Source organism: Corythoichthys intestinalis, chromosome 1, assembly GCF_030265065.1.
Source record: "Corythoichthys intestinalis isolate RoL2023-P3 chromosome 1, ASM3026506v1, whole genome shotgun sequence".
Taxonomy (NCBI): domain Eukaryota; kingdom Metazoa; phylum Chordata; class Actinopteri; order Syngnathiformes; family Syngnathidae; genus Corythoichthys; species Corythoichthys intestinalis.
In genome coordinates, this window is record NC_080395.1 from 6,938,032 (window position 1) to 6,995,000 (window position 56,969).

General features: G+C 40.5%; 2 protein-coding genes across 3 annotated transcripts; one reads left to right on the top strand and one right to left on the bottom strand.

Annotated features, from left to right (window-relative positions):
• Positions 1-8,075: 8,075 nt before the first annotated feature.
• Positions 8,076-14,500, bottom strand: LOC130915236 (ribonuclease inhibitor-like). The gene is made up of 4 exons (XM_057835128.1): positions 11,698-14,500; positions 11,115-11,288; positions 8,594-8,767; positions 8,076-8,524 (listed from the first exon to the last, which is right to left on the bottom strand). Exons 1-4 carry the CDS (start codon positions 11,985-11,987, stop codon positions 8,506-8,508), a joined length of 657 nt encoding a protein of 218 aa, XP_057691111.1. The 5' UTR covers positions 11,988-14,500; the 3' UTR covers positions 8,076-8,505.
• A 12,618-nt stretch (positions 14,501-27,118) lies between these two features.
• LOC130915226 (NACHT, LRR and PYD domains-containing protein 14-like) lies at positions 27,119-56,234 on the top strand. Of its 2 annotated transcripts, XM_057835108.1 has the most exons (11): positions 27,119-27,242; positions 31,758-32,096; positions 34,338-36,183; positions 38,175-38,345; positions 38,514-38,687; positions 43,202-43,375; positions 43,538-43,711; positions 43,882-44,055; positions 50,653-50,788; positions 50,902-50,954; positions 51,017-56,232. In XM_057835108.1, exons 2-11 carry the CDS (start codon positions 31,841-31,843, stop codon positions 51,021-51,023), a joined length of 3,165 nt encoding a protein of 1,054 aa, XP_057691091.1. In that variant the 5' UTR covers positions 27,119-27,242; positions 31,758-31,840; the 3' UTR covers positions 51,024-56,232. The 2 variants fall into 2 exon arrangements, with proteins under 2 accessions (XP_057691091.1, XP_057691098.1); XM_057835115.1 differs by lacking the exons at positions 43,202-43,375; positions 43,538-43,711; positions 43,882-44,055 and having other exon boundaries at positions 51,017-56,234.
• The last annotated feature ends 735 nt before the right edge of the window (positions 56,235-56,969 follow it).

Sequence of the window (56,969 nt, forward strand, 5' to 3'; positions counted from 1 at the left end):
AGCCCAGGCTCGCAGCTTCAGCTGCCGGCGCACCCTCTTGAAGGCATCGGGAGCGAGGTTTCTATGCAACGTACACAACGGGGACCGATTGCATTGTGCAGCGCGGCTCCATGCAGACCGGTTACATTTCGAGACGAACACATAACGAGACCAATGGCAATTTTCGTCTTACATTACGACAGCGAGATGTAAATGCAGCATAATTTCCATAGTATGCTCACAATGTATGACATTTTCTTTTGTACATGAAGTCAGCCTGCATCGTAACAATGTCTTGTCTGTCTCTCTTGTGACTGGCATGGCCGTTTAATTCTTGCTCTTGCTTGATTTATGTTGTACTTGAGACATTGCCCATCTGAACCTCCAGCTGATTGATTCTCCTCCCACTCGCTCGGCATCGAGTCGGGATGGCCCGACCCCGCCACTGGCCAAGCAGCAACAAAATGCGCAAGGCGATCTCGCCCACCTACGCGTCGATAGGTATATAAAATGTATAGGGGGAAATTAAACAACTAAAGGGTACCCAAAGTCACAGGAGTTGTGCCTTTTTGGACTGTCAAATTGACGCCACTTCCAGGAGAGCAGAGGGCGTGACTCACGCAACTGCCACCCAGAGAGGCTCTGCCTGTCGTCGGCCACTGTTACGCACACGTCTCCCTGGTCGTGTCCGGTTGTGGTTTCCACTTCCAGGAAATATACGAGGCGCCAAGTTTTGGGTGCGTAACTGCGCAAAGATTGAAACATCCCTAGTCACAATGTCAGACTTTCTTTGTGGTTTTCACAGGATTTATTTCAATCGCAACTCGGCGACTGCTTGTAAAAGCAGAGGATGACCACGCTGTCCCATCGTGTGATGCATTTACAAAATAAGCTGCTCACAAAAAGGGCTCATACCAACTGGCAACAGAACACATAATATACAGTGTGTTTGATTATAATATGCAGTGGGGAGAACAAGTATTTGATGCACTGCCAAATTGGCAGTGCATCAAATACTTGTTCGTGCGAGATTTGCGACAACGCAGCCATTGCGGAAGCCTTCCGCAATGGCTGCGTTGTCGCAAATCTCGCACGATCCCGTGCTGCTGTGACGTAAACGCTCAAGCCTAATTGAAACGTTTCCAGTGTATTGATTCAAGTTTTTTTTAATTGTTCGATGAGTTTTAAAAGCAATTATTTTAAGTTAGGGTTTTAATGTTCTCATTGTAAACAACATTTTAAACAAAGAAATGAAAATGATCAAATTTAAAAAATTGATGTCAAAATGAGCGAAACTATTTCAAGTGTACCTATGACATTTTCTTTTAAATTTGTGAAAAACTTAAGTTAACCCTTTTAAGGGTACTTATTGAACTCAATGGCTGCCATTGAGGGTGCTTAAAGTCCAATCCTTTTGGACAGCCCCTCCCAGTACAAATGGATGAAAACAACTGCCAGCAGTTTAGTAGGAACGTCGTAGACCTTCCCCTCGTCACTGCAAAGAACCCGACGACGATCTCCTCCAATTCTGTGAGCGAGACTACTTTGCCCGTAGCACCGACACCTGGTTCTCTTGCAATCATCGGAGAGTACCTGAGACCGAACTAAATCCGTAGGAGACCAAATGGACTCAACGTCTTCAAATAATGAACATTTGGAACGACTCGCCCTTGTTGACGCAAAGAACCCAACGTTGTTCTTATTCCCATTTAAATCTGAAGAAAGACACAAACAATCGGTATTGAACATGAACTTACATTCTGATAACCAACATTGTTTGGATCTTACTTGACAGTCTTCAGGCTATAGCTGGGATCCTCCTCGATCCTCAATTAGACCCTCTTTTCTTTTTCCTCTATTCGATTGTTGATGAGAAATAATTTTTGAAGATGGGAGGGGTTTAACTTGAAAGCCTCGGCCAAAGACACACATCCTTTAATGGTGATCTCGCATTTGGACAGACTGCAACAAATGAATTCATTGCCTGAAGTCAAGAAGGGAACCTGCTAAAAGTGATGAAGGTTCTGCTGAAAGTAACATTGTGTCTTGCTTTTTATTGACTAATCCAGCACGGTAGGCGAGCGCGCTGAGCACTAAGCCAAAAGCCCAAGCTAGCTACTTTAGCAGCCAGCGCACATTCTTAAAGGCAACGGGAGGGAGGTTTAACGCGGGTACGGGTCCTGACCTGGACGAGGAGGACAGATCACATGGTTGTGTAGCCTGTCTTGTGGTGACCCCTAGCTATATAGGACTTTTGCTTTGTGTTTTTTTGTACAGACGAATGATGACACGAGGAGGCCGCTCTGTTGCCAGCCGGAAGGAGTTGTATTTACTCACAGCCATCTAATGGAAAATAGAAAATGAATACAGCGACATCTCTAGCTAAAGCTCTCATACGCACCTGTCAACTTCAAGAATACATTTTTTTTGTGCACAGCTTCAAAACAAATACAGCAAACATAACTTTCTACCTTCCCGACTGTCAAGTTATTTTAGATTGTTTTTTAACATGAGCATTTGAACCATTACATCAATAGAAATACAGTACAAAATAAGGACAAGATAGCACACATACCTGATGGAAAATAAAAAATTAACATTAAAATTATAAAATAAAAATATAAAATGAATTAATTTCTTAAATTAATATATATCAATATAATTAATATATTAATTTATTATTAAATTGATATAAAATTAATACTAATAAAATAAATACTAATAAATAACAATAATAAAAAAATTCGGATCCCTTTCGGTGGGGAAAATGCCACAAAAGCGGAAACGGCCAAACAGGTATAAACCGGTGGTGTGTGTCTCTTACGGCAACGTGAAAGACAGACACAGACACCCCTCTCCCGTTTGACAGTGAATTAACACTATTGGACATGATCGCAGGTGAGACACAATTTAAACACACTTAACCTAGCGGACGTGACGTTCAAGTAACAGACAGCGGAGGGAGGGTGGACCGCCACTCAGTGGACGGACGCCTCATGAAGAAGGGAGGACTGGCAGTTTCCCGCACGCACACAACATTGGAGAAATTATGCACCACGCTGAGCGAGGCGAGGGGGGCGACTGTATGGTAGCCCGGACGCTGCAACGTCGAACCCACCGAGTGCAAGCGCTAGGAGTCAGTAAAGACACTTGTTTAGCAGGGGTGGGTTGGCAAAGTTTTATCAATTTATACATTTTTTATTGACTGTTTTAACCATTTTAATCAATGTCTAATACCGTATTGGGCCGAATATAAGACGGTGTTTTTTGCATTGAATTAATATTGAAAAAGAGGGGGTCGTCTTATATTCGCGGTCTAGACATTGTACCTATTCACAACGCTAGATGACGCCAGATATCATTGAAGCGATGTTATGTTATGACAGAGCTCAGCTACTCTCCCCATTCACGACGCTAGATGGCGCCAGATATCATTGAAGTGATGTTCTGTCATGACAGATCTCAGCTATTAGTTTAACCAGTTTGCATTATTTTATTGCAATGTTTTTCCTTATTCAGATTTCTTTCAAGACTACAGTTACAGTTAGACTTCACTTTGATGGTTAATGCAGTTATTGCAATTTTGTAGTTTCATCACAATAGATTGGTTTATTTACATTTCAAAAACCAGAAGCCATTCATTTACGAATGGGTTTGCACTTTAGTTTACATATTTAAATGTTCAGATATTAAGATTTGAATGAGGCAAAATAACATGCTTTTTCTCTCAAATATATTGTTAGAATCATTTGTTTCATATGTACTGTAATTATTTTCTGTATAAAAATTAATTTGGTGTTCAAAAAGTCTTTTTTCAAACTTGAGTCTTGAAAAAGAGAGGGTCGTCTTATAATCGGGGTCCGTCTTATATTCGGGCCAATACGGTATTTCATTTTAAAAAAAAAAAAAAAAAAAAAAACTTTAAAAAATTATTTGCTCGCATATTTTAAACTTTTAAACACATTACGTCACAAAAAAATTGGTGTCTGTAAATAAGTCCCAGATATCTCATAACTATCGCTTAATTGTATTTTTTTAGTTACCGTCACAATTTCTCTGATATGTTAGATGAGAAATTATCGACCCAAACAAAGAAAAATTGGGGGGAAAAAATGTTTAAAAGGGTGAATATATGAAAGAGAAAATCTCGACCACTCCTTGATGTCTGCGATTTCTGCATCGCGATCCTTGTTATATGACCATGTTTCACTCATAAAATCCCCCAAAAATCCAGCTGTGTCTTGACACTCAGTGATACATGCTACATGGAGTTTTTGGATCAAAACAAGGTAATTACGCCATAATATCTCGTTAAAGTCATGGTGTCTTTAATTCGGTTCTTTCATACTCTCACCTCCAGATAGGGTTTTGCTGTTTGCATTTTTTTTTAATGACCTCCTGTTCAAAAAATTTCTTCCCCCAGAAAATTGAGATTTCAAGCTTTCCAATGATGTATCACACATGCATATCGGACAATTTTGAATGTTGGCCAAATTGAGGGTCTCTGAGCAGAACTTCAAGTCACCTGAGTGTTTTCCGCCATATACATGGCCTAAGTAGAGAAGCTATGATGATGATCAGGTGTGCAGAACAGGTGAGTAGAATGAGTTCTAATGACTGGGATTTTTTTGATTTTTTTCAAAAAACACACAGGCCTGCTGCAGTGCCCTAACAGGCAAGGTTACTGTAAACAGGAGGGGTGGAGTGGTACATCTCGTGGATTCATTTCGACTGGCTTTCTTCAAGAGCTGCTTTTCAGTACAGAAAAAGGCAGTACTTGAAAAGCTTTTATTTTGAAAAATGTCATCAAGACAAGTTGAGTAAATACATATTTAGGCATGAAAATCTTTCACATTTTGGCGAAATTCGCCGTTTTGAGGTAAAAAAGGGTGACCTATGTGAATTGTGTAGATCTGAGGAGAAATTTTTAAGGGCGGGGTCAGGAGATTTTTTTTTTTTATGTCGGACGCTTGGTATGCAAGCGGGGAAAGCGACATAAAGCCAAAAAAGTGCACCAGAGTGTCCAAAACATTGACTTATTTCAACCAAACAAAGGCGGGTACACTGTTGTCTCCTGTCTCTTCAATGCCAAGCTTGGCTGCACGTCGGCCGTGAATGAACACCTGAAGCGCCTAGTTGTAATTTTAGAAGACGACAGGAGCGGGCAGATTGTAAATCCATTTTACTAACTAACGACATGTTTTATTGCCTGTCGCGATATGCCATGAGTCCATTTATCGCACGGTAAATCAAAATGAGGGCGGTCATTTTCACGGCTGCGTTTTATCGCTGCGTGCATGCTTGTCATATGAGACTCCAGTTCTTTTCACAGATGTTTATTGGTCATCAACATGCCGTAGAGTTAAAGTTTAGACATACAAAATAAGGAAATACATCTATGTTAAACACTGTAAACGTTAGCATTTCTACATTGAGGCTGATAGGGAAAAAGACAACCTACTTTAGCCTGCTATAAAACATTGGCAGTCTTCTCCAAAACGCAAACTTGCGGTTAAAAGGTGAAACTTCAAACATGAAAGTCGCTGCTTAACAGCATTTGCAAATGAAATAAATGAAAAAAAAAAATGGATTACTGACACCACATGCAATGACAAAAAGAGCTTGTTTTGCGGAGTGCAAAGCTTCCAATTAGCGGTTTAGCGAACGTACTTCGAGTGAACATTTCAAAATAAAAGCACGTCATGTTCGTCATATAAATAACGGTTTCTGGAGTTAATCCCACATACTTCAGAAATCAAATTCTACAATAAGAGTAGCTTTAAAATGACACCCTTTATGAAAAATCTGATTGGCAATGAATAATTATTGTACTAATATTATATGTTGTAGTGTATATATATATATATATATATATATATATATATATATATATATATATATATATTAATGCTAGATTGATTATATTTTTTGAAAGTTGTTTTCAATCATGTTGGAAAGGCGAAGTCAGTGTTCTGAATCCGTTTACATTCCCTTCTTTTTCACTAGTTAATGCTATGAGCATTTGACCTTATTATTTATTTACGATTTATTGTTATTTACGTGTTTATTTGTACTTTAATATAGAATTTAAATGTTCCAAAATGTTTTTTTGAATGAATAAGTGCCATCAACAATTTCATTGCTAAATTAGAAAAAAAAAAAAAAAAAGGGTGGGGTGGGGGGATTATTAGATTAGTCGACTAATCGTAAAAATAGTTGGCTGACTAATCGGGAGAAAATTAGTCGTTTGGGACAGACTGAGTTGTTCGGTGTACCGGAACATATTTCCTCCACACCCTTCTTACATTTTTCACCCCTGACCCATTTTCATGCCTGTACACTAAATTGACCCATTTAGCTGATATTTTAAATAAATGAGTTTTCTTGTTAAAAAATATTTAACCTTTTAGACATGAATTGTGATTCCCTCCCTAAATTTAAATCATTGGCTGCCAGTGATGGCGCTAGAAGTCCAATGCATATTGACTGGGAGACACTGGAGAAAAACAACTAGTCAGTTTGTGGTCAAAAATTCACTCCAATCCATTTTTTAGAAGCCATTTCCTTTTGGTCATATACCGTATAGGCACGAATATAAGACGACCCCGATTATAAGACGACCCCCTCTTTTTCAAGACTCAAGTTTGAAAAAAGACTTTTTGAACACCAAATTAATTTTTATACAGAAAATAATTACAATACATCTGAAACAAATGATTATAACAATATATTTGAGAGAAAAGGCACTTAATTTCGCATTCAAAACTTAATATCTGAACATTTAAGCATTTAACAGAGTTAAATGCCGGAGTCGCGTTCAGCATTCGATTCATTGATGACTGGCGCCATCCAGCGTCGTGAATGGGTATATGTCTAGGCCGCAGTTTTTTTTATTTTTTTAGGCCGCAGTTATAAGACGTCCCCCAGGTTTTCATTCTTACTTTAATGCAAAAAACACCGTCTTATATTCGGGCCAATACGGTACATTGATTTTAACTGATTTGTCAAGCGCCACACAATATTGTGTTTGATGGCTACACAAACCCCAAAAAAGAACAATTGGATTGCAATCTTGAATCATGAAAATCATTTTTTCCTACTCGTTTCCATTCTCTAGTTATGAGCAGTTGATAAACAGCAAGTATTTTTTGGATACACTTTTGAACGCGAACCTAAGTGTTCTATAAAACACATCCTTGGGAGTAAATGAATTAATTTTTTTTTGAGATCTGTTGTTGCGTTTTCTTATATGCAATTATTTTTAGGATTTTTTTTGTTTTTGTTTGTTATTTGCATATATTTTTAAATTAATTAATAATAATAAAAAAGAAACCAACAGGTTGCTACCAATTTTTTCCACTCCAATAATGTCTCTGTGAACGCATTTGCTGCCATTGACGAGCAAATATTTTGAAAATTTGAACAGATGTTTTCTTTTCCTATCCATCCTGTCGGCACATTAGAGAAGACCCAACCCTTTGCACTGAAAGGGCTCATCCGGCGGCGTCAATGAGGCGGGTAGTGATGCATATATTTTTTTTCCGGGACATTGACTTTTGGAGAAAAAAAAAAAGTACTTTTAACAGTAGTTTCACCACACCAAACATTTCACTTGAATAGATGTGTGAAGAAAATATGCTACTCTTGCTACTTTGGCAGACACCAGTCGTTTGTTACTTTTCCAAAGTTGGGTAGGGAAGCCGAAAATTGTACACAAGAATGAACATTACTTCCAAATAATTTGACTCAAGTTAAAGAAAAAGGGGTCATCCATTAAATGCACTCAAGTAAAACATATTTGGTTAAAAGAACTCAGATACTGCTTATCATTTCTTTTTAAAAAACACATCATCAGAGTCGTGTTACTTGTCATTGTAATTCTTCTCATTGTATTGGAGACTCGACCTCCTGACTTTCCTGCATTTCAATCAAGTCAACAAAATGAAACGTTTCCAGTGTATTGATTCAAGTTCTTTTTACATTGTTAGATGATTTTTAAAAACTTTTATTTCAAGTTAGGGTTTTAATGTTCTCATACACAACAACATATTGCACAAAAAAGTGAAAATGATCAAATTTAAAACAACTATGTCAAAATGAGCAAAACCATTTTAGGTGTACGTATAACATTTTCTTTTAAATTTGTGAAAAACATAAGTTAACCCTTTAAAGGGTACTTATTGAACTCACTGGCTGCCATTGATGATGCTCTAGAGTCCAATCCATTTGGACAACCCCTTCCAATACAAATGGATGAATACAACTGCCAGCAGTTTGGTGGGAACGTCGTAGACCTTCCCCTTGAACTCCACCTCCATGTGGCTGCAAAGAACCCGACGACGACCTCCCCGAATTCTGTGAGCGAGGCCGCTTTGCCCGTAGCGCCAACACCCGGTCCTCTTGCGATCATCGGAGAGTACATGAGACCGAACTAAATCTGAAGGAGACCAAATGGACTCGACGTCTTCTAATAATGAACATTTGGAATGACTCGCCCTTCTTGACGCCAAGGACCAAACGTTGTTCCTAGTCCCACGGTTTAAATCTGAAGAAAGACACAAACAATATTGAACATGAATTTACACTCTGATAAGCAACATTGTTTAGCTCTTACTCGACAGTCTTCAAGCTATAGCTGGGATCCTCCTTGATCTCCAATAAGACCCTCTTTCCTTTTTCCTCTATTCGATTGTCCCAGATATTCAACTCTTGAAGATGGGAGGGGTTTAACTTGAGAGCCTTGGCCAATGAAATGCATCCTTTATCCGTAATCTCGCACTGTGACAGCCTGCAACAAATGAGATAATTGCCTGAAGTCGACAAGGGAACCTGGTTAAGTGATGATGGTTCTGCTGAAAGTAGGGGTGCACGATATCCATTTTTTGAAACCGATACCGATAACTTCCTGCTCCTCAAGGCCGATACCGATACGATATCCGATAATATATATACATTTTTTCAATGTATATTCACCTGAGTTTTTGAACAAATGTAGGTCAAAAATACTAGTGGTTGATTCAATATAGATTTGCCTTTACCGAACCAGAATTTTCATGATGACATGAACATTATTATAATGAACAAAACAAAGACAAGAACAGATTTGACTCCAAATAAACTGTCCATATTCATTTTTCAAAAAATTCTAAAACTATAATATAATAAATATATAATTATAAATATAATTTGAGTCAATCACAATCAGTCAATATCATTGACGATGTGTTCCCCTGAACAATGAACACCAATGCTTAACAAACCCAACAGGTATTGTGCTTTGTCAGCAGATAAAACATTTGGTGCAACAGGAGAGGAGACTTCTGTCGTCTTGGTCCATGGAACAACTTTCTTAACCTGGCAATTACATATCAATAACCAAAAGACTTCTCGAGAACGTGTAGACATAACACTGTACACAGCAAAAAGCCTGGTGTTGAATTGATTCTCACAGAGTCAATTTCAACTCCTTTTCAGACTTTATATAGGTCCACACTTTCTAGAGTCAAATTAACACTTTGGAAATAGTTCAATATCAACACCACACCAAGAGTTCCTTCTTTAACTCTTTACCAGAGTTGACGTTATTAGGCAAATAACACTGCTCTGGGTTAAATGTTTACTCCTTACCAGAGTTAGAATAAATAACACTGTGCTCTGAGTTAAATATTTTACTCTTTCACAGAGTTGAATACCTAATCATTTTACTCCTTACCAGAGTTAAATACAATTGATTTACTCTTTACGAGAGTTAAATAATTAAATGTTTTTTTTACTCCTTCTGAGAGTTGAATAATTAAAAGGTTTTACTCTTTACCACAGTTAAAAATAGGGATTAGACAAATGACAGTTTCACATATAAAACATTTATTAAAACAAATAAAATATTAAAATAAATAAAACATTTCGTTTGGCCATGTTCTCCCCAGTCCAGTCAGTCTTTCATTACAGCAGTATAAAATCAACTATAATATATAGATGTTCATCTGAGGCACTGTATGAGCTCTGAACATCGAACGGTGTGCAACATTTCAGCTCAGACATTTTATTTATACACCTTTCCTCACTTGTGGATACTCTGAAAGCATGACGATGCTCATCAAACATCTCTGTAAACATCATGTTTGACAAAAAATAAATCTGGTCGCGACGCAGCACCATGTTGGTCTGTTGGCTCATCAAATTCAAAATGAAGTGCAGGTGTGTGAGTCGCGGGAGGAGCTTATTTACATCTATCCTGAGTTGAGTTAACACTGATGTCACACCATTTAAATCAGAGGGTGTTAAAAATTACACTTTGGGAGTCGAAATCAACTCCAGGGCGGAGTGATTTGAATCAACAATTAAAAACAACTCCAAACACTTAACCATTACACCAGACAGTGTTAAAACAACACTTTGGGAGTAGTATTAACTCCGATTTCCATCAACTATTTAAAATGACTCCAGACACCTAACCATTACACCAGAAAGTGTTAGAATTGAGTGGTATTAACTCGGGACTGAGTTGGATAACATTGACATGATCAACTCTTTCAAATAACTCCAACACTGAACCCAATTTAAATACAATGGTGTTAAAATGACACATTGGGAGTTGAAATCAACTCTGAAATGTTTAACCCTGGAATTTCAACTCTTTAATTTTTGCTGTGTAAAGTGCAAACATTTGCTAATTGCTATAGTAAGGTTTATAACTCAGTGAAGGAAAAATGCGGCCTCTAGAACAGTAATAAAACTGCATACCGGCAAAACAGGAGTGGAAACCAACGCACACATCCCAATCCGACCATGTCCCAAAAATATTTTGAATAGGTCCATATATTGTTAACGGATTTATTGGGATGACGTCATAATTCCTATTATCGGACCGATAAGTATCGTGCGCCTCTAGCTGAAAGTAACATTGTGTCTGCCTTTTCCTTGACTGATACAGGGTTGATGCGGGTCATTAAAAAGCATGAAGTCATTAAATGGATTTTGTGAAAATTAAAAAGGATTAAATTAAATGTTTCAAAGCATTTCAAATTATGTATTATGTATAACTTGACAGGATTTTTATTTTTTAACATAATTGATTCTAGTTATGCTAATCGAAGCAGTGATTCTTTCGATTACTCGACCAGATGCCTACTTACTCGAGGACTTTTAAGATGCAGTGTGGGCTGCTCAGTCCTTTCGAGAGGATCTCAACCCCTTCATCCCGCAGATAGTTCCAGCTCAGGTTCAGCTCTTGAAGATGGGAGGGGTTTAACTTGAGAGCCTCAGCCAATGAAACACATCCTTGACTGGTGATCCCACACTGTGACAGCCTGCAACAAATGAGATAATTGCCTGAAGTCAAAAAGGGAACCTGCTTAAAGTTTTGACGGTTCTGCTGAAAGTAACATTGTCTCTTCCTTTTCCTTGACTAATACAGGTTTAATGAGGGGCATTAAAAAGCATTAACACTCCGTTTTTGTGTGAAAATCCAGAACTTAAAAAGCAATAAAAATGCTGTTATATTTGTATAGCGCTTTTTCACCTTTCAAGGCTCTCAAAGCCATCCGCCTACTGGTGACGCAGCACCAGGAGCAATGTGGGGATCAATATCTTGCTCAAGGAGACTTAGCTGAGTTCATCAGAGTTCACCGTACTCAATGGGTGGAGCTTTTGGCTGCCGCTTCTCACTCCACACTCCGGATTTGCACCAAAAAGCTTGTTTGAACGGGTCTTTCTCACCGTTTTTGCCTGCCTCTCCGCGGCTTTTGCCATCTCCGGCTCCGACTATGGCTCTCAGGTACATGTCCTCGCAGCTTCTCGGACTCAACCACCACGCACCTCTTTCGCCGGACATTATTACAACTCTGAAACAACACTGCCTTCTCCGCCGTCGCCCGTACATCCATCGAGGCTCCCGTCGAAAACTTTACTACAACTTCACCACCGAAAACAGCATTCCCTCTCTTTGGTCCGACCGCAGCTCTCACTCTCCTGGATGCCGGCTCAACAACAACTTCCGCATACGTCATCCGCGCACTCGTCACATGACTCAATACAACCTTCTGCCTGTTCCAACTTCCGTCACAAGGACTTCACAACAAAAGCCTCTCAAAACAGCTCTATTCAACACAAGGTCACTTAATAATAAAAGCCTCCTCCTCAACGAATTCATAATGGACAATAACCTGGATTTACTCTGTCTCACTGAAACCTGGCACAAACCCATGGATTACTTTGCACTTAACCAAACCACCCCACCTGGATACACTTACTTTGAAAACCCCCGCTTGGAAAAACGAGGCGGAGGCATTGCTGTCATCCACCGCTGTGACTACACTCTCCGCCCCATCTCCATCCCAGCTGTATCGTCATTTGAACATTTAGCTTTCAGATTTCCCGGTTCTCAATCACTCACTGTTGCTGTAGTCTATCGCCCACCAAAAAAACTGTCCCTCATTTCTGTCTGACTTCACCAATTTGGTCACCCAGCTGTCCTCCATGTCCCCGTCCATTCTGCTCCTCGGAGATTTCAATATCCACGTCGACTCCCCCACAGACAAATTTTCATCTGACTTTTTGGACATCTTAAACTGCCTCAATCTCACCCAACATATCACTTCACCCACACATAAACATGGCCACATTCTGGACCTGGTTTGCTCCACACCCTCCCTCACCATCCATAACCTGTCATTAACTGACCTCACAATTTCTGATCATCTGGCCATAACCCTGGACATTTGTATCCCTACCCCCACTAACAACCACGCACGAACAATCACCTTCCGGAATCTGAAATCACTCCCTCCCGATTCTTTCTCCTCCGCCTTGTCTGATGCCATTACCAGCTCTTCCCTCCCCTCAGACTCTACTGCTTTGGATCTAGTCAACTTCTACAACCACGCACTCTCCTCCTGCCTCAACCGATTAGCCCCTCTCAAAACAGCTACAGTCTCCTTCTCCACCTCTGCCCCTTGGTATACCCCGGATCTCCACATTTTTAAGAAGCAACGCCGAAAACTTGAACGCCTCTACAGAAAAACCGGTCTCACAGTTCATGCCCAAGCCTACAAACACATTGTCAATATTTACAACTCTGCACTCAAAACAGCCCGTTCCACTTTCTATTCTCAAATTATTCACTCTAACTCTTCCAACCCCCGTACCTTATTCTCCACTTTCGCAAAACTCACCAAACCCAAGGACAATATCACTGCCACATTCACAACAGACAAATGCAATAACTTTCTGTCATCTTTTCACGCAAAAATCCAAACTATACACAGTTCACTTGCATCCACTTCCTTCAGTTCTCCTTCCTCAGATCTTAACAGTCCACCTCTAACATCTCACAGCTTTCCCTCCTTTTCTCCTCTTGCTCCCTCTGACATCTTCAAACTCATCTCAACCATGAATTTCTCCAGCTGCATTCTCGACCCCATACCATCCTCTCTTCTTAAAACCTGTATTCCCACTCTCATTCCTCTTATCATTAACATCATAAACACCTCTCTCACCACTGGCTCAGTCCCCTCCCCACTCAAACTCGCCACCATCACACCCCTCCTGAAAAAACCTGGCCTTAACCCCGACAACCTGGACAATTTCAGACCCATTTCCAATCTCCCACTTCTCTCAAAAATTCTGGAACGATCCGTCATAACCCAACTTCGGCACCATCTCCACTCCTCCCATATGTTTGAAACATTTCAATCTGGATTCCGCGAACACCACAGTACTGAAACAGCTCTCATCAAAGTAACCAATGATCTTCTCCTTGCCGCTGACTCTGGTTCCATCTCCATCCTCCTCCTCCTCGACCTTTCCGCTGCATTTGACACCATTGACCACAACATCCTCCTCCACCGTCTTCAGTCAATAGGGATATCTGGCACTGCACTCCTCTGGTTCACCTCCTATCTCTCCGATCGTCACCACTTCGTCTCCATCAATAACCATAAATCCCACACCTCTCCAGTCACCCATGGTGTCCCCCAAGGTTCGGTCCTCGGCCCCCTCCTCTTCATAATCTATATGCTTCCCCTCGGTCAAATCATTCGCCACCATGGACTCAATTTCCACTGCTATGCAGATGACACTCAACTTTACATTTCATCTAAATCCATCACCCCTGTCACTCTCTCTCACATCTCAAACTGCCTGTCCGACATAAAAACCTGGATGGACAATAACTTTCTCAAACTCAACAGTAACAAAACAGAACTTCTCATCACCGGACCCAAAGCTCTCCTCCCCTCTGTACAGAACCTCACTCTCCTCATTGATGGTCACCTTGTCACCCCCTCCACCTCCGTACGCAATCTTGGCATCATAATGGACTCAACACTGTCATACCAATCACACATCAGCCACCTCACTAAAATCTCCTTCTTTCATCTCCGCAACATCGCCCGCATCCGTCCCTCCCTCTCCCAAGCCACAGCTGAAATACTCATTCACGCCTTCATCACATCCAGACTCGACTACTGCAATAGCCTCCTCTATGGTCTTCCATCTTCTCATCTCCAAAAGCTGCAATACGTCCAGAATTCTGCCGCCCGCCTCCTCACCCACACCCGTTCCAGAGAGCACATCACCCCCATCCTCCAACAGCTTCACTGGCTTCCAATGTCATACCAGATTCAGTACAAACTCCTCCTCCTCACCTACAAGTCCCTCCATAACCTGGCCCCTTCCTACCTCACTGACCTCCTACAACAGCACTGTCCCTCCCGCCGCCTACGTTCTGCCGACTCTAATCTCCTCACACCCATCACTCGCACTAAACTCCGAACCTTGGGGGACCGAGCCTTCGCCGCTGCTGCTCCCTCACTCTGGAACTCACTCCCAAAACCCATCAGGAACTCGGACTCATTACATAACTTCAAATCACTCCTAAAAACCCACCTGTTCAAACTAGCTTTTCCCACCTCTTAATTCTTAATTCTGTCTTTGTGTTATGTTATGTAAAGCGTCTTTGAGTGTCCAAAAAAGCGCTATATAAGTTTGAGGTATTATTATTATTATTATAAGACGACCCCCTCTTTTTCAGTCTTATTTCAATGCAAAAAACACTGTCTTATATTCGGGCCAAAACGGTAATCACAGCAGACGATGTTACCTTCCGTCCTCTTCCTCCTTGTTTATCAGGCCACCCACATGGTGTCGATGGGTAAAGATACAGTGGGGCAAATAAGTATTTAGTCAACCACTAATTGTGCAAGTTCTTCCACTTGAAAATATTAGAGAGGCCTGTAATTGTCAACATGGGTAAACCTCAACCATGAGAGACAAAATGAGGGGGGAAAAAACAGAAAATCACATTGTTTGATTTTTAAAGAATTTATTTGCAAATCATGGTGGAAAATAAGTATTTGGTCTATACAAAAAGTTCATCTCAATACTTTGTTTTGTACCCTTTGTTGGCAATAACAGGCCAAACGTTTTCTGTAACTCTTCACAAGCTTTTCACACACTGTTGCTGGTATTTTGGCCCATTCCTCCATGCAGATCTCCTCTAGAACAGTGATGTTTTGGGGCTGTCATTGGGCAACACGGACTTTCAACTTCCTCCTTACCCCGTCGTGTCAAAATGATAACAAGAATGGTGAGCAAAAATCCCAGAACCACACGAGGGGACCTAGTGAATGGGCTACAGGGAACTTGGACCACAGTAACAAAGGCTACTATCAGGAACACAATGTACCGCCAGGGACTCAAATCCTGCTCTGCCAGATAATTTTGACAGCCCCAATAAACATGTTCTATTTTTAATTGTTTCAGTGTCACAAAGACGTATTTATACGTCTTTTACATTTGTTTTTTCATCTCCGGGTTCTCATTCAACTGAGCTCCAAAGCACAGAGCTGAAAATCCATTTTAAAGCAATAAAACTGGCCACTGGAATGAAGTAGCGCATTTGGTAAAACCCGCAACCTAATTCAACGGCAACAAGCGGCGGAGCAGCACGGCCGGGTCGCCGGCGGAAGAATGCCGGGCGGCGGAGGACAGAGCAGAAAAACCAAGAGGTCGCCTTGGATGCCAGGCGTTGAACAACCGAGCAGAACGACCGGGACCACCAGTGCAGCGGACGATGTCATGGAGTCCGTGCTGCTCGCCGAGCAGACCTCGCAGAGACTAAAAGAAAATCCATCTTTATGAGACAGGCAGCGATGAGGGAAAACCCGGCTGTCGCAGCCAAAACAGCGTCATCTCACTTATGTGTAAATAAATTGTTACTTTGCTATCATAAGCTCTATTTGTCTAGTTTACATTATTTTTAGGGCTGTCAAATTATTGCGTTAACGGACGGTAATTAATTTTAATTAATCACATTAAAATATTTGACGCAATTAACGCACATGCCCCGCTCAAACAGATTAAAATGACAAAACAGTACAATGCCAACTTGTTACTTGTGGTTTTTTGGGAGTTTTGTCACCCTCTGCTGGCATTTGGGTGCGACTGATTTTATGGGCTTAAGCACCCATGAGCACTGTGTAATTATTGACATCAGCAATGGCGGGCTACTAGTTTATTTTTTGATTGAAAATTTTACAAATTAAACGAAAACATTAAGAGGGGTAAGAACTACAAGTCTTTCTATCCATGGATCGCTTAAACAGAATGTTAATGTCATCTTGTTGATTGTTATAATAAACAAATACAGTATTTATGTACCGTATGTTGTATATATCCATCTTGAGTCTTATCTTTCCATTCAAACAATAATTTACAGAAAAATTTGGCATATTTTTTACAGATGGTTTGAATAGCAATAAATTAATTTTTAAGCTGTAATTAACAATTTTAATCGTTTGACAGCCCTAGTTATTTTGTCAAAGGAAAACATTCAAATATTTGGGATGTAACGAAAGCAAAAAATAGCTGTGTTAAAGTCAAAGTTATGTATGAAATGTATGCTTTCACAAAAAACTAAATTTCTCCGTTTTTTCATCAGAAATTGGAAATTTGCTCAAAGTAAGCTATTTTCTAATGCTGATTTCTAAAGAATGGAAAAAGATATGAACTTACTTTTTTTTTTCCTGCTGATAGAAGAGAGTCTAATCTTTCTTTTGGTGGGTTCCATGTTTACATAGCAACAGAACATAATTTTCTGTCGGCCTTGCAAAATCAGTCCAAATCCAGTAAAACGGCCGGGAGCGAAGGGCCTTGTTCCGGTGAAAATGGCTGGGAGTGAATGAGTTAATCAATTATGAAAATAATCGGTAGTTGCAGCCCTAGTGTGAACAAACTAATACTTCATATTCGGGTCCGATCACATCATTTTCAAAGTATCAGAATCGGCAAAAAAATATCGTGCCTTTTTTAAATTTTTTAATTAAAACGTTTTCTAATTGTATTTTACGTTACAGACAAAATATGTTACACTTATCCAGTCTTAAGTTTAGGCTTAAGGTAGGGTTAATTTATCCCGATAACGGCGGTAATTAATTTTTTAAAAAATGTATCACATTAAAATATTTAAAGCAATTAATGAATGCGCTGCACAACCCACTCACGCATTGTCGTGCTTAAGCTGTAATGGCGCTGTTTTACCTATATTGAGAGCTAAAAGGCAGCATAATATAAGTAGAGTGAATTTTAGCATCCTTTGGAGCCTTGTTTTACATGGCTAAAGCCTTACAATCCCTCTCCCTACGATTAGAAATATCGTGGGAAGCAATGTGGGGAAGCAAGGTAGTAACTGATCTTTTTCTTAACACCCTATTTTATTTCCCAACGCTGAGAAGATATATCAATTGGTAGCACTATGCACAGTCATGGTTGCACTTCCCATCATGCATTTGGGCATGGCTACAGTATCATTTACTGAAAACTCAACAAATACACTAGATGGCAATATTTAGTCAGAATTAGTGATCCACGATAATACATTTTTCAACCGATATCGATAACCGATAATTTCTTGCCCCTTCCACCCGATAATGTCACGCCGATAATTCTATTCAAATTTGTAAAATTTTAAAGTATACAGTACAAAGATCAAATGTTACTGTGCAAAAATGTAATTTTGTGCTATTTTTTTCCACATCAAATATGAACAAATAGTAAATTCCAACATCTAAACAATGGCAATGACATTGTGTAATGCTAAGCTTTTGGCAACAATTACTTGTAAACAACCAAGTTGCACAAAAATGCCTTTAAAAGTAAGCCATTCCTAACACATATCACACAACTACACAGCAAAAACAACTCCTTAAAACTAGCAGAATTGGACAAAACTGTTGATTGCGCACATTTGGAGGCTAAATCAAGTATATAATTATCGGATTGCATTATCGGTTGAATTTCGTTTCATTATCTGTGTGACGTCATAATTGCCATTATCGGCCGATAATTATCGGTGACCGATATTATCGTGCATCTCTAGTCAGAATATACAAAGTCACATTTATCCTTTAAGAATTACAAGTCTTTCTATCCGTGGATCCTCTCACAGAATTTTAATAATGTAAATGCCATCTTGAGGATTTATTGTCATAATAAACAAATACAGTACTCATGTACTGTATGTAGAATGTATATATTTGTCCGAGTTTTATTCATTTTTTCTTAATGCATTACCAAAATGTATATGATCGGGAAAATTTTTCGGGAATGATTGGAATTGAATCGGGAACAAAAAAAAGCAATCGGATCGGGAAATATCGGGATCGGCAGATACTCAAACTAAAACAATCGGATCGGGAGCAAAAAAACATGATCGGAGCAACCCTAGCACTAAGTGTTTATTACATGTGCACAAAATCGCTACAACGAGCTCACAAAGTCGATCTTGAACCATACGGGACATGAAAAAAAAAAGAAAAGCCAATCCCCTAGTTTAAATTAGACGTCTTAGTCAAACGTGTAAGAGGGGTATGCATTTGACAACTTCATTTCTATTGAACAGAAATTTCAAATGTTTCATACTTCACTGTACGACATTTCAAATGAAAAGAGTCGAACTACAAAAACATTGTAGGCCCTACATCTGCATTTATATCAAAATCCCACTTCCTGCCAAGGCACAAAACCTTGCGGTGACCTAAAGAATGAAGCAAAGTCCTGTCTTGCCGAGATTGCAGCCTGAGTCGCTTGTCCTTTGCTGCGTCGTCCCCAGTCCAAGAGGTTGTTGTCCCCTGCTACTACTCTCCTCCATTCTCCGTTGACAAGATCACCCGTTGGGGTTAATGAGTCAGAGAACTTGGCTGGGATGTAGCGTGTAGCGGGGGTGTTGCTCGCATCTGTGCTGGTGAGATAATTATGAAGAGCAACACAAGCTTTCACAAGTTTAACAGCCTTCTCTGGGTGGAATTTGATTTTTTGCCTCAGGATTCGCCACCGTGCCGCCAGGATGCCAAAGCTGTTCTCGGTCACTCTCCAGGCACGTGCGTGACGATAGTTGTAGACGCGTTGTTCATCTTTAAGGTTTTTGCCTGGGATACAAACAAGGAAGGATGAATTGTTATTTCAAATTAGAAGTGGGAACCTCTGAGTAACTCACGATACGATAAAGGCTCACGATTAGGGTTGGGCATCGAGCATCGATATAGGACCCGGTTTTAATACTCCGGTTCCCCCGGAACTAGGGTTGTTCCGATCATGTTTTTTTGCTCCCAATCCGATCCCGATCGTTTTAGTTTGAGTATCTGCCGATCTCGATATTTCCCGATCCGATTGCTTTTTTTTTTTGCTCCCAATTCAATTCCAATCATTCCTGATAATTTTTCCCGATCATATACATTTTGGCAATCATTAAGAAAAAAATGAATAAAACTCGGACGAATATATACAGTGCCTTGCAAAAGTATTCGGCCCCCTTGAACCTTGCAACCTTTCGCCACATTTCAGGCTTCAAACATAAAGATATAAAATTTTAATTTTTTGTCAAGAATCAACAACAAGTGGGACATAATCGTGAAGTGGAACAAAATTTATTGGATAATTTAAACTTTTTTAACAAATAAAAAACTGAAAAGTGGGGCGTGCAATATTATTCGGCCCTTGCTCCAATTACAGCTGCAAGTCGCTTGGGGTATGTTTCTATCAGTTTTGCACATCGAGAGACTGACATTCTTGCCCATTCTTCCTTGCAAAACAGCTCGAGCTCAGTGAGGTTGGCTGGAGAGTGTTTGTGAACAGCAGTCTTCAGCTCTTTCCACAGATTCTCGATTAGATTCAGGTCGGGACTTTGACTTGGCCATTCTAACACCTGGATACGTTTATTTTTTAACCATTCCATTGTAGATTTGGCTTTATGTTTTGGATCATTGTCCTGTTGGAAGATAAATCTCTGTCCCAGTCTCAGGTCTTGTGCAGATACTAACAGGTTTTCTTCCAGAATGTTCCTGTATTTGGCTGCATCCATCTTCCCGTCAATTTTAACCATCTTCCCTGTCCCTGCTGAAGAAAAGCAGGCCCAAACCATGATGCTGCCACCACCATGTTTGACAGTGGGGATGGTGTGTTCAGGGTGATGAGCTGTGTTGCTTTTACGCCAAACATATCGTTTTGCATTGAGGCCAAAAAGTTCAATTTTGGTTTCATCTGACCAGAGCACCTTCTTCCACATGTTCGGTGTGTCTCCCAGGTGGCTTGTGGCAAACTTTAAACGAGACTTTTTATGGATATCTTTGAGAAATGGCTTTCTTCTTGCCACTCTTCCATAAAGGCCAGATTTGTGCAGTGTACGACTGATTGTTGTCCTATGGACAGACTCTCCCACCTGAGCTGTAGATCTCTGCAGTTCATCCAGAGTGATCATGGGCCTCTTGGATGCATCTCTGATCAGTTTTCTCCTTGTTTGAGAAGAAAGTTTGGAAGGACGGCCGGGTCTTGGTAGATTTGCAGTGGTCTGATGCTCCTTCCATTTCAATATGATGGCTTGCACAGTGCTCCTTGAGATGTTTAAAGATTGGGAAATCTTTTTGTATCCAAATCCAGCTTTAAACTTCTCCACAACAGTATCTCGGACTTGCCTGGTGTGTTCCTTGGTTTTCATAATGCTCTCTGCACTTTAAACAGAACCCTGAGACTATCACAGAGCAGGTGCATTTATACGGAGACTTGATTACACACAGGTGGATTCTATTTATCATCATCGGTCATTCAGAGATCCTCACTGAACTTCTAGAGTGAATTTGCTGCACTGAAAGTAAAGGGGCCGAATAATATTGCACGCCCCACTTTTCAGTTTTTTATTTGTTAAAAAAGTTTAAATTATCCAATAAATGTTGTTCCACTTCACCATTGTGTCCCACTTGTTGTTGATTCTTGACAAAAAAATTAAATTTCATATCTTTATGTTTGAAGCCTGAAATGTGGAGAAAGGTTGCAAGATTCAAGGGGGCCGAATACTTTTGCAAGGCACTGTACATTCAACATACAGTACATAAGTACTGTATTTGCTAATTATGACAATAAATCCTCAAGATGGCATTTACATCATTAACATTCTTTCTGTGAGAGGGATCCACGGATAGAAAGACTTGTAATTCTTAAAGGATAAATGTGACTTTGTATTTTGTGACTAAATATTGCCATCTAGTGTATTTGTTGAGCTTTCAGTAAATGATACTGTAGCCATTTAGCTGTTCTGCCCAAATGCATGATGGGAAATGCAACCACGACCATGCGTAGTGGCACCAATTAATATATCTTCTCTGCGTTGGGAAGTAACAGGGTGTTAAGGAAAAGAATAACCACTACCGCTCCTCCCCACATTGCTTCCCACGATATTTCTATTTGTTGAGAGAGGGATTTTAAGGCTTGAGCCAATTAAAAAGAGGCTCCAAAGTCTGCCAAAATTCTCTCTACTAATTTTACGCTGCCTGTTAGCTCTATATATAGGTAAAACGGCGCCATTATAGATTGAACGCGACAATACGTGAGTGGGTCGTGCAGCGCATGCGTCAATTGCACTAAATATTTTAACGTGAAAGTTCAGTTCAATTCAATTTTTTCAGGCATGCGACCCAATAAAGTTTTTTTTTTTTTTGCGCACTCAATAAAGCTTCTTCTTGAACAGGTCACGGAGCTGCGTCACACACAACGTCATACAGCCTACTCTTTCGCCGTTTGCGGCTTTGCGCGCTGCTGTCACTTCTACTCGCCGAGACGCCGACTCATCCCAAGAAAACAACGACAAATACGGCTCATTTTCTTCACTGAGTTAATGAAATAATACATTAGCTTGTGCTAAATGTAGTTTTAGATTCATTCTGCACGTTTCAAAGTCGCTCGCTCAAACCAACCATTGCGGCCGTTGCTTGCTTTGCATGCCTCCCTTTCAATAGTTGGCGCCTCGCTCGGAAATTTATTTAAAATGATCACATTCGGTTCGTCCTTCTTGACATCACAACGGCTCTTGGGATAGGTAGTCTTTTGCTGCTTTCGGTTTTGAAAAAGGACAAGAAATGATGGAAATATGGAGATGGATACATGGTCCATGCAGCGTTTTAATGCATATTTATGAGTGCAATAAATATATAAAACTCAAATGACATTATCTCCGGTTTTTCTTGGCCGATTGACTTCAAATAAAAACTGGTGTGGACATCAACTTCCGCACTTTCAAACGAGACCAACCAGCGGCACATGGGTGACGTAATTACAGCGTGACGAAGCTTCAAAGACGATATGCGTAAACGCGTCGCCGCCGACACGTTCGGTGTTAAAGGGTTAATAATATTTTTGGCACAGTGTCGGATTGGGATTTGTGCGTTTCTTTCCACTCCTGTTTTTCCAGTATGCAAAGTTTTGTCACTGTCTTTGTTTTGTTCATTATAATAATGTTCATGTCATCATGAAAATTCTGGTTCGGGCAAAAGCAGATCTAAGCTGAATCAACCATTAGTATTTTTGACCTACAGGTGTTCAAAAACTCAGGTGAGTATACATTGATAAATGATATATATATATTATCGGTTATCATATCGGTATCGGCCTTGAGGAGCAGGAAGTTATCGATGTTGGGTTCAAAAAATGGATATCGTGCACCCTTATCCAAAAGACTAAGACAAAAATTAAAAGGGCTGCCAAAATCGATGTGTGGAAAGCTTTATGAATGACTTACCTGGAAAAGGACACATTAGGTTTTGATGGAGGGGGAATGCCGCATCGCCCAAGAAGACATGCGGAAGAGGGTTCTTGATACCAGGAAGGTTAGCAGGCGGTGGTATGTCCAGGGCCCCGTGAACCAGTTTCTTCCCAAATATGCTTTCCTGAAAAACATCACCGTGGCCCTCCCGTCCATGTTCTCTAATGTCCACCATTCTAAATTTATAATGTGCATCACAAACTGCCATGAGGACGAGGGAATGAGATCCCGAGTTGAACTGATCACTCCCTGTGTTTCGAGCAGGCGCTTTTGTCGTCACGGTTTTTGCATCGATGCAACCTAAACAATTTGGGAAATTCCACACACGCCAGAATTCCTCGGAGATCTCTGCCCACTTGTCTGGTCTGTTGGGTAACGCGATAAATTGACTGCTCAAAGCCAACCACAGCGCCTCACATACCTCTATCAGGATGAGGGAGACTGTTGATGCACCCAACATGTAGTTTCGTGCCACGCTAAACTGACTGTTACCTGAAGCGAGCAAACGAAGAGTAACGGCAAGTCTTTCTTCTAATTTTACAGGGTTAAGATGAGAACCCACGTGAGTGATATAGGGTTTGATGCGGTGCAACAAGTCATCGAATCTCGAGGCAGACATCCGAAAATAATTAAAATGTTCTTCTTCGTCGATTCCCCGCATTGGTCTCACGAGTGAATTATATTCCCCATCGTGCTGTCGATTTCTAAGGGATGGATGAGTTGACCATCTCCTTTTTCTTTTTTTCCTTAGCAGTAGTAGTAAGCAACATAAAAGTTCCTCCTCCTCGTCGAGAACTGCGAGTGACCCCATCTTGTAGTAAACTTTAATTTCTTTCTCTGTTAGTTGTTTGTATAGCGTGGACACTTTTTGCTGCCCCCTATAGGCTTGGAGAATAAAAGTCCACCAAATTGAGAATCACACCTTGAACAATAGATAACACATACAGTGCCCTCCATAATTATTGGATTTATAATAATTATTAGGGTTGTTCCGATCATGGTTTTTTGCTCCCGATCGTTTTAGTTTGAGTATCTGCCGATCCCGATATTTCCCAATCTGATTGCTTTTTTTTGCTCCCGATTCAACTCCAATCATTCCCGATATTTCCCGGCAGGGCCGGCCCAGCCTATACGCAGACTATGCAGCTGCTTAAGGCCCCTGACCACTAGGGGGCCCCCCAATCTGGCAATTGTTTAATTTGTATTCTATTTTGTTTACTACAGTTTGCTTTATTTGACTTTTGTGAGTTTTGAGACTTGATTACAAGCTTAAAAAAATAAATGTTCTTCCTTAACTTCTTTCTTCCGTCTTTTAGAAAAAGGTTTGGCGCTATCTACTGTAAGTACTGACAATCATTTGGGGTGAGAAGTTCTATGCAGTGCAACACAATCTGATTAATATACAAAATATGGACGTATGGGTTGGATTGCATGCATGGGTTTCACAGAACACTGTGACGAAATGGTGGGCCAAAAATATGGGCCCCTTTGCATTATTTTGCTTAGGGCCCCCAAATGGCCTGGGCCGGCCCTGTTTCCCGGTCAGATTGCTTTTTTTTTGCTCCCGATTCAATTCCAATCATTCCCGATAATTTTTCCCGATCATATACATTTTGGCAATGCATTAAGAAAAAAATGAATAAGAATCGGACGAATATATACATTCAACATACAGTACATAAGTACTGTATTTGTTTATTATGACAATAAATCCTCAAGATGGCATTTACATTATTAACATTCTTTCTGTGAGAGGGATCCACTGATAGAAAGACTTGTGACTTGGTATATTGTGACTAAATATTGCCATCTAGTGTATTTGTTTAGCTTTCAGTAAATGATACTGAAGGCCATGCCCAATGCATGATGGGAAGTGGAACCATAACAAGTGAAACCACGACTGTGCGTAGTGCTACCAATTCATATATCTTCTCCGCAATAGGATATAATTTAAGGTGTTAAGAACAAGAGCAATTGATACCTTGCTTCCTCACATTGTTTCCCATGATATTTCTAATCATAGGGAGAGGGATTATAAGGCTTTAGCCAACTAAAATAATGCTCTAAAGGCTGCCAAAATTCACTGTACTCATTTTATGCTGCCTTTTACGTCTCTACGTTGGCAAAACGGCACCATAACAGATGGAGCGCGACAATGCGTGAGTGGGTCGTGTTGTGCATACATTAATTGCATTAAATATTTTAACATGATTCATTTTTTAAAAAATTAAATACCGCCTTCATTGGGATAAATTTGATAACCCTATCTTAAGCCTAAACTAAAGACTCTGGATAAGTGTAATATATTATGTCTGTAACGTTAAATACAATTAGAAAACGATTTAATTAAAATATATATATATATATTTAAAAAAGGCATGGCCGATATTTTTTTGCCCATTCCGATACTTTGAAAATCCTGTGATCGGACCCCGGGACATCTCTAATAATTATGTGTTTTTTTAGCTTCAAATTTTTTTTTCCTAATTAATATGGGACCTTAATGGAAAAAAAGAGAAAAATCCAACCTTCAATACAAATGCATTTATTCAGTGGGGGGGAAAAATCCCACATAAAGAAATAATTATTTGACATCAAATAATGTGTGTCATAATTATTAGCACCCCTGGTGTTAATACTTTGTACAACCCCCTTTTGCTAACAAAACAGCACAGTTTCACAAGATGGGAAAAGACAGAAAGAGGAATCTTCAGCCATTCATCTTTGCAGAATCTCTCTAAATCATCCAGAGACTTGGGTCCTCTCCTCTGTACTCTCCTCTTCAGCTCACCCCACAGGTTTTCAATGGGGTTGAGGTCTGGGGACTGAGATAGCCATGGGAGGAGCTTGATTTTGTGTCTGGTGAACCATTTCTGTGTAGATTTGGCCATATGTTTAGGGTCAGTGTCTTGCTGAAAGACCCAGTGACGACTCATCTTCAGCTTTCGGGCAGAGGGCAACAGATTTTGATTTAAAATGCCCTGGTATTTCAAAGCATTCATGATGCCATGCACCCTATCAAGGTTCCCAGGGCTTTTGGAATCGAAACAGCCCCACAGCATCACTGACCCACCCCCCTACTTCACAGTGGGTATGAGGTTCTGTCTACACGCCAACAAGCTGTTTGGGAGGCATGCACGGAGAAAACCTTTCCTCACTCACAATCATAAACGTCTGGAGTTCGCCAAGCGGTATTGAGGCTTCAACTGGGACCGTGTGCTTCGGTCAGATGAGACCAAGATTGAGCTTTTTGGCAACAAACACTCTAAGTGGGTCTGGCGTGCCACGAAAGATGCGCATGCTGAAAAGCACCTCATACCCGCTGTGAAGTATTGGGGTGGGTCAGTGATGCTATGGGGCTGTTTCGTTTCCAAAGGCCCTGGGAACCTTGTTAGGGTGCATGGCATCATGAATGCTTTGAAATACCGGGACATCTTATATCAAAATCTGTTGCCCTCTGCCCGAAAGCTGGAGATGGGTCGTCACTGGGTCTTTCAGCAAGACAATGACCCAAAATATATGGCCAAATCTACACAGAAATGGTTCACCAGACACAAAATCAAGCTTCTCCCATGGCCGTCTCAGTCTCCAGACTTCAACCCCATTGTAAAGGATTTTTTCCCCCACTGAATAAATGCACTTGTATTGAAGGTTGGATTTTTCTCTTTTTTTCCATTAAGGTCCCATATTATTTAGGGGGGGGGGGTTAGAAGCTAAAAAACACATAATTATTATAAATCCAATAATTATGGAGGGCACTGTACGTGTCATCATTTACCTCAACCTTCTTGAACAAATTGAGAAAAAGACGACTACGCCAAAAACGGAGACAAATGCTGATGCTAAAGGACGAGCAGAGCAGTCCCCTGACGCAAGATGGCCGCCAGCATTGCCTTCCGTTCAGATTCTAATCTGCATTGCAGACAGAAAGTATTACTTAAACAACATGAAAGAATTTGAGATTTCGGGACAAAGATGCCTAGAACAGAAACAAATGGTGAAAAATAAAAAGACTGCATGTGGCAGAGAACAAAATCGTCCACAAGAGGACAGTAAATGACCATGCATAAATGGATGTTTCAAGGACACACCCAGAGTGCAAAGTCTACCAGGACTCGACAGAAAACTTGTCACTCGCACGGGAGGAGGCGACGGGAGGCTACAACAACAAGGCCGCGTAAGTTTTCTTTTAAGGCACCCACGAAAAAAAGACTTGCAATTTCATCCGTTCCATTCAAAACTTTTTTCATACTCTAACTTGCTTCTTCAGTCCGTTATGATCATGATCATGTGAGTAAACCGTAAAGGGAAAAATGTCAAATATTCAAACCCGAGGACAAGAACCTCTTTTAAACGCACACCTGCGTATTTTGTGTGTGTCCAACAAGTTTTTGGTAGAAAATCGCAAGTATGTTTTTGTTATGTATACTTTAAATTTGTGCACGCAGGCGTTCCCCTGTGCGTAAAAGTACACTATGTACTATGTACACTAATTTTCATGTTTTTCAAAGACAGGGGCGCTTATCAGTTTCGTCGACTTCCTGCAGTAGTGGTGAGTGGTGACACACTTCAGTGGCGCTTGCGATGCATTTCCTTCTTACAATTATTTAAAATAATATTAAAAGCCACCATCAATAAAAAAGTTGGTGCACATTTTCACATCCTCTTTTCAAAATTTCTCAAAGACAAACATCCATAAAATCACTATTACTATGTACATAGGCGGATCTACTATTCAGGTGAAGTAGACGATCGCCTTACGCCCCCAACCAGTAGGGGGCCCCCAACCAGCTGCCCTTGCCCAAACGAGCAACGGCTTGGGCCACCGGAGCCAGCAGCACCCCCAACTATTCGTCATGTATAATTATGTCAGCATACCAAACAAACAAATAACAAAACAAAAAAGAAAGCCATTTGAATGCTGCATTTATATTACCTCCCATACACACACACACTACAATGGACTGTTCCACGACGACGGACTGAGTATCAGTCGCTTAGCTTCATTTAGCGCCGTTTAGCATCGCTTAGCTCCGCTTAGCTGTAGGGGTGCAACGGTTCAGCTAGCCCACGGTTCGGTTTGAACCTCGGTTATGGGATCACGGTTTCGGTTTGCGTTTTGCTTTTTTTTTTTTTTTTTTTTTTTCATACTGCCTTTATTTTGGTTTTAAGAACATGAAATAAACACTTAAAATGTAAACATTTTCAACTGTTAAAATGCGTCTTAGCTCTTTGGCTAGTGTAGTGACTGACTACTGAAATACACACACAGTAGTAAAAAAGTTACTTGGCAAAGTAACTGGTGTTAGGTTTCATGTTTTTTTTTCATTTTTTCAAAAAAAACAACAAAAAAAATTTTTTTATTAAAAATATATTTAAAATGTGAGAAGGGTGTGTAGGAAATATGTTCCGGCTAGCAGTGCAACGGTTTGCGGTTCAAAGCCGAACCGCACGGTTCGCCCTGTACGGTTCAATACGCTTTTTTGCAATTGATTTATTCCGAACGATTGTGGAATGAATTGGTCGAGCTCTGTGTACCTGGGTGTGACGGGAAGCACCGCTGTGGAGAAATTCCCACCCCGCAAGTAAATGTCCGATCGCTGTCAAGCACCTGTGTAACAAAAGCCGAGTAACGCCCTCCCTCGCTTACGAGCGAAGTGAAAGTGAAACAAGAAAGAAAACAAAAAGCTATGGCGAGCGGAGGAGTGGAGAGACCGAATTTTGAGGAAGGGCCGGCTTCTTTCAAATCTGCGGTGTGGCAACATTTCGGTTTCCCTGTGGACTACAATGCGGAGGAAGAGAAAATATTGAAAAAACAAAAAACAAAAAAAAACACATTGCAAACATTGCTCACCGCTTGTTCCCTATGCTAATGGCAACACTTATAACATGACTCCGGCACCTCAACCGGAATCACCCACAGATATCACGTTCTCAGAGCAGGACAACCCCGAAGATGACACCAGAGAAAACCCAGGGTGGGCTTCCTTAATTTATTTGCCACGCTTGACCCACGTTACATTGTTCCCTCGCGGACATATTTCTCCAACAACGTAATCCCCGACATTTATTAAATGACACGCAAAGCCATCGAAGATGATTTCGCTAAAGCACATGGTTTTGCCCTGACCACTGATAGTTGGACGTCCCGTGCTACAGAATGCTACTACCTAACTGTGAAGGCCCACTATAATTCATACCTGTCAAGTTGTACGGTCTCGGCGTAATTTGTACAAGTAAGCACTGATTTTTAAATGTGTACGCCGTACGTTACGTTCAAAATCTGTACGTTTTTCGTGCTTTACGTTTTTTTTCCGCCGTTCGGATTTCATCACCGTTTCGGCATGAGACAGTGTGCGCTAATACGTTGGCTGAACGATGCGAGAAAAGTCAGTGACACGGAGAGGGAAGAGTGTTTGTTGTTGTGACACTGTAGCAAACGTGATGCTAGGCTAGGTGGCTCCAATATTTCCTGACAGTAGCCGACAGCCTACAATCTACGCCTAGATATCTCATGCATTTAGAACTACATGCGAAATGACAGACTCTGTAGCGTTAGTAAACAGCCGCCATTTTAGAGCAGTAAACTTCTCAGAAAGGCTCTGTTTTAGTGAACTTCCTAGCGAACCTAAGTAACGTTTTATCGAAAATACTCCTAAATCGGCAAAATCTTGACTTGAGTCTGTCTTCAAAGAATGAAATAGTTTTAAAAATTTCACATGTCGAAAGTAGACAGAAGGGAACTGATGCAAAAACGGGATCAATTTGATCAACTTTAACGGTTGATTCGCAACATTAAATGACCTCCAAACATAGCAAAGGTTAACCCCTGACCCATTTTCATGTCTGGGGAAAACACCACCTGATGAGCCAGAAGAGGAGCCTACAACCAAGTCGATTCTCCAAAATATGTGGCTAAAAGCTAGCAAACAAGGCAACAAAAGCGAATGCACTGAGAGCATCATACGTCATGGCGAACCGTATTACACAAGAAAGCCCGCAAACGCTTTGAAATGAAATGTTTATTGTCATCATCATCGGTATCATTGACAGTTACAAAATGTGGAATAATTTGCCCGAAGAAAACCGAAGACAGACAAAGGCAGACGGGAAAAGCATATGCTTATCAATACCCGTCCCCCTACAGCCAGGGACGCACAGTCTAACATGGTAGAGTTGCATACATCACATTACGTGAGCTTTTCTTTTTCGTATTTTTTGGTTTTTGTCCTTTTTCACTTATATTATCTTCCCAAAAGTTATTGATTGCCATGGCACTTGCAATATTGTCGAAGGTGTTGGCCGGACATGGCCGTTGGTTTGGTGTAGGTCGCATTGTAGAGAAGATTCTGTCCAATAAGCTTAGCGTCCATTCAAGCAGCTCCATTTCGAGCTAACGTTAAAAGCACACAGCGGGCACTTACACTCGCAGATTTGTGATCTGAGTTTGCTACTCTGCATATCTTCAAAGTGTACAATGTTATGTCTTAATCTCTGTCCCTGACATTCAATCATGTTTTTGTTGTGGGAACATTTTGTTGTGGATGTGTGTGTGCCAGTGGAGTTATGTGTTATTTTGGTTCGAGTAGCGACTCAGAAGGGTTTCCTTATAGATCTTTTTTAAGTTACTAAATTATTCTACACTCATAAGCGCTGCATCACATGTATTCCATAGGCGAGCCCCAATGTTCGTCATTGAGAAAGATTTTAAGTTTGTCCTAATTGTCCGATAGGAAAACAATCGGATTCCTCTTGGGTCGTAATTTGATTCCCTCAGTTGGAATCGAGCTTGTAGGTTAGGCGAGAGTCAGTTGTACGTGCCTTGTACGTCATTTGAACAGTTTTGAAGTTTATCAGGTCATAAAATTTTAATAGCATGGATTTGATGTAGAACTCATTTGTGTGTGCTCTGAACGGTGCGTTGTGAATGATCCGAATTGCTTTTTTATTTATTTATTTATTGCTGAAGACATGTCAACAAAGCACATCGATTACTGGAACCATGTCCTATGGTCTGATGAGACGGGCGGGTTTTCTTGTGTAACGTCTTCAGAAGAGGCTTCCTCCTGGGGTGACAGCCATGCACACCAATTTGATGTAGAGTGCGGCGTATGGTCTGAGCACTAACAGGCTGACCCTCCACCTCTTCAATCTCTGCAACAATGCCGACTGCACCCTTGTGACGAGTTACATGACATTTTGGAGGGAAAATGACCAGCAGTACTCAATTTGGACATTTAGGGATGTATGTAGTTTCTAAGGGTTGTACTCACTTTTGTTGCCAGAGGTTTAGATATTAATGGGTATATTTTGAGTTAGTTTGAGGGGGAAATAAATTAACTCTGTGATTTAAGCTGCACACAAAACTACTTTTCATTGTGTCATTTTGTCAGTGTTGTCCCATGAAAAGATGTACTTAAATATCTGCAGAAATGCAAGGGGTGTACTCACTTTTGTGATACGCTGTAAGTGTCATGCAGCAAATCTGGTCACAAACCCTAACCCTATGGATGTAAAAGATGACACTTAATAACATCTGTAATAAGCATTCATTAATGCTCATAACAGTGTCATGTCACAATTACTATCGTATTACAATCTTATGACAGGCTTATGACGTCACTGTCAGATAAAGTGTTACCAAAATTCTTTTATTTTTCAAATTCTCAAACAAGATTCTTTCTGCTGGCAGGCACTTGATCAAGAAGGTTGCAATTCCTTGAAGACATCCACTATCAACGAATCTCCTCGTTCACATAACTCCAATCGGGAACAATGGCTCTGGACACCGAGCGAAAGGAGCTGCTACTGGGAACGCTGAGGAAACTGGGAAAGGAAGATTTCGAGTCCTTCAAGTTTTTCACGGACTTGCCTCAAAGTGTACTTAACACAGACATCCCGGTGGACATTGCCTATGAGTTGATAAGGAAGCACGGCGAGAACGTTCTGGAAGAGACCGTCAAGATTCTTAAGAAGATCGGGAACAACAACTTGGCCGAAATACTGCACAACGGCATGCTGAAAATAAAAGGTTAGTTCTCTGGGTAGCTTCTGTGAGTAGAACGCAGATTGTTTGAAAACTGTCGGAAGTCAACCATGAGCAGGGGTGTAAGTGGATGGAATTCCTTGCCGGATTTCCCTGAAATAAAGGTTAAACCTCTTAAAATCACTGAAATGCAAAAACTCCAGAAGCAGCTCCTAGTGCTGCGTCACCAGTAGGTGGATGGCGATGTAGTGTAAAGAGCTTTGAGGGCCTTGAGAAGGTGGAAAGGCACTATAGAAGTATAACACAATTTACCATTTACCAAACATTTCCTCTTTTTTTCTTTTTTTTTTTTTAAATTATAAGGAAATAAGTAGGTAGCCTTACATAAATGAACAAAAATAAGTCCAAAGTGCACATTAACATGGATGGAAGATGCTCTGAAACTCTCAAATGAAATAAAATAATCCTCATCAACTGCTTCTTTTCCCTTAAAGATCTGATTAATTTTCCGTTGCATTGCCCGTTTAATTCAACAAGCTTGTTTTTTTGCCCTCTATTTCTTGTCCCAGAAACATGTGCATTTGAACCAATCAGAGCTAACTATCCATGCTGATCACATGTCAGTATGTCAGCTAATTGAACAGACAGCAGTTTTTTTCAGTTGACGCGTCTCGGGGCTGATCCGCAGGGGGCCTATTTTTAAAAAATTAAAATTTCAATATTTTCAAAACCAAAGCCGCTAGCAACCTAAAATCAAAACAGGCACCTGCCTTAGGGATATATGAGTCTCCATGAGCAGCGACATCAAAAAATTCAAAGTCGTTCCCAAATAAAATCGTGATTAATTATTTTCTTATATAAGTATAACAGAACTTAAAATTGCTATAAAATTCTCAGATTTTGTGCTAGGTGCACAGAAATCGCCAAACGGAGAGATAATCACCTATATTTTCATGAGCAATAGCAATATTTAACATATCATATTAAGCTATTGCCTTAAATAGCGACTTTTTTTTATTTTATTTAGTGCAAGTTCTCAACAGCTAATAAATCACCCAATTTTCACATCAGAAACCTTATACTTGATGAAAGCATGCAGAATCATCTTAATTTTAGTCAATAAAAGTAAAATTTGCATTTTTCTATATACAATCACAACTTATTTAGGTTGAATTACAATGTCACTACTGCTTCAGCATCTCTTGCCGGCTATGTGGCCCCCGTCGTAATTAGATTGAATGTTACAAAATATAAAACACGAAAAAGGCAACTTTTATTTTGTATGGACACAGAAATGTCTAAATTACTTATTTTTTGCCAAAAAAAACGGGCACTTGGCCAAAAATTTCCTGATCATTTGAATGTAAAGTTTAGGCTACTGTGTATGGATGAACATAAAACAGTCTAGATTCTTGGTTAAAAGCAAAGAAAATAAAGGGCATTTATCATTCATTTTATGTATATATTTCAAGCTAAAGTTACGCTATTGTGTATGGATACAAAAAACAACATGGCGGCCATTACAAAACAAAAAGCTTCTTAATTTTAAAATTCTTGTAAATAAATGAGTAAATCCTGGAATTCCAATAGATATGAACGTAAAACAGTCTAGATTCTTGGTCAAAAGCAAAAAAACAAACAAACGGGCAGTTATCACTCATTTTACATAAATGTTTCGAGCTAAAGTTACACTATTGTGTATAGATACAAAATCCTACGTGGCGGCTGTCACAAAACAAAGAGCTTTTTAAGTTGAATTTCTAGTAAATAAATGCGTAAATAACGGAATTTCTATAGATATGAACGTAAAACAGTCTAGATTCTTGGTTAAAAGCAAAAAAAACAGGCAGTTATCATTCATTTTACGCTATTTTTTTGCATTCATTTTTTCACAACGTTTCAAACTGCATGTATTTTGCTATTTTATTTATTACTAGACCAAATCACTCTGGAGACACTCCTGCCTGCTTGTATGCAGTAGAACGAATATCCTTTTTCCACCTAAACGCAGCGTTTGAACGTAGCTTGTGTTTGAGTTTATCACAGTGAAAGCCACCTCAATGCTCTGCCTGGATCGGCCCCCTTCGGAAAGGCGTGGCGCAATGTCTGTAAGAGCTGTCTAGTCAATTGATGGTGAAGTCTACAATTTTACAAAAACCAAGTGGAGTATTTATTACTTGGTGAAATGCTGACTTGCCCTATTCATGTCACTGGCTGTGTTCCCTAGGGTTCGGTCACAAGGTTGTTGTTTTTTGTCCATAACGGGTTACCGATAATTTCTTTCAGTTGCTGACCTCGCCGTCCATGAAGATGAAGATGATGATCAGATTGGCAGATTGAAGAGAGACCTGCAAGAGAACCTGCTGAGTTTATACAGCTTTGTTCCCGAGGGCAACACCAAGCGCTGGGAGCAGCAGCAGTCTCTGGCGGATGTCTACACAGAGCTCAACGTCACCTACGGGGCTGACGTCAGCCCTGACAAGCGGCACGAGGTCCTTCAGATGGAGACGTGCGCCCTCACCAAGAAGTCTATCCGGCCGTGCGACATCTTCGAAAGCGCAGACGGGAAGCGTCGACCGATTCGCACAATGCTCACCGTCGGCTTCGCAGGAATCGGGAAAACCTTCCTGGTGCGCAAGTTTGCGATGGATTGGGCCAGCGGAAATACCAACCAGGACGTGGACTTCATATTTCCCTTCACCTTCCGTGAGTTGAACATGGAAAAAGGAAAAAGCTTTACGCTGGCCAAGCTAATCCGACTGTACGTCAGCGAGAGCAGGCGCATGAGCGAGGAGACGCTGAACAATATCTTTGACAGCCTGCAGAAGTCCGGTAACCGTGACTATAAAACCAGCAGGATCAAGATCTTGTTCGTCCTGGACGGACTTGACGAGTGCAACTTCAAAATGGACTTGAAGAACGAGATGAAAATGGACATCGATGTAAAGCAGGCCTACCCACTGGAGGTGCTCCTGGCGCACCTCATCAAAAGGAACCTGCTACCCTGCGCCCGGCTTTGGATCACAACACGGCCCGCGACAGTCCGCTATATCCCCTCTAACCTCATCGACAGCAGAACAGAGGTGAGAGGATTCAGTGATTCCCAGAGGCTGGAGTACTTCAGGAAAAGATTCCCAAATGATGAGCGCGTCATTCAGCACATCCGGAAATCTCGCACCATCTTCATCATGTGTCACATGCCAATCTTCTGCTGGATCAGCTCCACAATTCTACAGGATCATTTGGACAAAGGGAAGGTGGGAGATCTTCCAACAACGCTGACCGAGATGTACACATGGATCGTGTTTTACCACCTGGAAGTATGGAAGGAGAGACTGAAGACGGAGTACAGCCGTTATGTGAAAGCGCTAGCAAAGCTGGCCTTTCACCACACGATGAATAAGCGTCAGATCTTCTACGAGAAGGACCTAGAAGACAGCGGCTTTGATTACGGCCAAGACGCTAAACACTGCGGTTTGTTCACCGAGGTGTTCAAAGAAGTACGTCCGCTAAGGAGAATCCAGCAAGGCAAGATGTTTCAGTTTGTCCATTTGACCATCCAGGAGTATCTAGCCGCACTGTACGTGATGATGATGTGCTCCCATCACAAAAAGAATGTACTAGCTGACTCCAGATGGTCACTGAAAGGCTTTTTAATGCCTGCTAAGCAGAAGCTAATCACTCAGGTCCAGTTGTCAGCTCTACAGAAAGCCTCTGAGAGTGAAGGAAACCTGGACCTTTTCCTGCGCTTCCTCTTTGGCCTTTCCTTGGCATGCAACCAGGAACTATTGGGGGAACTGCTGAAGGCTCCTCAGGACTGCGGGCAAAGCAAGTCAGACACAGTCGAGTTGATCAAAAAAAGTATAAAACAGAACACTCCAGAGAAGAACATCAACTTATTCTACTGCTTAAGCGAGCTGAAGGACGACTCCATGCTGGAACAGATTGAGCAAGAACTACATTCAAGAAATCTGTCCTGGCGCAACATGCCAAATGAAATGTGGTCGGCCCTGGCCTTCTTCTTACTGACCTCTGACGAACCCATGGATTGGTTTGACCTGAAGAAGTACTCCGCATCGGCGTATGGGCTCGAGATGCTGCTGTCGGTGGTCAAGGCTTTTGAAAAATCAGTGTACGTGCTCTAATGTTGATCTCAAGGCTGCCTGATAGGCAAAAAAATAATAAAATAAATCACAACGGCAAATCGAAAAACAAGTGCAACAAGTCAGAAATTATGATGACAAAACAAAACAACCAAAACTTCAAAATATAAAAACATTTAAAAAAATAAATAAATACAATTTTTTTTACTAAATTCATTCTCTCCCAAGGACCGCAGGTCTTAATGCACAGTACTGATTTTTAGTATTTTAAGTAAAGTGGGGTAAATAAGTATTTAGTCAAGCACCAGTTGTGGTTGTGATTTTTAAAGAATTTATTTGCAAATCATGGTGGAAAATAAGTATTTGGTCAATACCAAAAGTTCATCTCAATACTTTGTTATTTTGTTGGCAATGACGGAGGCCAATCGTTTTCTGTAAATCTTCACAAGCTTTTCACACACGGTTGCTGGTATTTTGGCCCATTCCTCCATGCAGATCTCCTCTAGAGCAGTGATGTTTTGGGGCTGTCGTTGGGCAACACAGACTTTCAACTCCCTCCACAGATTTTCTATGGGGTTGAGATCTGGAGACTGACTAGGCCACTCCAAGACCTTGAAATGCTTCTTACGAACCTCCTTTGTTGCCCTGGCTGTGTGTTTGGGATCATTGTCATGCTGAAAGACCCTGCCACGTCTCATCTTCAATGCCCTTGCCGATGGAAGGAGATTTTCACTCAAAATCTCTCGATACATGGCCCCATTCATTCTTTCCGTGACACCGATCAGTCGTCCTGGCCCCTCTGCAGAAAAACAGCCCCAAAGCATGATGTTTCCACCCCCATGCTTCACAATGGGTATGGTGTTCTTCAGATGCAATTCAGTATTGTTTCTCCTCCAAACACGAGAACCTGTGTTTCTACCAAAAAGTTCTATTTTGTTTTCATCTGACCATAACACATTCTCTCAGTTCTCTTCTGGATCATCCAAATGCTCTCTAGCAAACCGCAGACGGGCCTGGACTTGTACTGGCTTCAGCAGGGGGACACGTCTGGCAGTGCAGGATTTGAGTCCCTGACGGCGCATTGTGTTACTGATAGTTGCCTTTGTCACTGTGGTCCCAGCTCTCTGTAGGTCATTCACTAGGTCCCCCCGTGTGGTTCTGGGATTTTTGATCACCGTTCTTGTTATCATTTTGACGCCACGGAGTGACATCTTGCATGGAGACCCAGATCGAGGGAGATTATCAGTGGTCTTGTATGTCTTCCATTTTCTAATGATTGCTCCCACAGTTGATTTCTTCACACCAAGCGTTTTACCCATTGCCCATTGCAGATTCAGTCTTCCCTGCCTGGTGCAGGTCTACAATTTTGTCTCTGGCGTCCTTCGACAGCTCTTTGGTCTTGGCCATAGTGGAGTTTGGAGTGTGACTGACTGAGGTTGTGGACAGGTGTCTTCTATACCGATAATGAGTTAAAACAGGTGCCATTAATACAGGTAATGAGTGGAGCCTCATTAGACCTTGTGAGAAGAAGTTAGACCTCTTTGACACCCAGAAATCTTGCTTGTTTGTAGGTGACCAAATATTTATTTTCCACTCTAATTTGGAAATAAATTCTTTAAAAATCAAACAATGTGGTTTTCTGTGTTTTTTTTTCCACATTCTGTCTCTCATGGTTGAGGTTTACCCATGTTGACAATTGCAGGCCTGTCTAATCTTTTCAAGTAGGAGAACTTGCACAATTGGTGGTTTACTAAATACTTATTTGCCCCACTGTAGAGGAAGCTTTCCAATTCTAGCTGTAGCAACGCCTCTGACTTGGGAGAAAGGGCAGCAAATTTTCAAAGAAGCCTCTAGTCTGAGCAAATCATCCGATCAGCGATGAGTGTACTTTGTCACCAGTCCTTACTGTTTCCGCTTTCTTAATTTCGTTTTGTTTTGCGGATTTGTCATTGGGTTTTGCACTTAACACAAGGCGCTAGGTTTGGCAAACTCACAGCATCCTTCTGCTTATGTACTCCAGGCTAACCGATTGTCACCTGGACAAACGCAGCTGTCACCTGCTGGCCTCCGTTCTCAGCTCTTCATCCAACCTGAGGTTTCTTGACCTGAGCCACAACGATCTGTTGGACGAGGGTGTCGAGATCCTCTCGAAGGGACTGGCCAGCCGAAACTGCATCTTGCAAGTCTTAAAGTAAGGAGCTCGTCCAGTTAGGAATATTTTGTTGTTCTAGTCAAGCTATCAACTCAACTCCTATTATAAAACAAAGAAAAGGCAGACCAAATGTTACTCTCAGTAGAACTTTTATAGCTTCAACCAGGTCCATGTCCTGTCTTGAAGCTTTATTCTCATATGTTGCAGGTTGACAAAGTGCAAGATCACAAAGCAAGGATGCACTGAATTGGCCAAGGCTATCAAGCTAAACCCCTCCAATCTTCAAGAGCTGGTCCTGAGCGAAAACGATTTGTCGGACGAGGGGGTCACGAGCCTCTCGAAAGGGCTGGCCAGCCAAGACTGCACCTTAAAAGTCCTTGAGTAAGGAGCTCCTCCAGATAAGCCCCTTTCACATATACCTGAACACAGTTGAAATCGCGGGATCTAAACTAGGGTTGTTCCGATCATGTTTTTTTGCTCTCGATCCGACCTCGATCGTTTTAATTTGAGTATATGCCAATCCCGATATTTCCCGATCCGATTGCTTTTTTTTGCTCCCGATTCAATTCCAATCATTCCCGATAATTTTTCCCAATCATATACATTTTGGCAATGCATTAAGAAAAAAATGAATAAAACTCGGACAAATATATACATTCAACATACAGTACATAAGTACTGTATTTATTTATTATGACAATAAATCCTCAAGATGGCATTTACATTATTAACATTCTTTCGGTGAGAGGGATCCACGGATAGAAAGACTTGTGACTTTGTATATTGTGACTAAATATTGCCATCTAGTGTATTTGTTGAGCTTTCAGTAAATGATACTGTAGCCATGCCCAAATGCATGATGGAAAGTGGAACCACGACTGTGCGTAGTGCTACCAATTGATATATCTTCTCTGCGTTGGGAAATGAAATAAGGTGTTAAGAAAAAGATCAATTAAGATCAATTGCTACCTTGCTTCCCCACATTGCTTCCCATTATATTTCTAATTGTAGGGCGAGGGATTGTAAGGCTTTAGCCAATTAAAAAAATGCCCCAAAGGCTGCCAAAATTCACTCTACTCATTATATGCTGCCTTTTATCTCTCTGTATAGGTAAAACGGCGCCATTACAGATTGAGCGCGACAATGCGTGAGTGGGTCGTGCAGCGCATGCATTAATTGCGTTAAATATTTTAACGTGATAAATTTTTTTTTAAATTCATTACCGCCGTTATCGGGATAAATTTGATAACCCTACCTTAAGCCTAAAATAAAGACTCTGGATAAGTGTAACATATTATGTCTGTAACGTTAAATACAATTAGAAAACGATTTAACTAAAATATATATATTAAAAAAAGGCATGGCCGATATTTTTTTGCCGATTCCGATACTTTGAAAATGATGTGATCGGACCCGATCGATCGGCATTCATTATTATTATATTATATTATTATTAAGGCTGTCAAAATTATCGCGTTAATGGGTGGTAATTATTTTATTTTAATTCATCACGTTAAAATATTTAACGCAATTAACGCACATGCCCCGCTCAGATTAAAATGACAGAAGTGTAATGTCCGCTTGTTACTTGTTTTTTTGTTATTTGGCGCCCTCTGCTGGCGCTTGGGTCCAAATGATTTTATGGGTTTGGGGAGTGAGTTTGGTGTAATGACATCAACAATGGCGAGCTACCAGTTTATGTTTTGATTGAAAATTTTACAAATTTTAATAAAACGATAACATTAAGAGGGGTTTTAATATAAAATTTCTATAGCTTGTACTAACATTTATCTTTTAAGAACTACAATTTATCTATCCATGGATCACTTTAAGAGAATGTTAATAATGTTAATGCCATCTTGTGGATTTATTGTTATAATAAACAAATACAGTACTTATGTACCGTATGTTGAATGTATATATCCGTCTTGTGTCTTATCTTTTCATTCCAACAATAATTTACAGAAAAATATGGCATATTTTATAGATGGTTTGAATTGCAATTAATTACGATTAATTTTTAATCTGTAATTAACTCGATTAAAAATTATAATCGCTTGACAGCCCTAGTTATTATTTCTATTTTATTTACTTTTGTTCCGTGAAGAATCCAGAAAGGGTTATTCGATTGTGGCTTTCTGAAAAACAATATTTTTATACATTTAGGCACTCCTGCAATCGTCACACTTTTTCTGTTACAGACTGACCCCCGCCCCTCATTAGAGAAGGGAAAATTTATGTGGCCCTCACACGAAAAAGTTTGGGGACCCCTGCAAGTTAAACCCATATTGCCAACGGCAGAACAATGACCTATCTGCCAATATATACCAATATTTTTTATTTCTATTTGAAAAATGGTTCAGTAAAATGTTACACATTCTTGTGCATTTGCCACTTATTGCCACAATTAATATTGAGGATTTGGGCCTCTTTTGACCTCTTTGTGAGTTTGTAAGGTTGTGACTTCTGATTAAACAAACTCGATGCCAATCAAAACGTTTGTTCTTCTTTTTCCCCAAATTAAAATCGATAAAAAATCAAATCGTTAAGCAATATCGATAATGGAATCGGAATCGTAAAAATCCTTTCAATTCTCATCCCTAATCCAGGTTATAAGAGCGCCGAGTCGGCAACACAGGACAAGTCTGTGAAAGTGTCCAACCCGTGTTATTCCCTGGATATCTCTCCGTGTATGAAAGATATGAAGCGGCTAAATCTGGCGTCGCCTTATACGGAAATTTACTGGGATATAAGTCTGAAAAGGTTTAGAAATCTTCTGTCGTTCACGTTGACCATTTAAAAGAATCACTGCTCTCATAAGTGTTAGAGAATTTTATTCATGCTTAAAACACAGCCATTATACATTATATTTTGTATACTTATGTTCTGCTTGCATGAGAACATTGTAGCATAGAGAACCTGTTTGAGTGTGCCCATTGGCGGACTTGGCAATTTTGGGGCCTAAGGCGAACATATTAAGGGGCCCTCTTCATGGGTCAGGGGTTAAAAAGGTGAGAAGGGTGTGGAGGAAATATGTTCCGGTACACTAGGGCTGTCCTAAACGACAAATTTTCTCCTGATTAGTTAGCCGACTAGTTTTACGATTAGTTGACTAATCTAATCATTTTCTTTTCTACTAATTTAGCAATGAAATTTTTGTTGACGCTTATTAATTCACAAAACCATTTCGGAGCACTTACATTTTTTGTTAAAGTACAAATAATCATGTAAATAACAATAATCACAAATAAACAATGAGGTTAAATGCTGATAGCATTTACTAGTGCAAAAGAATGGAAAGTAAACAGATTCAGAACAGTAACTTTGCCTTTCCGACATTATTCAAAACAATTCTTTAAAAAAAAATTCTAGCATTATTGTTATAGTATACTACTATATATAATAGTAGTATAATAATTATAATAATTATTCATTGCCAGTCATATTTGTCATTAAGAGTGTCATTTGAAAGCTATTCTTAGTGTAGAATCTGTATTCTGTAGTATTTACTCTACATATTATAATATTGATTCTGAGGTATGTGGGATTAACTCCAGGAATCCTTATTTATATGACGAAAATGATGTGCTTTTATTTTGAAATGTTCACCAGAGATACATTCGCTAAACCGCTAACCGAAAGCTTTACACCCCGTAAAAAAACATCACTAATAGATTTAATTTTTTTTCGTGAGCAAATGCTGTTAACCAGCTTTTGAGTGTTATTGTATGACTGATTGGAACTGTACTGCATTGTTTCACCACTGGGTGTGCTGTCGTGTATTTTATGTACGGTGTGAAGAGGAAGAAGAAAGTTAAAAGAGGCATTAGCGGCCTGTTCTCAACTTCTCCCTCACTGCACTTCGGCTCTCATGGAGAGCACTTTCGCTCATGTGTTCGAAATAAACAATAGCCGATGTGCAAAGTAGCAAGTGAGCTGTAAAAATAGCGAGCTTAGTGGCGAGAAAACTGCGGGAGAGCTAAGTGAAGCTAACGAACAGCTAAGCGGAGCTAGGCGATGCTAAACGGAGCTAAGCGAAGCTAAACGGCGCTAAATGAAGCTAAGCGACTGATACTCAGTCCGTCGTCATGGAGCAGTCCAATGTAGTGCGTGTGTGGGGGGGAGAGATAATATAAATGCAGCATTCAAATGGCTTTCTTTTTTGTTTTGTTATTTGTTTGTTTGGTATTCTGACATAATTATACATGACAAATAGTTGGGGGTGCTGCTGGCTCCGGTGGCCCAAGTCCTTGCTCGTTGGGGCAAGGGCAGCTGGTTGGGGGCCTAATGCGGTCGCCTACTTTGCCTGAATAGTAGATCTGCCTATGAGTGTGCCTTCTCATAGCCTTGACTACTGTAGACTGTATCACAATATGCCCAAATATGGACTGTTATGTTCCTGTTTTTCAATATGCCCTGATTGAATACAAGGGAGGACTGTGGTTTCTTATCATCGTTCTAGCCGGGACCAGCGCTCAAGGTCTCAGCTCAAATATGTTTTTGTATGGAAAAATACCCAGGTTTGTGAGATGATGAGTTTCGTTTCTTAGTAAGTTTCGTTTCACGGTGGGCTTCGGCACCGCCCTTTCAACAGTATAAATGTCCAGCCTCTATTGTATTTCTTCGTACTTTCTGGGTGATCACAGCTCCTGGCTGGGTCACATCATTTTGTACCCAAGAGCTCTTGTTCATAAAGCCTTCAAAGACAATCCTTGGTTGAATGTGATTCATTTCTCATCGAGCTATCGAGTTGACTCTTGTCTTGGAGTTCAAAGTTGAATTTCCCTGACAATTAGTTTCAGGGAAGGGCAGAAAACATGTTACTTTTAGCAGAAGCTTCAAAGGTTTAACTATGTTCGCTTCCTGACTTTGGGTGGTTATTTCATTTGTTGCAGGCTGTCAAACTGCGGGTTCACGGAGAAAGGATGTGTTTCATTGGCTAGGGCTCTCAAGTCAGACCCCTCCCATCTTCAAGAACTGTGTCTGAGCGAAAACGATCTGTCGGACGAGGGGATCAAGATCCTCTCGAAAGTACTGGACAGTTCCAACTGCTTCCTAAAAGTCCTCAGGTAAGGACATCATTCAGTTAGAAATCTGGCTCCAATTGACCAATCAAAAGAATCATTGTTCTTATTAGCCAAGGAAAACGCAGGCAAAATGTTACTCTTTATAGAACGTTCATAGCTGTAAGCAGGTTCATGTCCTGAAGACTATCATCTCATTTGTTGCAGGCTGTCACATTGCAAGTTCATGGAGCGAGGATGCTTTTCATTGTCCTTGACTCTCAAGTTTAGCCTCTTACATCTTCAAGAACTGGATCTGAGTGCCAATGACTTTTCAGACGAGGGGGTTGAGACCCTCTCAAAAGAACTGACCAGCCCCAATTGCTTCTTAAAAGTCCTCAGGTAAGGGCTCCTCCAGTTAGAAATCTTCTGTGACTGCGTTCGACCAATCAAAAGAATCACTGCTATTATTAGCCAAGGAAAACGCAGACAAAATGTTACTTTCAGAAGAACCTTCATAGCTTGAATTTGGTTCCCTTCCTGACTTAAGGCCATTTTCTCATTTGTAACAGTCTGTCAGGTTGCAAGATCACGAAGCAAGGATGCAGTTCATTGGCCAGGGCTCTTATGTTCGGCCTTCTCCATCTTCAAGAGCTGGACCTGAGTGAGAACAATCTGTCAGACGAAGGGGTTGAGATTCTCTGGGAAGGATTGGCCTGCAGAGGCTCCGACTTAAAAGTCCTCGAGTAAGGAGCTCCTCCAGACAGAAATACTCATTGGCTCCGGTCAGCCAATCAAAAGAATCACTGCTGTTATTACCCTAGGAAAATGCAAAGACATAAGTTCACAGTTTGAAGCTGGAGTTGTCCTTGGACCGAAGGGTCATTGGTTCGATTCCTGGCTATGACTGCCCACTGTCGAAGTGCCCTTGGGCAAGGTACTGAACCCTGATTTGCCTCCAATGGGTTGACAGTGCCTTGCATGGCAGCAGCCCCATTGGTGTGTGAATGTGTGCGTGAATGGGTAAATGTGTGCTAATGTAAAGCGCTTTGGGCATGGTAACCATGCAGATAAATGCGCTTTATAAGTACTGTCCATTTACCATTTTACGTCAGTTTGCCCCGACTTGACCATGCAAGCAATACTGAAATATTGCTTATTTAGCACACAGAAAGAAAACTGAGCATTATCAGGCTTATCCTTGTCTTCATTTTATTTTTTTTTATGTCCGTGTTCATGCCCGCCTCCTGCGTAAAAGCCGAGTTCAAGTTAGATGCTAACGCTAATGTACAACTACATTGTTGCCGTCCTGCCTGCCTTGCTGCATGAATTCCGATTTGGGGGATTGAAAGTTCAGACCGCAGCCACATTCTGGAAAATTGTGTCCCAGATCAGAATCGAACAACTTATGAAAGGCTACGTTCATATTACAGGTCTTAATGCGCGAATCATGTTTTTCCGACTCGAGTGAGGCATTAACTTGATGGTCTGAACGTGACAAGTCGCATAGAAGTGGACCATTTCAAATCCGATCTGGGTCACTTTCGTATAGTGTTGCACCGATACCATTTTTTTGGCCCCGATACCGATACCTGGCTGTGCAGTATCGGCCGATACCGATACCATACCGATACCACCCCGATTATATATATATATATATATATATATATATATATATATATATATATATATATATATATATCAGAGGTTGCACTAGACCTTTTCGTTGTCTGTCATTTTGACTGACAGGGTCATAAAAATCCGGTCATAATCTATTTTTACCCGTCATTAAAATTTTAAAATGATGATAATGACATTGTGGTGACCCTTTGTTTGGCATAATTCACCTTCCGTACTTGTGTGTCCATTTGGCCGAGCGCGTTACCGGCTACGAGTCACGTGACAGAGACACTTAAGAGCTGCGCGCGGTCCCCTCACTATCCACTCGCTCTCGCTATATGATTGGCCGAAGAGTCGAAATGCTCTCCCGTGAAATGCCCGTTTAAAAATGTTCCCGTTGTTACTTCTTGCGTTCGCTTATAAGTGCCCATTTAAAAAGGAAAAGCGATGGATGATACTACACACAGAGCGTATTATTAACAAATGTTAAAGTTGTATAATCATATAGCGAGAATAAGGAACGTCACTGACAAGCGCAGGCCCCCGCGAGTGGATAGTGAGGGGTCTAGGATAGTGCGCCTACAGCTAACAAGACTCTTAACATTGCATACCGCTTCAACATATTCAATAGTATTTAGTTTTATTCATTTTAAATTAATATTCTGTCCGAACAAGCTTAACAGAGAATCCACACCGTGCCATCACACATCAAGCAGATGAATATGTAACTTTTTCTCCGCAGTGACAAAAACAGCTAACTGTGGCCCCAGTAGTTAGGTAGCATACCATATGTAGCATATGGAACAATGTAATTAACAGTTCACCTGCTGTGGCCTGAACGTAGTCTCACACTTTCCTCCTGGTGCGCATGGACTTGAATTGCGTTCCCGCTTGTGCAGTCCCTGTTTTTTCACCTCTTTTATCAACACCATCGTCGTTTTGGGGCTTTTTGAAGAAACTTCGGACACTCAGTTACCTTGACATTTTTCAGAGTAAGGCCAACGACGTCATACATCAAGAGAAACAATAGCTAATTAATAAGCTCACTCGCCACCCTGTGGTCTGGGGTGTGAATTGCTACCGGTCAAAATGACGGATGGATTTCAGTTTTTTCCGTCACCGTTTTAAAAAATCGGTCAACGACGGAAAATATTCGGTTAACGCGACCCCAGATATATATGTATATATATATTTTTTGTTTTGTTTTGTTTTGTTTTTCCCAAAGAGCTACATAATTGGATGTGAAATCATTGCTATCAAGGCTTTGTCAGGCTGTTGCTTACCTTTGCAAAATAGGAAAAAGTACACTAAACCCTAGTAGACAATAGTTGAATAAACCTTCCGCTCTCAAAGGCCAAAATAGTGCTAAATTTGTGAAATTAATTAAACATGTATAACACTAGCCCAACAGTAAGAAAGTAAAAATAAATTCATAATAATAAACTCTGAATGAACTGAAGAAACTTTTTTAAACCTCTCAAAGTCCAAACAGTGCAACTTTCATGAAATTATTGTCACATTCTGCTGCTGGTTAGATTGTGTTTTGTTGCTGGGCGTGGGGGCGTGGCACTTGAATCCAATGCAGGCTCGTCAACGCAGCATTTAAGCACGGATGATCTCAGAGAAGGCTGCTGAGATATTTGCCTTGCTGATCGCTATTTGACATCTGGCACAATAATCTCGCTACATTTGCTTGTTATGCCCCTGCATTGGGTTTTTCTGTTAGTATGCTGCTCTCGTTTGTAACCGCTGCCTATCGTCTTAGTTTGTCCGTCGACCTGCTGTCACGGACTCCTTTTGTTATTTCTACTGTCCCGCGATCGCGTGTTATTTTTTGTATGCAATCATTAAACCCTTTTATGTATCCCCCGTTTGTTGTCTGCTTCGAGGTTCAACGTTGTTTCCGCATTTGCGGACGCTAACAATTATAAGTAATAATAATTGACCACAGCATCCCGTCTCTCCTTTTTTTCGGGAGGTGGGAGTCCCTTATTTATATTTCTGAAAGGTGGCAACACTACTTTGGAAACACTTCCCAAATTACTGCGGCATTTCTTTCAGTAAAAGACAATAAAAGTAAAGTAGACGAAGTGAACTGACCAGAGATGGTTGCTCCGGTCCAGCGGCCTTCTTCCTCTGGATAGCAGTCCTGCTCTTGCAGGCTCAAACTCGTTGTGTTCGTTCACGTTTCGTCTTCAAATGTTTTATCAAGTTCAAGGTATTGAAACTGGCCGATTTAACTCCACATCTCCAAACTTTCAGGCCGCAAATCTTGCATGCGGCCATTGATTTTAATCGACGGGATTTCTATTTGGAAATATTTCCCGACCGCCGCGCCGCCGCCATATTTCCTGGTTTGGTTTTCATCCATATGAAAAAGCCCCCTTTTGATTGGTCAGGAGTGGCTATTGGCCCGCTCTCATTGGTCTGGAGCAGGCCAATAGCGATAGCTGCTTGGTGTTCACGTTTCATCACACAACACAGAGACAGAGTGTAGTGAGCGCCAGGAGGAGAAAAAGGCTGTGGTCAAATGTTATAATAATGGACCGGTAAATAGTATCGGCGCCGTCTTTGTTGGTACTCGCCGATACTGATACCACCATTTCGGGCCGGATCGGCGCCCCCTGCCGATACTAGTATCGGTATCGGTGCATCTTTACTTTCGTATGCGGTTCAAATCCGATCTGGGCCACTTTTTTCCAGACTGTCGCGGCAGTCTGTACTGTCCACTCACCCAAATCAGATTTCATGCAGCAACTACGTCATCAAATAGCAAGAGATGCTACGGTAGTGGTGCAGCTGTGCGTTATTAGCGCCTAGCTTGCAGTGAACACGGCTTTTGGGGAAGGGCTGGGCTTGACAACAGTCATAAAAATAAAAATGGGTTGAGGATAAGCCTGAGAATGCTCAGTTTTCTCTCTGCTCCAAGTGAGAATATTTTAACATTGCCTACACGGCCGAGAGTCGGGGCAAACTGCCCATATGTGTGTGTGACATGTACGGACAGTGCGTGCATGCTATCGATCCATATAAACTTTGAATATAAGCCTAAACGGGGATTATTTACAGTGCCTTGCAAAAGTATTCGGCCCCCTTGAACCTTGCAAACTTTCGCCACATTTCAGGCTTCAAACATAAAGATATGAAATTTTAATTTTTTGTCAAGAATCAACAACAAGTGGGACACAATGGTGAAGTGGAACAAAATTTATTGGATAAGTTAAACTTTTTTAACAAATAAAAAACTGAAAAGTGGGGCGTGCGATATTATTCGGCCCTCTTGCGTTAATACTTTGTAGCGCCACCTTTTGCTCCAATTACAGCTGCAAGTCGCTTGGGGTATGTTTCTATCAGTTTTGCACATCGAGAGACTGACATTCTTGCCCATTCTTCCTTGCAAAACAGCTCGAGCTCAGTGAGGTTGGATGGAGAGTGTTTGTGAACAGCAGTCTTCAGCTCTTTCCACAGGTTCTCGATTGGATTCAGGTCTGGACTTTGACTTGGCCATTCTAACACCTGGATACGTTTATTTTTTAACCATTCCATTGTAGATTTGGCTTTATGTTTTGGATCATTGTCCTGTTGGAAGATAAATCTCCGTCCCAGTCTCAGGTCTTGTGCAGATACCAACAGGTTTTCTTCCAGAATGTTCCTGTATTTGGCTGCATCCATCTTCCCGTCAATTTTAACCATCTTCCCTGTCCCTGCTGAAGAAAAGCAGGCCCAAACCACGATGCTGCCACCACCATGTTTGACAGTGGGGATGGTGTGTTCAGGGTGATGAGCTGTGTTGCTTTTTCGCCAAACATATCGTTTTGCATTGTGGCCAAAAAGTTCAATTTTGGTTTCATCTGACCAGAGCACCTTCTTCCACATGTTTAGTGTGTCTCCCAGGTGGCTTGTGGCAAACTTTAAACGAGACTTTTGTGCAGTGTACGACTGATTGTTGTCCTATGGACAGACTCTCCCACCTCAGCTGTAGATCTCTGCAGTTCATCCAGAGTGATCATGGGCCTCTTGGCTGCATCTCTGATCAGTTTTCTCCTTGTTTGAGAAGAAAGTTTGGAAGGACGGCCGGGTCTTGGTAGATTTGCAGTGGTCTGATGCTCCTTCCATTTCAATATGATGGCTTGCACAGTGCTCCTTGAGATGTTTAAAGCTTGGGAAATCTTTTTGTATCCAAATCCGGCTTTAAACTTCTCCACAACAGTATCTCGGACCTGCCTGGTGTGTTCCTTGGTTTTCATAATGTTCTCTGCACTTTAAACGGAACCCTGAGACTATCACAGAGCAGGTGCATTTATACGGAGACTTGATTACACACAGGTGGATTCTATTTATCATCATCAGTCATTTAGGACAACATTGGATCATTCAGAGATCCTCACTGAACTTCTGGAGTGAGTTTGCTGCACTGAAAGTAAAGGGGCCGAATAATATTGCACGCCCCACTTTTCAGTTTTTTATTTGTTAAAAAAGTTTAAATTATCCAATAAATGTTATTCCACTTCACGATTGTGTCCCACTTGTTGTTGATTCTTGACAAAAAAATTTAATTTCATATCTTTATGTTTGAAGCCTGAAATGTGGCGAAAGGTTGCAAGATTCAAGGGGGCCGAATACTTTTGCAAGGCACTGTATGTCTGTTATTTGTGTCCTTCTTTTGAAAAGCAAAATATGATATCCCTGGAATGACGGATGAAGTGTGTCATTTGTTTTGATGCTTCTGCGCATGCAGGTCTTCTTGCTCAGCGCGTGTCGGACTGCGAATTAGTGTGCATGCGTAATACTTGAACGGTCTCAATTGACAAAGGCAGTCTGAAAGGGCACGCCAAAAAAACGGATATGACAAAAAATCGGATTCGTGCATTAAGACCTGTAGTATGAACGTAGCCAAAGTGACCCAGATCAAATTTGAAATGGTCTAGTTCTTTGCGACTTGTCATGTTCAGACCGTCAAGTTAATGCATGACTCGAATCGGAAAAACACGAAGAAATTGGATTCGTGCATTAAGGCCTGCAGTCTGAACCTAGCCTTAGTAACGCGTTAGTGACAACACTGTCAACAATGCTTACATGGCTGAGAGTTGGGGCAAACTGACCAAATGTGTGGACATGCATCTAGCCATAAACTTTAAATATATTAAAATGAAAGGAATCTTTGAGTAAACGGGGAGGATCAGTTAAGCATGTTGTTTGTATCCTCTTTTTTGGAAATCAAAATAACCATAGTATTAGTAGTCATTTGTTTTCATGCTTCTGTGCACGCGGCTCAATTTGCTCAATGCGTGATGAACTGCGACCAAGTACGCATGCGTAATACTTGATCGGGTTAATGGCAAAAGTTAGTTTGAACTGTCAGGCAAAAAGAGCACATATGACAATTCAATTCAATTTTAGTTGTATAGCCCTGAATCACAACAAGGTTGTCTCAAAGGGCTTTGCAGAGGCAATATGATACACAATCAGAAACAGCAAATGAAGCAACAAAGATGAATAAATAAAGTTCAAGTCCTGGGTATTCCTCATCCTTAGACCCTCCATGTCGGCAAGGAAAAACTCCAAAAACTCCAGAGTCTTTGGGAGAAAATGAGAAACCTTGGGGAGTACCACAGTCAGGAGAGATCCACTCCCGACTGTGACAGAAAATCAGAATTGTTTGGTCTGAATCTAGCCATAATTATAGCTTCACTGACTTCAGACAATTATCTCATTTGTTGCAGTCTGTCAAGCTGCAATATCACGAAGCGAGGATGCGTTTCTTTGGCCGAGGCTTACAAGTTGAACCCTTTCCATCTTCAAGAGATATGGCTGTGGTGCAATCCAATAGGAGAAGAAGGAGAAAGCATCTTAACAGAGGTGAAAAGGAATCTCAGCTTTAGCCTGAAGACTGTCAAGTAGCATCCCAACAATATTTTTAGGTTGTCAGTATTTATTCATGTTCAATTCCGACTCTTTGTGCCCATCTTCAGTTTTCGCTTCGTTTTCCTCTTCGAGCAACGTTTGATCCATTTCGTCAAGATGGGTGAGTCATTCAAGATGTTCATTGCTTGAAGACGTTGACTTAAGTCATTTTGTCTCATTCAGATTTTGATCAGTCCATCCGAGTACCCAGACGCGGCTTGCAAGTACCCGGAACTGTATGACCACCGCGAGACGGCGTCAGCGCAACAGGCATAACAGTTTTGCCCGCCTTCTGCAACACTGCTGCCACTGGGAGGTGGATTCAAGAGGGTCAATGTCACTGTGACCAACCTTAACCCTTTAGCCACACGATCGCCATAATACCAGGACGGACTGTATGCGCAACAGTGCTTTGCTCAATAACGTCCCTTTACTTATCGTGGTAGAGCCGTCAAGTTTCTCCCAGTTCAGTTTCTGCCCCCGTACATCTGCTTGTACTTGTCCTTAAAACTGGGCACAGCTTATGGTAGTTTTCCGTAAATTATGTTTTTTAAAATTTCCATTACCATAATGACTAACTTTGCCGGCAACCACAGTTGAAGGAAATTTCCCTTAAATTATATGGAAATTATTTACATTATCGTAATGATTTTTACATTGTCACCATTAGGGTTGTTTCGATCATGTTTTTTAAGCTCCCGATCCGATCCCGATCATTTTAGTTTGAGTATCTGCCGATCCCAATATTTCCCGATCTGATTGCTTTTTTTTTGCTCCCGATTTAATTCCAATCATTCCTGATAATTTTTCCCGATCATAGACATTTTGGCAATGCGTTAAGAAAAAAATGAATAAAACTCAGACTAATATATACATTCAACATACAGTACATAAGTACTGTATTTGTTTATTATGACAGTAAATCCTCAAGATGGCATTTACATTATTAACATTCTTTCTGTGAGAGGGATCCACGGATAGAAAGACTTGTAATTCTTAAAGGATGAATGTGACTTTGTATATTGTGACTAAATATTGCCATCTAGTGTATTTGTTGAGCTTTCAGTAAATGATACTATAGCCACTTAAAACCCTCATGTTACACTGTCTACATTTTTTGTAAATTTTCGAATTTCTCACCTTTAAATCAAAGAAAAAGCATATTAAAAAAAACACCAGAGAGCTGCCATTTCCAGGGGGTGTCTAAAATGTCCTGAATTTCAAAATGCCACCTGCTGAGCTTTCTAAGGCATTGCAGCAATGAGATTTTACTTTTGATACTGAAACATAGCATTTTTACATTTTTTGTAGCATAGACACCCATTATAATTCCAATTTTTGAATGCATTGTAAACCTAATGTGCAAAAATGCATTTCCCGCGATTACCACATCAATTGCTTTATTTACGCTTGTTCAGACGTATGCATGCCAAATTTTTGGGTTGAGAGCATTTACACCCCTTCACCGTTAGGTAACGCCAGAGGCTCGCAAATGATTTTGCCTTTTTGCAGCCGGCTCCAAAATTTTGCATCTTTGTTCAACAATTCCGGTCGGGACTTTAGTAGGGCTTGGTGGGGACCTCCAGAAATGACTGGCCGAGTTCTTTTTCAAAAAATAAAGTGTTTGTTTGAATTTTATACGTCTACGCAATACGCATGCGTGTGAGCGTCTTTAGTTCAAACAGATGTTCTGCATAGAGATTGGCTCAGATTTCGAAAGTTACGTTTTGAGTTGCGTTTTTGAATCTCAACTATGATTGGTCCGCCTCGTGTTTGAATTTATTAGCCCGCGATTGGTCAAGCTCCGATTGATAGAAAGAGGAGGTCCTCCTCTTATTACGCAGCGTCATCCTAGGGAGCGTCAGGATGACGGGAGTCATAATAGTCGGGTCGGATCCATCGGGCAGCGCCGATCATACTTATGGAACTCGGAAAACAAAAAAGCGATATGGCATCCAACCAACGAAGTGGCTGGACATTACGTCCCTGCGCGAATCCCCACGCCTGGCCCCACGTTGTATGCAGTATGATGCTAGATGAGCAGTCGGGAGACGGCGTTTGCGTTATTTGTAAACCAGGAGATCGTCGCGAAAATAGTCGCATTGACCAACATCCAAGGGCTCCGATCGCTCAAGAACTGGTCTCCCCTCATGCTTCAAGAGCTGCGGGCGTATATCGGGCTGCTTATCCTAGCTGGAATGGTACCGCTCCAGGCATGAAGCGACGAGCAGCTTGTGAGGCGTCAAGACCGGGCGTTCGACGTTCCCCGACGCAATGGCTCATCGGGGGTTCATGGAGATCAACCGAATGCTCCGGTTCGATGATAAGCTGCTTAGACCACAGCGGTACTATGCAAGCAAACTGTCGCCGATTTAAGATTTGTGGATCAGCTGGATTTTCCGGCTGCATGAAATGTATAACGTGGGACGTAACGCGTCCGTGGACGAACACCTAATTGCCTTTAGAGGACGCTGCTGCTTCAAACAATATATGCCGTCAAAGCCTGCAAAGTATGGCATGAAGATTTGGGCCCTTTGTGACGCTCGAACCTCCTACGCATCAAAGCTGGAGGTCTACACCGGCAATCCTCCAGGGGACACGCGTAAACACAACGTGGGATTGCTTGTGGTGCTGGGACTCACTGACTGATTGCTTTATATAAATTCTGTTATAAATTCTTCATAGCTGTTGTGACTTTCCTTTTCAAGGTTATAGTGTATGGATAGCTCTGACTCCAGTGAACATTTTGAGTGGTTGAAAGTAAAAAAAATATTCATAAATGACTTCGTTATCACACCTCAAAACATTTACAATTATTGTAAAAATTGCGTGTTTACACAAAAATGGCCATTGGAAAAAAATAGGCATGCATAAAAAAATATATATATTATTATAACTCAATCACCTTTTCAAGGCTCTAATTGTGTGATATGAAATGTTCCAATTCATGTTTTATATATATATATGTATGTATGTATGTATGGGGTATTATACACAAAAATGGCCATAGCAAAAAATAGGCATGCATAAAAAATATATATATATTATTATAACTCATTGACCTTTTCAAGGCTCTAATTGTGTGATATGAAATGTTCCAATTCATGTTTTATATATATATATATATGTATGTATGTATGTATGGGGTATTATACACAAAAATGGCCATAGCAAAAAATAGGCATGCATAAAAAAATATATATATCATTATAACTCATTGACCTTTTCAAGGCTCTAATTGTGTGATATGAAATGTTCCAATTCATGTTTTATATATATATATGTATGTATGTATGCAGCATAGTTTGTTTTGGTTATAGCACAGTACTGCTTTTATTGTCCATAGAGGGCAAAACATACAAATAAAAAAAAAAAAACTATATATGTATGGATAGCTCTGAGGCCACAGAATCATTTTGTGTGGTTGAATGTAAAAAAATATTCAGAAATCACTTAGTTATCGCACCTCAAAACATTTACAATTATTGTAAACAACTGTATGTTTAGGGGTATTATAAACAAAAACGGCCATTGCCAAAAATGGGCATGGATAAAAAAAAAAAATCTCTTGTTATAACTCTTTAACCTTTTCAAGGCTCTAATTGTGTGATATGAAATTTTCCAATTCATGTTTTATATATATATGTATGCAGCATAGTTTGTTTTGGTTACAGCACAGTACTGCTTTTATTGTCCATAGAGGGCAAAAAATACAAATAAAAAAATAAAAACTATATATGTATGGATAGCTCTGATGCCACTGAATCATTTTGAGGGGTTGAATGTAAAAAAATATTCAGAAATGACTTAGTTATCGCACCTCAAAACATTTACAAATATTGTAAACAATTGTATGTTTAGGGGTATTATACACAAAAACGGCCATTGCCAAAAATGGGCATGGATAAAAAAAATTCTGATATTATAACTCTTTGACCTTTTCAAGGCTCTAATAGTGTGATATGAAATTTTCCAATTCAGTTTTGTTTTATACATATATATCCAACATAGTTAGTTTTGGTCGTAGCACAGTACTCCTTTAATTGTCAATAGAGGGCAAAAAATACAAATAAAAAAATAAAAACTATATATGTATGGATAGCTCTGAAGCCACTGAATCATTTTGAGGGGTTGAATGTAAAAAAATATTCAGAAATGACTTAGTTATCGCACCTCAAAACATTTACAATTATTGTAAACAATTGTATGTTTAGGGGTACTCCTTTAATTGTCAATAGAGGGCAAAAAATACAAATAAAAAAATAAAAACTATATATGTATGGATAGCTCTGATGCCACTGAACATTTTGAGGGGTTGAATGTAAAAAAATATTCAGAAATAACTTAGTTATCACACTTAAAAAACTTTTACAGTTTTTGTAAAATTTGTATGATGCGTCATATATTTTTTTTGCTAACACAAGGTTAACTGCCCAGATGCATGATGGGAAGTGCAACCATGACTGTGTGTAGTGGTACCAATTGATATATCTTCTCTGCGTTGAGAGGGTGTTAAAAAAAAGATTAACTACTTCCTTTCTTCCCCACATTTATTCCCATGACATTTCTAATCGTAGGGAGAGGGATTGTAAGGCTTTAGCCAATTATAAAAAGGCTCCAAAGGCTGCCAAAATGCACTCTTCTCATTTAACGCTGCCTTTAGGCCCTATATATAGGTAAAACGGCGCCATTACAGATTGAACGCGACAATGCGTGAGTGGGTCGTGCAGCGCATGCGTTAATTGCGTTAAATATTTTAACATGATAATTTTTTTTAATTAAAATTAATTACCGCCATTAACGGGATAAATTTGATAACCCGACCTTAAGCCTAAACTAAAGATTCTAGATGAGTGTAACATATTATGTCTGTAACGTTAAATACAATCAGAAAACAATTTAATTAAAAACGGGATCGGACCCGATCGATCGGCATCTCTACCCTTAATGTGTTCGGATTTTATCTGTTTTATTTTGTTTTAATGAGTTGTAATGACTTTTAGCGCAACGAATTGTTTTTTGCCCTTGATTTTATTTTATAGTACTTCCCTGCCTTTTATTTTTAATGTACTATATTTTGCTTTGCTTCAAAGCACTTTGAGGACTTCTCAGGTTTTTGTAGATAAATACATTTGATTTGAACATGGCCTGTGATTACTCGATAAGCTCGTTTTGACCCGAGCAGCTAGTGTAAAAATTTCCTGTTATGAAAAAGTCCAGATGTTTCCTGTTATTAACAAGTAAAGCCAAGTGTTCTAGTGTTCTACGAATGTTTGTGTGCTTGCTTGTTGCATTCCTGACTTGATTTAAGCACGGGGGCCTCTATCTGCAAATGTTTCTGTGTGCTTTGTGTACTCCATGACATATGCACTTTTGTCAAGCTAATGGGACTTAACTTGATGGATCGGATAGGGAAAGTGGGTTAAAATATTTGACTGGGCGTGTGCGTTGAGAATTCCATGTGCACCACATAGAAAGACTCAAAAATGGATCCGAAAGTTCAAACCAGCACATTTAACCAATGATTATCTTACTAGTTAATGAATTATTTCATGGACATACACTAAAAAAAAAATGAAACATGGTATTTATGCAAGAACCTTATATCAAGTGTTGACACACAACAGCTTTAAGTAACTATTAAGTTGTGTCCTTAAATGAAAAATGCCTTAATGATTTAAATAAGACTGATTCGCTGCTCAGCCTCCAACGCGTACAGACGCACTCTGAAGCACTCTCTTATCTTAACCGATAAGCACTCAGGGCCAGCAAGCTCGACTCCCAGTATGGCTCATAAGAATTTGAAACCTGAAGACTTGGATGAAATAAAATCCTCCATACAGAAGTTGGAGGTCTCCTTGACTGGCTTGATTCAAAACCAGAATCAAGAACTCGTCAGAGAGCTCCATTTAATTCGCGCTGAAAACGAGAAACTCAAGCAGGCGGTCGAGGAGAGAAATGTTCTAATCAAGAAGCTGGAAATTTTGGCTGACGACCTTGACCAGTGACGACGCGCAAATGAGCTCATCATTTCTGGATTACAACTGACGCCTGGCCCAGGGGACACAGTGGCGCAACTGGCAATTGCTAAGCTGAAAGAGTATGAAATAAACATGGAACAGCTGGACATCAGTCG

What these genes read in the sequence shown, in the direction of transcription:
- LOC130915236 (XM_057835128.1), bottom strand. Translation starts at nt 11,987, where the DNA reads ATGACGTATGCGGAAGTTGTTGTTGAGCCGGCATCCAGGAGAGTGAGA. An exon ending in CGGAGAGGCAGGCAAAAACG is followed by an intron (nt 11,289 to 11,697) that starts GTGAGAAAGACC and finishes CATTTGTTGCAG; the next exon opens with GCTGTCACAGTGTGGGATCA. An exon ending in TGCATCTTAAAAGTCCTCGA is followed by an intron (nt 8,768 to 11,114) that starts GTAAGTAGGCAT and finishes CATTTGTTGCAG; the next exon opens with GCTGTCACAGTGCGAGATTA.
- LOC130915226 (XM_057835108.1), top strand. Translation starts at nt 31,841, where the DNA reads ATGGCTCTGGACACCGAGCGAAAGGAGCTGCTACTGGGAACGCTGAGG. An exon ending in TGCATCTTGCAAGTCTTAAA is followed by an intron (nt 38,346 to 38,513) that starts GTAAGGAGCTCG and finishes CATATGTTGCAG; the next exon opens with GTTGACAAAGTGCAAGATCA. An exon ending in TGCTTCTTAAAAGTCCTCAG is followed by an intron (nt 43,712 to 43,881) that starts GTAAGGGCTCCT and finishes CATTTGTAACAG; the next exon opens with TCTGTCAGGTTGCAAGATCA.